Source organism: Gorilla gorilla, chromosome 19, assembly GCF_029281585.2.
Source record: "Gorilla gorilla gorilla isolate KB3781 chromosome 19, NHGRI_mGorGor1-v2.1_pri, whole genome shotgun sequence".
NCBI lineage: Eukaryota > Metazoa > Chordata > Mammalia > Primates > Hominidae > Gorilla > Gorilla gorilla.
Window position 1 is genome coordinate 110,097,108 of NC_073243.2, and position 72,089 is coordinate 110,169,196.

Below are 72,089 nucleotides of genomic sequence, written 5' to 3' on the forward strand. Positions count from 1 at the left end.
TTCACTATCTTCTCACTTGCATTGTTTCCAATGAGAAATTTGCAGTCATCCTTATCTTGATTTCTTTCTACAAAATGTATATTTTTGTTGTTATTGGCTGCTTTTAAAATTTTCTCTTTATCACTACTATTGAGCATTTTGATTTTGATGTGCCTTGTAGTTCTCATGTTTCTTGTGATTGGTGTCTGTTGATCTTCTTAGAACTGTATGTTTATAATTTTCTTTACAAATGGAAACTTTGGTGGATAATTTCTTAAATACTTTTTCTGGCCCCAGTTCCTTTCTTCTTCATGAATTTCAATTACATGTATATTTGGCTACTTGAATTTGTTCCAGAATTCACAGGTGCTCTGTTCACTATTGTCTTTTTAATTGACTTTGTTTTAATTCAGCTAGCTTAAATTACTATCTTCAAACTCACTAATCTTTTCTTCTGAAATGTCTAGTCTGTTGTTGATCCCATCTCCATATATTTTTCATCTTAGAAATTGTATCTTTCAAGTCTGGAAGATTTATGTGGGTCTTTCTTTATATCATCTATATTTCTACTTGACTTTTTGAACAAAAGGAATCCAGTTAGAACTGCTTGATATCCTCATCTGCTAATTCTAACTCTGAGTCTGTTCTGTGTTGGTTTCAAATAATTAACCCTTCTCCTAAGTTATATTTTTCTGCTTCTTTGCATGCCTGGTCATTTTTTTATTAGATGTCAGATACTGTGAGTTTTAGCTTGTTGGACGCTGAATATTTCTGTATTGCTGCTATAAATACTCCTGGACATTGTTCTGAGACCACATTAAATTTATTTAAACGTTGTATCCTTTTGGGTCTTCTTTTGAGATTTGTTAGGCAGGATTGGAGCAGTGCTTAGTCTATTTCCTGCTACAGGTGTGAGTACACCACACTGAGGACCCTACTCAGTGTCCTGTGAAGAAGGTTTTTCTCTCTGGCTCAGGGAACAGGCACTGTGCGAACTCTAAGAATCGTTCCTCCACCCTCTGGGTGGTTCTTTCCCCAGCCTTCACTCGTGTTCTTACACATTCATTCATCATTATCACCTTCCTACTCAGCGTGATTCGGTATCTCCTGGATGTTTCCTCTCTTCTCTCTCCCTCTCTCTCTATGTGTGTACCTCATCTCTGCTACTCTGTCCTCCTATTTCTAGTTGCTAAACCCTCATCTTCACCTCTGCCAGGGTACCCCTCCCTGCACCGCACTGTGGGAATGCCCTCCAAGGAGCCGCTCAAGCCCCTACAGGGCTCACCACCTTTGTCTCCCATCTGTCAGCATCCATGGTCTTCATTGCTTGATGTTTGTTGAAACTTCTATTTTATATGTTTTGTCTGCTTTGTTTTTTTCTAAAGTGAAAGAAAAAGTCTATCTAGTCCATGTTATTTCTGTTTGTCAGGAAGTTAAAATCTCCTTCATTTTTAAAAAAACAAATATTTTCTCTGAGGACAAATTCAGACAGAAAACATTATGAAGATAGTGTAGAGAATTCTGATATACCTCACACAGGCTTCTCATATTAGTAACATCTTAGTTTGGTATGGCACATTTGTTATAACTAATAAAACAATATTGATGAATATTATCATTAACGAAAGTCCACACTTTACTTAGATTTCCTTGGTTTTTACCTCACCTCTTTCAGCTGTTTCAGGCTCCTATTCAGGATATCATATTACATTTACTTATTATGTCTCCTTGGGCTTCTCTTGGCTGTGAAAATTTCCCTAACTCTACTTGTTTTTGATGACCTTGATGGTTTTCGGGAGCACTGGTCCGGTATTTTATTTTGTTTTCATAATTAAACTGGGTTATGTCTTTTTGAAGGGACGTCCACAGAGGTAAGTTGCCACTTCCGTCACGCCATCTCCGGCATCCATACTCTTCCGGTGACTTGTCACTGTTCAAGTTGACCTCCCTCACCTGGCTGAGGTGGTGCTTGTCAGGTTTCTCTGTTATAAAATTCATCTTATTTATTTATTTATTTATTTATTTTTTGGAGACAGAGTCTCCCTCTGTTGCCCAGGCCGGAGTGCAGTGGCAAGATCTCGGCTCACTGCGATTCTCCTGCCTCAGCCTCCCAAGTAGCTAGGACTACAGACGTAAGCCACTACACCCGGCTAGTTTGTCGTATTTTTAATGGAGATGAGGTTTCGCCGTGTTAGCCAGGATGGTCTCAATCTCCTGACCTCATGATCCGCCCACCTCGGCCTCCCAAAGTGCTAGGATTACAGGCGTGAGCCACAGCGCCCAGCCAAAATTCATCTTTTTTTACCCTTTCCATGCCATAGTCTCTGGAAGGAGGTCACTATGCGCAGCTCACATGGAAGGATGCAGGAGTTACACTTCACCTCCATGAAGGGAAAGTAGCTATGTTAGTTATTTGAATTCTGAAAGGGAGCTTTGCCTCTTTTCCCCTATTTACTTATTGATCCAGTCATTTACTGATATCAGTATGGACTGAGAATGTGGAGATGAGAGTTTCACAGCTAGAAATTGGAGGATAGAGTAGCAGAGGTGAGGTACACACAGAGAACGAGAGAGAGTAGAGAGGAAACGCTGGATACATTGAGAGTTGCTCTTGAGTAGGAAGAAGAATCAGGATCAGTGGATGTGCAAGGATGCGAGCGATGACTGCTCCTTTGGGTTACAATCGAATTTGTTTCCTTGCTCTCAGAATGAACACCCTGTTCTTCATTTTGCTCTTTAGTCTTCGGGAGCCCTTGCAGCTGGTTCCTGTATCCTTCTGACATAAAACCATCATTGTGGGTGGTCTTTGGGAGCTCTTACAGTTGGTTCCTGTGTCCTTCTGACATACAACCATCATTGTGGGTGGTTTTTGGGAGCTCTTGCAGTTGGTTCCTGTGTCCTTCTGACATACCACCATCATCGTGGGTGATCTTCGGGAGCTCTTCAGTTGGTTCCTGTGTCCTTCTGACGTACAACCATCATTGTGGGTGGTTTTTGGGAGCTCTTGCAGTTGGTTCCTGTGTCCTTCTGACATACCACCATCATCGTGGGTGATCTTCGGGAGCTCTTGCAGTTGGTTCCTGTGTCCTTCTGACGTACAACCATCATTGTGGGTGGTTTTCGGGAGCTCTTGCAGTTGGTTCCTATGTTCTTTTGACATACAACCATCACTGTGGGTGGTTTTTGGTTTGTTTGTTTGTTTGTTTTGAGCACTTTTTTACTTTCTGGCATTAGAAGATGCTCCAGGCTCATCCTGTATATTTTGTGCCCCAGCTCTCCAATCAGCCATTTCTCCAAGAAGCCCTGGTTCCTTTTACTGGAGAATGGTGTTATAAATAAAGATCCGGGCTTAGGCATGTTCCTTGCCACTGGGTTACCATTGCTCCTGGCCCCTCTCACCTGACAGAGAAGGGAAATATTCATGCAGATACTAACCCATTTATAGTCACGTAACTGTAAATATCGCTATACATAACCATATTTATGCCAATCTAAACATGAGTTTATACTGATGTCTGTAACTCTAACAGATGCCACATGGTCATCTATTCCAGCCTATTCCTCCCTTGCCTATTCGTAAACTCCCACTCAAACAGTAAGAAACCTGGCTCTGATCATCTGCCATCCATTTACTGGATTGTTAAATTCTTGCATACATGGGTAGCAGCATCAGAATTGTTGACTTGTAACCCTCTTGGAGCAAACTTTATCAACTAGAGGACAGTGCTTATGTACAGTTTATTTTGCATTTAGCCTTATAGACATGACTCATTTCCAAAGTTACTTAGGTCAGCTTTTTTTTCTCCCTACCAGTTTTGTGATGTTGTTTTACACATTTGCAATGTATCACCTTCATTTTTGATGTAAACTTTGCTTTAAAATTCTAAGCTGACAATTTATTTTTCTTTCAAAACTGGAAAGACACTGTCCCACTGTCTTCTGGCTTGTGTGTTTTGTGGCTGTCATTTTTACCGTGGATTTTCTGTACATAATGCATCTCTTTCCTCTGGCTGCTTTAAAAATGAACTCTTCATCACTTGTTCAGCAATCTGGTTATAATGTGACTAAGTGTAGTTTATTTTGTTTGATGTTTACTGAGCTTCTGTCATCTGTGGGTTTATATTTTCTCCTATTTGGAAAATTTGCAGCCATAATTTTTAAGTGTTTTGTGATCCTCCCACAATCTTACAATCTTGCATGCATTTTAAGCTATGAAATATTTTCCCGCAGTTCACTGAGGCTCCTTTCATCCTTTCCCAGTAAAAATACTTTCTCCTGCTGTTTTAAAGTTCACTAACCTTTCCTTCCGCTAAGAATACTTGTTACGACTCTGCCATTAGCCCCGTTCTATGTATTTTATTTCAGGTATTGTAATTTTTATTTCTAGATGGTATACTTGAAACTTTTGTAACTTATGTATCTCACTTAATAAGGTGACATATATGTTATATGTTTTCCTCTAGCTTCTGGAACTAGTTTCCTCATGTTTTCCCCTGATTTTGCAAACATTGGTGGCATATTTATTATTGCCATTTTAAGGTCCTTTATGTCCATCATCTCTGTCATTTCTCAGTCTGTTTCTATTTACTGATTTATCTCTTAGTTACAGCTATTTTAATATATTTTTCTGTTCTTTCACATATTTAGCATTTTGTAATTAAACTCCAGGCATGGGACTTTTACATTGTTAGTGTTCAATTTTCTAAAATTATTTTAATTACTTTTTTTAATGGTTTAGGTTTAGAGTTCCTTTTTTTTTTCCTCTTAGGTGGAGGTATCTAGCATCAGTTTTATTCTTTGAGCTTTGCTTTAATGCTTTCTTAGGGTTGGTCTAGAAGAGCCATTAGCATAAGGCTAATTTTTCCCCCTTGCTGGGGGAACACCCTTCTAAGGGTTCTATCCAATGTCCCTTCCATTAAGAGAACTTTCCAGTGGCTTTCAGGAACACAAACTTTTGCTGATCCTGTGTAAATTTTAGGGATTTTTCTGAACGAGTGCTTTTGGTGATGGTTTTTCTCCAGCCTCATTCTCCAGAGTGTAATTGTTTCCTCACACTCACGTGCAGGTCAGACCTCAGCCAAAGACTCCAGGAGGCCCCTCAGCAGTTCTCAGGGTGCCATCTGTCCCTGTGCGGGTCCTCCTCTTAGGTTTCTGCCACACAGATTACAGCTGCCTCACTCAGCATCCCAGAACCCTGGATTTATCACCCTTGTGTTAGCATTTTATAATTAATAACTCAGAAAAAAATGCTTATGATTTAAACTTCCTGACAATTAATTTACTTCTCATCTTCAGTGGGCTTCTTACAATGGACTTTTGTTTCAGTTGAATTAATTGGGTTGGAGTTAAAAAAATGCAAATAAATTAGCAGCTTAACTGTATAATTTTTGTATCAATTACAAGGATAGAAGCTGATGGACTATGTATTAGTTCTCACACTGCTATAAAGAGACTGGGTAATTTATAAACAAAAGAGTTGTAATTGACTCACAGTTCCACATGGATTGGGAGGCCTGGGGAAACTTAGAATCATGACAGAAGGCAAAGGGGAAGAAGCCATCTTCTTTTTTCTTTTCTTTTTTTTTTTTTTTTTTTGAGATGGAGTCTAGCTCTGTTGCCCAGGCTGGAGTGCAAAGGTACAGTCTCGGCTCACTGCAACCTCTGTCTCTTGGGTTCAAGAGATTCTCCTGCCTCAGCCTCCCAACTAGCTGGGACTACAGGCGTGCACCACCGTGCCTGGCTAATTAGTTATATTTTGAGTAGAAACGGGGTTTCACCATGTTGGCCAGGCTGGTCTCGAACTCCTGACCTCAGGTGATCCACCTGCCTCGGCCTCCCAAAGTGTTGAGATTACAAGTGTGAGCCACCACGCCCAGCACCTTCTTCACAAGGCGACAGGAGAAAGAGAGACAGAGAAGGGGTAAGTGCCACTTTTAAAACCATCAGATCTCCTGAGAACTCCCCCATTATCACAAGGACAGCATGAAGGAAACCACCCCCATGATCCAATCAGGTCCCACTAGGCTCTTCCTTGACACTTTGTGGGGATTACAATTCAAGATGAGATTTGAGTGGAGACACAGAACCAAACTGTATCAAACCATAATCTCTAAGCCTTAAAAATTGCCAAAAACTGAAGAGTTTTCATCTCATCCCTCAGCTTGGTAGCAGATTGAAATATATAACAAATAGATATTTTTAATACCTCTGGTTTTAATTAACATTGTTTTCAGGGAAAGAAACAGAAAAAAAAATCATCATCTTTAAAACAATGTTGTTATCGACAATCTATGAATACATGATGTGGACAAAGGCTTGCTCGTCCATTGGCTACAAATCAGATCCAGCTGTGACAGGTCTTTGCCTTCCTGATGCAGCAAAGCCTGCAGAATTCTTCCAGCTCCAGCGGCTGAAGATGAAAAGACTGACTCAGCCACTCCCAAAACACTGACATGGCAGTCATAATTTTCTTTGCCTATTATGATTTGTAGTCAAGGCTATATAAAAACCAGCCAATATGGACTTTATTCAGTCACATTCAGAGGATTGTTGCAATGTTATTCAGATTTTTCAATGCATTTATCCTATCTAGTGGCCATAAAATGCCATTGAACCCTGAATTCAGCAGATCTCACTGAAACACACTCAGTTCTGATGTTGGTCACTTCCGTTATCTATTCCTGCATCAACAACCATCCCAGAACTTTGAACTTGGATCAAAGCAAAGCACGTTTCTCCCATATGATTCAGGGAGTTGTCTGGGCCACTCTTCTGCTGGCCTCTCTCAGGCTGCCTCACATGGTCAGGTAGGACGACATTAGTCAGGCTCCGGGGGTGGCCGGACCCTGGAGGCAGCCTAGGCCCTGCACGGCAGCCCAGGGCACTCTCAGAGGTCAAGGTCCACAGTGCAGGGCCCAGCCAGCCTCTCCCTGTATTCTGTTCACTGATGACCCTCTATCCAAAGTGAGGCACCTGCCAAACCCAGAGTCCGAGAGAGAGGATCAGGAGGGCCTGGATCCTGGAGGTGTGGTTCGCTGGGGACCACTGATGCAACAACCACAGTCTCGTCCTGGCCTGGTGTGAGACACAGGGAGATCCCCCTGGCCCCCAAATTTCATCAATCACAGCATCGGTCTGGCAGCCCATGATACTGTGATCTGCATCCTATCTGAATGGAAGGGGCCTCCTCAGTGCAGCTCCTTCTGACCCAGACAAACTAAAAGCACAAATTCTGTCCCCATCTCCTACATACCAGGAAGACAGGGGCAGACCCAGTGTAGGAGACCCAGCCAGAGCTTTGACCTTCGCTGACCCTGCCCATCAGCTTAGTGAGCAATTGCTCACTAGCGTAGTTTCAACGTTAGGGAACATATTTTTAATAGAAAAAAGGTATATATTGCTTTTTTTAAGAAGTAAAGTGTATCTTATTGCAGATTAAGTAATCCTTTATACTTGTATTCACCAAAAATCTACTAGAACTAATAGATAAGTTCAATGAGGCCACAAGATACAAGAACAGCATAGAAAACTTACTTGTAGTTTTATATACTAGCAATGAGCAATCTAAAAATTAAGTTAAAAATTATATTAATAATAGAATTAAAAGAAAGAAACAGAGATAAATTTTACAATAGAAGTCCAAGCCTTTTACACTGAAAGATCTGTTTACATGTTTTTTATTTGTATTTTTTTAACTTTTATTTTAGGCTGAGGGGTACATGTGCAGGTTTGTTATATGGGTAAATTGTGTGTCTCAGGGGTTAAGTGTGCAGATTATTTCATCACCCAGGTAATTTGCATAGTACCCAATACATAGTTAGTTTTTCCACCCTCAACCTCTTCTCTCTCTCTACCCTCCAGGAGGCCCCAGTGTCTGTTGCTTCCCTCTTTGCAGAAATGTGTACTTCCTTTCTAGCTCCCACATATAATTGATAACGTGGTGTTTGATCTTCTGTTCCTGTGTTCGTTCACTGAGCATGATGGCCTCCAGTTCCATCCATGTTGCTGCAAAGGACATGATTGCATTCTTTTTTATGGCTGCATAGTATTCCATGGTGTGTAGGTACCACATTTTCTTTATCCAGTCTACCATTGATGGGCATTTAGATTGATTCCATGTCTTTGCTGTTGTGAATAGTGCTGCAACGAACTTATGCATGCATGTGCCCTTATGGTAGAAGGATTTATATTCTGTTGGGTATACACCCAATAATAAGATTGCTGGGTTAAATGGTAATACTGTTCTAAGTTCTTTTGGAATTTGCGTAACTGCTTTCCACAATGAATTAAAGAGCAATACGTACTGCTTTTTAAACACTTACAAATCCACAAATTAGTATTCGTATAAAAATTCATCATATTTCTCTGAAAAACTAGGAGGATGATGTTCTAAAATAAGTAAGGCACTCTAAGTCGCTTCAGCCTGATGAGAACAGTGCACTCTTAAAGGTAACCGTAAGAGTTTTAGTCCTAAAATGCAAGTCAATGCAAGAGTTTTAGTCCTAAACCTCTGATGGTTTCAGGACTAAGAGGAATCGTTTGGCAAATTGTCTTCCTGTTTTCGGTAGCCATTCAGCAGCAGGTTGTTGAAATGTACCTTGCAGAGAGTTAACTTAGGTTTAGGGTATTGATCAACAAATATTATGTGTGACTACATCTTATTACATGTAGTATGGTTTCATAAATTTATGACTAAGTATAAATTGTGGAAATTCATAAATTGCAAAGTTATTATAATAAAATTGCCTGAACTAGGGAGACCTGGAGCTGCCTGAACTGGCGCAGTGAATACTCACTCTGCAGGCTGACCCCAAAGGAAACAGCCCGGCAGCTCGGCAGGACCGCCCAGGTGCTGGTGTCCCTCATTCAAGTGCCTGGGACAGTGCTCTGGGCTGTCCGTGAACAGCAGCAGGATGAGGAGGCCATGAACATGCATGGAAAAGGGGCTCCTGTCCATCCATCTGGGGCCTGGCAGGGCTCATGACAGCACGATGATGAATCTTTCCAGAAGCCAGAGGGGCTCAGGATTTGCTGGACAAAGTCCTTACTCTAAACACTGGCTAATGGGGCAGAAAAGTGTAGTGCATGTGTGAGGCTGTTTGAAGAGAAAAGTCAGAACCCCAGACTCCATGCTGTGGTGGATCTGATCTGAACACTAACAGGCAAAGGGACCAGGCTGCCAGGCCACCTCCTCCCAGGCCAGGGTCCCTGGGACCAGGAGGGGATGAGACCTCCCTTGGTCACAAACACACCAAGCTGCCATGCAGACGCCTACCACCCCAGGCAGCTAGGAAGAGAGGAGCTTGGTGATCTTTATAGAAGGTCCTGCAGCAGTCGGCGCTGCTGAGAGCTGAGTGGAGGCAAGGCCAGCAAGCTGTGCTGCCCCTGTGAGCGGACCCTGCCCTCAGAGCTCTCACCAAGGGTGGGTGCTGGGATCACATGGTGGGTGGGTGGGAGGGTGTCTAGGGAAGAAGGGGTCTCCTCCTCACCCCCACAGCCTTGGACCTGCCAGAGGAATGTGCCTGGAGTCCCATCAGCACAGCCGCCCCGTCCCCTCCACCCTGCTCCACAGCTGCTGTCCTCCAGCTCTCCCCAGCCTGGGGCCAGCACAGGAGCAAGAGCCCATGGCTTCCTGCTTGGTGGCAGCAGGTGCCTGCTGCTCTAATAAAAGTCGTAAGAAAGCGTCTAACAACACCATAAATAAGACATGTTTGTGGCTACATTTCTCACAGAAAACCTCAGCCCAGCTCTGGTGAGAAGTTTCTCTTGGCTTAGCCCTCAAGGCCTCACAAGGACAGAATCAGGAAGATAGCCCTAATCCCAGCTCTGCCTTCCGCCAGACTGGGCCTTGTCCACTGGCTTCCCTGCACTCGCAGCCTTTTCCCAAACAGAAGGCCACGGTGGCTTGGGAGGGCTCTTTCCCTCACACCCATTTATCCCCCATAGGACTCAACGTGCATTTCTTTGCTGAAGAGCATGACCAAAATGAAATTCATTCAAACTTGGGTTCACTGACAGCCAAGACGATAATGTGGACTCCTGTGGAGCCTAGCTTATCAGACAGATAAGATGCTTAGGAACAGCATGCATTCAAGGACCTCCAAGGAATTGCTTAAAAAGTCAGAACAAACTCCAGATGCAGTGCCAATGCCTGCCCAGGCCACCCCTCACCCATGGCACAGATGTCTGTGCCACCTTTGCACATGCAGACATTGCCACGGCATCCCTGGGTGAGGGCCCCGTCTTCTTGTCTATTTTGTGAGCAGAGTTGCATCTTTATGATGCAAGCCTCACTTGGATAAATGAAGAAAGTTCGACCCAGCATGGAAGGCCCGGGAAGAGCATCTCAGGGTAGTTTTTGAACCCTTCATTACCAATGAACAAATGTAGCTTTATGGAAGGCCCTAAGTGTGTTTAATGGTGGGTCCCATGACCTCAACAAAGGAGCACAACCAAGACTCCCAGAAAGCAGCCCAAGCCCTCTGCAAAGCTCCTCACAGAGCCTGGGGTCCATTCCTCAGCAGCACTCAGAGAAGCCACTGTTTGTAAAAGTAGGGTTTCACATGGAGCCCAACATGGAAGCTTAGGGAAATGAGGGCAGGCTGGGGCCTCGTAGGGAATGCAGGTCCTGTGGACTCAGTGTCAGCAATGAAGTTCTCTGCTGGCGAGGAGAGCAGGGACTTCTGGCCCTGGTCGTTCATTTCTATTCAAGCTCCTCCTGCACCGTCCATGGAAAACACTCATCATCCAAAGTCTGAGAACCCATGGTGTGTCAGCCTTATGTCAAGAGCTGTATTTCTATTGTTTAATCCTCACAGTAATCCTATGGAGCAGGTAGCATCACTATCCCAGTTTTACAGTTGGGACAGTAGGGACAGTGTGTTAGTCCATCTTGCATTGCTATAAAGAAGTACCTGTGGCTGGGTAATTTATAAAGAAAATAGGTTTAATTGGCTCACAGTTCCGCATGATACCTGCTCTGCTCAGCTCCTGGGGAGGCCTCCAGGAGCTTTTACTCATGGAGAAGGGGAGCCAGTGTGTCACATGGTGAGAAAGGGAGCATGAGACAGAGGGAAGGTCGCAGACTCTAACAACCAGATCTCACGTGAACTCACTACTGTGAGGACGGCACAAAGCCGTCCTTGAGGGATTCACTCCATGACCCAATCACCTCCCAGCAGGCCCCATCCCCAACACTGGACATCACATTTCAACAGGAAGTTTGGAGGGACAAAACATCCAAACCATATCATTACATCTCTGGTCCTCCAAATCTCATATCCTTCTCACATTGCAGAATATGATTCCCCTTTCCCAACAGTCCCCAAAAGTCTTAACTCATTCAGCATCAACTCAATCCAAGTCCAGATCCTCATCTGAGACTCAAGGCAAGTTCATTCCTGACCTATGGGCTGTAAGATCCAAAACAAGTTACTTACTTCCCAGATACAGTGGTGGCATAGGTATTGGGTAAACATTCCCATTCCAAGAAGGAGAAATTGGCCAAAAGAAAGGAGGAACAGGCCCCATACAAGTCTGAAACCCAGCAGGGCAGACATTAAACCTTAAAGCTCCAAAACAGTCATTGACTTCATGTCTCACATCCAGAGCACACTGGTGCAACTGGCGGGCCTCCAAGGCCTTGGGCATCCCCACCCTGACAGCTTTGCTTGGCACAGCCCATGAGGCGGCTCTTATGGGTTGGAGTCTGGTGCCTGTAGCTTTCCCAGGCTGAGCTTACCACCTGCCAGTGGCTCTGCCATTCTGGAATCCGGAGGGCGGTGGCTCTGTTCCCACAGCTCCACTAGGGCAGTTCCCTGGTGGGGACTCTATGTGGGGGTTGCCACTCCACATATCACCTCTGTAGCACCCTAGCAGAGCCTTTCTGTGGGGGCTCCACCCCTGCAGCACCCAGGCATTCTCATGCATCCTCTGAAATCCAGGCAGAGGCTCCCAAGCCTCAACTCTTTCACTCTATGTACCTGGCAGGCTTAACACCGTGTGGAAGCTGTCGACACTTACGGCTTACACTCTCCAGAGTGGCAGCCCAAGCTATACCTGGGGACCTTCGAGCCACAGCTAGAAGAAAAGCAGTGAGGATATGGGGAACATCTGCCTAAGGTGGCAAAGGGCAGTGGTGGTCCAGGCCGGGCCCCCAAAACCATGCTTTCCTCCCAAACCTCTAGACCTGTGATGGGGGGGCTGTCCCAAAGCTTTTGAGACCTTTTTCCCGTTGTCTTGAATATTAGCACTTGGCTCCCTTTTAGTTATGAAAATCTCTCTAGAAAGTAGTTTCTCTGCAGCCCCCTGCATTTCTCTCCTGGAAAAGTGTTTTTCTTCTCTACCACCTGGCCAGGCTGCAAATTTTTCAAACCTTTGTGCTTTGCTTCCTTTTTAATTGTACATTCCAACTTAGGGACATTCCTTTGTTCCCACATCTGATTTACATTACTACAAGCAGCCAGGCCACATATTGAAAGCTTTTTTGCTTAGAAATTTCCTCCACCACACACCCTAGGTCATCAGTCTTAAGTTCAACCTTCCACAGATTCCTAGGGCAGGGACATAAGGCAGCCAACCTCTCTGCTAGATCATAACATGCACGAGTTTTGTTCCAGTTCTCAATAACGTCCTCATATCCATCTGAGGCTTCATCAGCCTGGCCTTCATGGTCCATTTTTCTATCAGCATTTTGGTCACAACCACCTTATCAGTCTCTAAAAAGTTCTAAACTTTCCCTCATCTTCCTGTCTTCTTTTGAGCTCTCCAAACTCTTCCAACGTCTGCCTGTCACCCAGTTCCATAGCTACTTCCACATCTTCAGGTATCTTTATAGCAATGCCCCACTCCTCAGTACCATTTTTCTGTGTTAGTCCATTTTTGCATTGCTATAAAGAAATACCTGAGGCTAGGTAATTTATGAAGAAAAGAGGTTTACTTGGTTCACAGTTCTGCAGGCTGTACAAGCATGGCACCAACATCCACTCAGCTTCTGGGGGGGCCTCCAGGAGCTTTGACTCATTGCCGAAGGTGAAGGAAGAGCAGACACAACACATGGCAAGAAAGCGAGTGAGACAGAGGGAGAGACACATGATGAGAAAGGGAGTAAGAGAGAGGGGAAGGGTCCCAGTCTCTTTACCAACCAGATTTAATGTGAACTCACTATTGTGAGGACGGCACCAAGTCATCCTGAGGGATCTACCCCCATGACCCAAACTCTCACCAGCACCCATTTCCAGCATTGGGGATCACATTTCAGTATGAGATTTGGAGGGAACAAACATTTAAGCCATATCAGAGAGGGTAAGAAATTTACCCAAGGTCACACAGCTAAGAAATGTCAAAGAGTGTGTATTAGTCTGTTTTCACGCTGCTGATAAAGATATACCCAAGACTGGGAAAAGAAAGAGGTTTAATTGGACTTACCATTCCACATGGCTGGGCAGGCCTCAGAATCATGGCGGGAGGTGAAAGGCACATCTTACGTGGTGGTGGCAAGAGAAAATGAGGAAGAAGCAAAAGTGGAAACCCCTGATAAACCCATCAGATCTCATGAGACTCATTCACTATTATAGGAATAGCACAGGAAAGATGCCCCCATGATTCAATTACCTCCCCCTGGGACCCTCCCACAACATATGGGAATTCTGGGAGATACAATTCAAGTTGGTATTTGGGTGGGGACACCTCCAAACCATATCATTCCACCCCTGGCCCCTCCAAATCTCATGTCCTCACATTTCAAAACCAATCATGCCTTCCCAAAAAGTCTTAACTCATTTCAGCATTAACCCAGAAGTCCACAGTCCAAAGTCTCATCTGAGACAAAACATGTCCTTTCCACCTATGAGCCTGTAAAATCAAAAGCAGGCTAGTTACTTCCTAGATACAATGGGGGTACAGGTATTTTGTAAACACAGCTGTTTCAAATGGGAAAAATTGGCCAAAACAAAGGGGCTACAGGCCCCATGCAAGTCAGAAATCCAGTGGGGCAGTAAAATTTTAAAGCTCCAAAATGATCTCCTTTGACTCCAGGTCTCACATCCAGGTCTCGCTGATGCAAGAGGTGGGTTCCCATGGTCATGGGCAGCTCCACCCTGTGGCTTTGCAGGGTACACCCTCCCTCCTGGCTGCTTTCATGAGCTGGCATTGAGTGTCTGTGGCTTTTCCAGGTGCACGGTGCAAACCGATGGTGGAACTACCATTCTGAGGTCTGGAGGACAGTGGCCCTCTTCTCACAGCTCCACTAGGCAGTGTCCCAGTAGGGACTCTGTGTGGGGGCTCCCTCCCCACATTTCCCTTCTGCATTGCCCTAGCAGAGGTTCTACAAGGGAGTCCCACCCCTGCAAAACATGTTTGCTTGGGCATCCAGGCATGTCCATATGTCTTCTGAAATCTAGGCAGAGGTTCCCAAACCTAAATTCCTGGCCTCCGTGCACCTGCAGGCTCAACACCACGTGGAAATTGTCAAGGCTCAGGGCTTCCACCCTCTGAAGGCACAGCCTGAGCCATACCTTGGCCCCTTTTAGCCATGACTGGAGCAGCTGGGACACAGGGCACCAAGTCCCTAGGCTGCACACAGCACAGGGGCCCTGGGCCCCACCCATGAAACCACTTTTTTCTCCAGGGCCTCCAGGCCTGTGATGGGAGGGGCTGCTGTGAAGATCTCTGACATGGCCTGGAGACATTTTCCCATGGTCTTGGGGATTAACATTAGGCTCCCTGCTACCTCTGCAAATTTCTGTAGCCATCTTGAATTTCTCCCCAGACAATGGGTTTTTCTTTTCTATCTCATAGTCAAATTTTCCAAACTTTGATGCTCTGCTTCCCTGATAAAACTGAATGCCTTTAACAATACCCAAGTCACCTCTTGAATGCTTTCCTGCTTAGAAATTTCTTCCATCAGATACCCTAAATCATCCCTCTCAAGTTCAAAGTTCCACAAATCTCTAGGGCAGGGGCAAAATGCTGCCAGTCTCTCTGCTAAAACATAACAAGAGTCACGTTTGCTCCAGTTCCCAACAAGTTCCTCATCTCCATCTGAGACCACCTCAGCCTGGACCTTCTTGTCCATATCGCTATCAGCATTTGGGGGAAAGCCATGCAACAAGTCTCTAGGAAGTTTCAAACTTTCCCACATTTTCCTGTCTTCTTCTGAACCCTCCAAACTGTTCCAGCCTCTGCCTGTTACCCAGTTCCAAAGTCGCTTCCACATTTTCAGGTATCTTACCAGCAGTGCCCACTCTAGTGGCACCAATTTACTGTATTCGTCTGTTTTCATGCTGCTGATAAAGACATACCTGAGACTGGGAAGAAAAAGAGGTTTAATTGGATTTACAGTTCCACATGGCTAAGGGGGCCTCAGAATCATGGCAGGAGGCGAAAGGCACTTCTTACGTGGTGGCAGCAAGAGAAAATGAGGAGGAATCAAAAGTGGAAAGCCCTAATAAACCCATGAGAGCTGGTGAGACTTATTCACTATCACGAGAATAGCATGGGAAAGACCCACCCCATGATTCAATTACCTCCACCTGGATCCCTCCCACAACATGTGGGAATTCTGAGAGATACAATTCAAGTTGAGATTTGGGTGGGAACACAGCCAAACCATATCAGAGTGAGTGTCAGCTGGAAGGCCTGGACCCAGAGTTTCTACTTTTGGCCGGGATCTTTCCACTGCCTTTGCTGAAATTGGGAAGCAGCATCCCTCTGTCTATTTCTGGAGGAAAAGTTTGTACCTGGACTGCAATAGGACATGCTCGGAGAGTCCATGAAATAGTCTAGCCGGCTGTGCCTTCAGCATCCTCTGGTGTCTGGTGATGGCCAAGCTTATTGTCCTCAAAGCAGTAGGAGCGACCCAAGCCAGAGTAAATCAACCAGCTGAGCCCACAGCTCCCTCCTAGGGCCCTCTGGACGTGGGTCTCATGGCCTCTGTAATCTGGAAAGCCCAGAGAAAAGCAGTGTTATCTTAGACAGGGAACTGTTATGAGAGCTAGGAGGGGGCCCTGCACCCCTGCAGCAGAGGACAAGCCTGAAGCAGGGGACGGGTATGAGAACGAGGAGGGGGCCCTGCACCCCTGCAGCAGAGGGCAAGCCCGAAGCAGGGGACGGGTATGAGAACAAGGAGGGGGCCCTGCACCCCTGCAGCAGAGGGGAAGCCCGAAGCAGGGGATGGGTATGAGAACGAGGAGGGGGCCCTGCACCCCTGCAGCAGAGGGCAAGCCCGAAGCAGGGGACAGGTATGAGGTTATAAAGTGGGCTTATAGTAGGCTTTTTTCCCCCACCTGATTTCACTTCAATTAGCCACAGGTGTCAATTCATCCTCTTTCTCTCGATGCTTCCCTTTGACCTTCTGCTCCTGGCATTTTCTTCTCTTTTTGTTCACCGAGAGGAGAAAATGAAATGAGACAGGACGTGGGCCTCCTGCACAGCTGGGTGTAGTTGTGGGAATCTCTGTGAGTTTCCTCTTCCAGGGAGTAAGAGGCCGGCCTTCCCCTTCGCAGGCCGGTGCCTGCTTTTGTACCCCGGCGTTTCTAGGATGTCGGAGGCTCCTCCCACGTTTCCTCCCACCCTCCGCTGACTCACGGGTTCCTCCCTCCCTGCGCCTGAGGGAGAGCTGTCCAGTCTCTTTCCAGAGCTGGCCTTAGCCCAGCAGGGTGGTCCCAGCTGCACCCCCTCTTCAGTCCCTTCTCCAGCTTCCTCACACCTGCTATGTGGCTGCCGTAACACGTACCACACACTCGGTGGCTTAAGACAACGGAGACTTATTCTCTCATAGTTCTGGAGGCCACAACCCCCAAATCAGTACCCCTGCGCTGAATTCAGGGTCTCTGCAGGGCTGGGCACGGGGAGACCCCATGTCTCTGTCTTTCCTTCTTCCGGTGGTACCTGGACCCCTGGGCTGGCAGCCCCTTCCGTCATCTCTGGCTCTGTGGCCACATCACCTTCCCCTCTCTGCTGTCCTCCCTCCCTCTCAGAAGCACCCTGTGATTTCATTGGCCCTCCAGGATCATCCAAGAAAACCACCCATCTCAGGAGCCTCAGCCCCATCACATCCGCAAAGCCCCCTTTCCATACAAGGCGGTGGTTGCATGTTCTGGGGGTCAGGATGTGGCCATCCAGAGTCCTAACTCGACCCCCCACAGCCTCCGTGTTTCATGTTTCATGGATTCTCTGGCTGCAAATCTTTAACTAGGTCTTAGTATATTGCTCAGACCCTATGGCCTCCACACAGCCTTCCCCAGCAACCCGGCAGGGTGATCTGCCTCCCCACCCCTGGGCTGTCACCACTCACCACGGGGTCTGATCCACAGGCAGGCGGCTTTCGATCAAAGGATCTGGACACACAGGCTCCAGGTCAGGCAGCAGTGGCAAATATTTGCGGAATTAAAAATGCGTAATTGAATTCACAAATACAGCCTCAATGAGCCCCACAAAGTCCCCTGAGCAGCTCTGCAAGTGTCCCGGGCAGGGGTGGCTGACGGTAAAAGGAAGCGCTGGCCAACCAAAGCGTTTGTTGAAAGATGAGTCCTGGAGTCACAGGCTCTGTGACTTTGGGCAGCCTGAAGTGGGAGGTGAGAGCCTCCAGGGCTTCTGAGGATTAAAATATGAATACCGTCAGAAAATGCTTAACATGACTTCTGGGAGGGCCCGCTGAGGGAAGAGTGAACACTCACCTGGTGAGAAGGCTTTGATGATGTAGGCTCACAAGCTTTTAGATAATCAGCATTTTTAGGCAGCCTGTTTCATACACAGATTGTCTATTGTCTGCCTGTCTATATCTAAGTATTGTAAGCTGATCTATTATTATAGCACAGCAGCTGTCACTTGGACACAGGACTCGGAGCCAAAAAACACTCAACCTAATCCAAATCCCACTCAAACTCTTTCTGAATATTTCTTTCTGTCCCCTGAGCTCATGTGTGTTTTTGATTCATAGCAAATTGTAAAGTCTTGACATAAACAAACAAAGAAACAAAACACGCAGGTCAGAAATCTGGAATCGTTTCTGAGACTGTATGTGTAGAATGGTTTGCCTCAAGTTGCATTCTGTTGTCTGTAAAGGAAAGTATTTCTTGTTTTTCCCCTACTATTACTAATTTTAATGTCATTTCCCCGGGCACAGCGCCTGGCCACATCACTCTATATCCCTCCAGACACCCAGGGTCTCTGGAAAGAGGCAACTGTGGAATGAGGGGAGGCCGACCTCACTCACCTTCTGCAGGCTGCATGGGGCCGGGGCTCCAGGTCTTACCCTGTTTAGATCTGCTTTGCCCATTAGGTTTGTTTTCATATCTCACCTCCTGAAACTAAAAGCTGTGGCCGGTGATGTTGTGGACATTGAGGCCTAAGAGGGTGTGATACTCTTCCAGTTCACTTGTGTGTGTGTCTTTCTTGATTTAATGTGGAAGCACTCTTTTTTTTTTTTTTTTTTTTTTTTTTTTTTTTTTTTTGAGACGGAGTCTCTCTCTGTTGCCCAGGCTGGGAGTGCAGTGGCGCGATCTCCACTCACTGCAACCTCTGCCTCCCGGGTTCAAACGATTCTCCTGCCTCAGCCTCCTGGAAGCACTCTTTATAATAATTTTCATGAAGAACAGAGTCATGCTCCGGCAAATCGTGGAGCTCAGAACTGGTGCTGCGGCCACATTCCACGCACGTGCAATCTGATCTTTGCTTCTGTCTCCAGGCAGCACGTGCGCTGCTCCCGAGGAGGAAACTTCCCTCCGTGTCTGGATGCCGTCCACCTGTCGGGAGAGGCGTTAACAAGGGTCATTGACAAGATCAGCAGCAGACAATGTGTGAAGGCAGCGGTTCCAGACTTAGAGGTAACAGTGATTTAAGAAGGATTAATTTTGTATATGTTTCCTCCAAGTGAAAATCTTCCTCTTCTGAATGTGTTATTCTTTATTATCATTTTTTTCTTTTTTAAAAAAGAAAAATCTGTTATGTGAAATTTTTAGTTTAATATGTTTTTATTCTGGGTCAAGTAGCTTGCAGGAGACACACCACCCCTCACTCCCTCCACCCTTATTATTTCTAAAAAGTATGCAAATACACCCACTGAATTAAATATAGCATCTTTTCCTTACCTCTGCATTCTTTCTTTTGGAAATAATTTTTGTTTAAAATCCCACACTAGGCAAACTCAGTGCCTGGACCAAGGTTTCTTAGAGTGAGGCTGTTGACCACCTTCCTCAGACCCTGGAGTGTCAGAGCACCTAATTTGTTTGTTAAAAATGTAGATTCCAAGGCTAACACCCCCACCACTGCTCCGCCTCTGTTTCCCTGCTGGCCATTGCACAGCCCTGCAGCACACAGTACAGGAGCAGAGACGGACCCTGTCCTTCCCGCTGTCACCTGTCTGTCCCCAGGAGGGAGGGTGCTCTGGGTGGGAGTTACAGTCCTATCGCCTGGCACAGGCCAGTTCCGCCAGGGTTGGAAACACTGCCTGGAACTGAGCCTGGGTGTGGGTGGGAGGGAGGGAGTGTCTACATCCCATTTGCTTTGCGTGATTCTCTTGTCTCTTGACTTGCAATTCTCCAGTTTTCTAGAGTCTGCATTAAAGTGAGTCCTTTTGTTATTAAATATCTACCTTGTAACATTGTATTACTGATTGTTTTATTAATTTAATGAAAGACAAAGTCAATTTTCCCAATCAATTATTGGGATGGGGAGTCCCTGTCTGGGATTTTAATCAGAAACATTCAAATATTTTAGTGTGAAATAAATGAGAAGCTAGTAATGCATTTCTAACATGGATCAAGTCCCTCCTGAGTGCTTGCTGAGCCTCCAGAGTGTGTGTTCCCCTCAGCAGAGTCCTCAGAACCAAAAGCCACAGCCACTCCCCTCAGGGACCTTCCCACCCCTTTGGGAAGATAAGCAAAGGCCCGCCATGGTTCATGCATGAAGCAATCCGTATTAGTCCGTTTTCATGCTGCTGATAAAGACGTACCTGAGACGGGGCAATTTATAAAAGAAAGAACTTAATGGCCTCACTGTTCCAGGTGCCTGGGGAGGCCTCACAATTATGGCGGAAGGCAAAAGGCGTGTCTCACATGGCAGCAGACAAGAGAAGAGAATAAGAGCCATGCGAAACAGGTTTCCCCGATAAAACCATCAGATCTTGTGAGACTTATTCACTACCATGAGAGCAGTATGGAGGAAACCTTCCCCATGATTCCATTATCTCCCACTGGGTCCCTCCCACAAGATGAAGGAATTATGGGAGCTTCAATGGAAGATGAGATTTGGGTGGGGACACAGCCAAACCATAGCAAATCCTAAATGCACACCTAACAACAAAGCTATAAACGCACAGGCCCCAAACTCACTGAGTTAAAGGCAAGACAGGCAAGTCCACAGTTATATTTGGATACTTTAACATTTCTCTCTCAGTCATTGGTAGAACAGACAGAGAATCAATGAGAATATAGAATACTTGAACAACGCTATTACCCAGCTTGATCTAATTAGCAGCCTAGACTGCTTTTCCTGACAGCAGTAGAATCCATGCTCTTGTTAAGTGCCTACAGAGTATTCACCAAGAGGGACCATATGGTGAACCACACACAAGTCTCAGCAAATGTGGAAGGATTAAATCATGCAGAATACGCACGTTCCCTGACCACAATGAACGTCCATTAGAAATTCATACCACTCAATGAGATGATGAAAAACGAAACAGAACAAAACTCTAAAGTGAGCAAAATATTTCCGAAAGTGTTTTGTGAAAGAACACACATGAATGGCCAGCAGACACACATACAAGGATCACAGGTCTAATCAAAAAGCAAACATGAAGGTGACTGAGAGCGTCACGTGCAGGCAAGACAGAGCAACGGCAACTCCCATCCGTTGCTGGTTAGCATATAAAATGGTTCAACTGCTTCAGAAACGGTGTACAGCACAGCTATACGAGATGCTACCATTGGGGAAACCGGAAGTAGGGGGTGAGTGTCCATGGGCTCTGATGACTTCTCACAAGCCCAGGTGGATTCACGGTTATGCCAGGTGGATACTGACCTCATTCAGTTGGGAATGTCGCTTTGAACTCTTACTTCTTCCCTTTCTTGCAACTTCCATCCCCTAAGCCAACCTGACAGGCAAACACAATCCCATTTCCTGCCCTGCTGCCCCTCCCAGAGGCTCTTAGCACCTCCGGAGAGGTTCCGGGCTTCTCTCTTCCCAGTCCCAGAGGAGAAACGGGAACATTAACTACAGGGGAAGGGCGTTTATGACAGGATTGGAGGAGGTCACCAGGAACATTTACTTCAGACAAGGGTTTTATTTATTTATTTCATTCTCCCTCAAGATCTTTATTTTATTTTATTTTTTATTTATTTTCTTTTTTATTATACTTTAAGTTCTGGGATACATGTGCAGAATGTGCAGATTTGTTACATAGGTATACCTACGCCATGGTGGTTTCTGCACCCATCGACCCGTCATCTACATTAGGTATTTCTCCTAATGCTATCCCTGCCCTTCCCCCACACCCTGTGACATGCCCCAGTGTGTGATGTTTCCCTCCCTGTGTCCATGTGTTCTCAATGTTCAACTCCCACTTATGAGTGAGAACATGTGGTGTTTGGTTTTCTGTTCCTGTGTTAGTTTGCTGAGAATGATGGTTTCCAGCTTCATCCATGTCCCAGCAAAGGACATGAACTCACCCTTTTTTATGGCTGCATAGTATTCCATGGTGTATACATGACAGATTTTCTTTATCCAGTCTGTCATTGATGGGCATTTGGGTTGGTTCCAAGTCTTTGCTATTGTGAATAGTGCTGCAATAAACATACGTGTGCATGTTTCTTTACAATAGAATGATTTATAATCCTTTGGGTATATACCCAGTAATGGGATTGCTGGGTCAAATGGTATTTCTAGTTCTAGATCCTTGAGGAATCGCCACACTGTCTTCCACAATGGTTGAACTAGTTTACACTCCCACCACCAGTGTAAAAGTGTACCTGTTTCTCCACATCCTCTCTAGCATCTGTTGTTTCCTGACTTTTTAAGGGTCACCATTCTAACTGGCGTGAGATGGTATCTCATTGTGGTTTTGATTTGCATTTCTCAAATGACCAGTGATGATAAGCATTTTTTATATGTTTGTTGGCTGCATAAATGTCTTCTTTTAAAAAGTGTCTATTCATATCCTTTGCCCACTTTTTGATGGGGTTGTTTTTTTTTTCTTGTGAATTTGTTTAAGTTCCTTGTAGATTCTGGATATTAGCCCTTTGTCAGATGGATAGATTGCAAAAATTTTCTCCCATTCTGTAGGTTGCCTGTTCACTCTGATGATAGTTTATTTTGCTGTGCAGAAGCTCTTTAGTTTAATTAGATCCCATTTGTCAATTTTGTCTTTTGTTGCCATTGCTTTTGGTGTTTCAGTCATGAAGTCTTTGCCCATGGCTATGTCCTGAATGGCATTACCTAGGTTTTCTTCTAGAGTTTTTATGGTTTTAGGTCTTACATTTAAATCTGTAATCCATCTTGAGTTAATTTTTATATAAGGTGTAAGGAAGGGGTCCAGTTTCAGTTTTCTGCCTATGGCTAGCTAGTTTTCCCAACACCATTTATTAAATAGGGAATCCTTTCCCCATTGCTTGTTTTTGGCAGGCTTGTCAAAGATCAGACAGTTGTAGATGTGTGGTGTTATTTCTGAGGCCTGTGTTCTGTCCCATTGGTCTATATTTCTGTTTTGGTACCCCAGTTGAAAGACACAGACTGGCATATTGGATAAAGGGTCAAGACCCATTGGTGTGCTGTATTCAGGAGACCCATCTCACTGGCAAAGACACACATAGGCTCAAAATAAAGGGATGGAGGAAGATTTACCAAGCAAATACAAAGAAAAAAAAAAAAGCAGGGTTGCAATCCTAGTCTCCGATAAAGCAGACTTTAAACCAACGAAGATCAAAAGAGACAAAGAAGGGCATTACATAATGGCAAAGGGATCAATGCAACAAGAAGAGCTAACTATACTAAATATATATGCACCCAATACAGGAGCACCAAATTCATAAAGCAAGTTTTTAGAGACCTACAAAGAGACTTAGACTTCCACAAATAATAGTGGGGGACTTAACACCCCATTGTCAATATTAGACATGTCAACGAGACAGAAAATTAACAAGGATATTCAGGACTTGAACTCAGCTCTGGACCAAGTGGACCTAATAGACATCTACAGATCTCTCCACCCCAAATCAAGAGAATATACATTCTTCTCAGCACCACATCACATTTATTCTAAAATTGACCACATAATTGGAAGTAAAACACTCCTCAGCAAATGCAAAAGAATGGAAATCGTAACAAACATTCTCTCAGACCACAGTGCAATCAAATTAGAACTCAGGATTAAGAAACTCACTCAAAACCACACAACTACATGGAAACTGAACAACGTGCTCCTGAATGACTACTGGGTATATAACAAAATGAAGGCAGAAATAAATAAGTTGTTTGAAACCAATGGGAACAAAGACACAATGTACCAGAATATCTGGAACAGAGCTAAAGTAGTGTTTAGAGGGAAATTTATAGCACTAAATGCCCACAGGAGAAAGCAGGAAAGATCTAAAATCAACACCTTAACATCATAATTAAAAGAACTAGAGAAGTAAGAGCAAACAAATTTAAAAGCTGAGAGAAGACAAGAAATAACTAAGATCAGAGCAGAACTGAAGGAGAAAGAGACACAAAAACCCCTTCAAAAAATCAATGAATCCAGGAGCTGGTTTTTTGAAAAGATCAACAAAATAGATAGACTGCCAGCCACACTAATAAAGAAGAAAAAAGAGAAGAATCAAATAGACACAATAAAAAATGATAAAGGGGATATCACCACTGATCCCACAAAAATACAAACTACCATTAGAGAATACTATAAACACCTCTACGCAAATAAACTAGAAAATCTAGAAGAAATGGATAAATTTCTTGGCACTTATACCCTCCCAAGACTAAACCAGGAAGAAGTCGAATCCCTGAATAGACCAATAACAAGTCCTGAAATTCAGGCAGTAATGAATAGCCTACCAACCAAAAATAGCCCAGGTCCAGACGAATTCACAGCCGAATTCTACCCGAGGTACAAAGAGGGGCTGGTACCATTCCTTCTGAAACTATTCCAAACAATAGAAAAAGAGGGACTCCTCCCTAACTCATTTTATGAGGCCAGCATCATCCTGATACCAAAACCTGGCAGAGACACAACAAAAAAAGAAAATTTCATGCCAATATCCCTGATGAACATCGAAGCAAAAATCCTCAATAAAATACTGGCAAACCAAATCCAGCAGCACATTAAAAAGCTTATCCACTGCAATCAAGTCAGCTTCATCCCTGGGATGCAAGGCTGGCTCAACATATGCAAATCAGTAAATGTAATCAATCACATAAACGGAACCAATGACAAAACCACATGATTATCTCAATAGATGTAGAAAAGGCTTTTGATAAAACTCCCTCAAGATCTTATCAAATGTTCTGTGTTTTAACTATTTCCATTAAGAAACTTTCTCAGAAAAGGGGTCCCACGACTCTCTGTTTCAATCAATGACCAGCTTCATTTTACAGAAGTTCTTCTCAGATGTTCTTATCACTCCCCCTGAGGTGTAAGCTCACCAGCTGCTCCTGCTCGTGCTACTTTCCTGCAAGGCATCCAAGCAGAAACTGTGAGAGACCCTCAGAAAACAGTCAAGGGACCCCTCCATTCCTTGCAGGCTCTGCTGGCTCTAGCGTTGCGTGAGAAACAGTGGATGGCCCCGTGAGGACGCTTGGAGAGGGGCGACAGTTACCTTCTCAGATCAGCAGCGTGATGGCAAAACAACCAGGCCCCTCAGTCAAGGTATCTACGCCGCTGTCTGGTGTTCAGGAACATCAGCTCCCAAGTAGGAAGCTCGTGTTCACCGGCCAGAGTGACCGCTCCACTCAGCATTGGCGGGAGCTGCTCTGACTCTGCCTCCAGATCAGACCTTGGGGAGCCCAGCCAGCTCCTTCTGGGTGCTGTTACCTTCCTGTGATTTATGGCCTCCAGTCTGGATGCCCTGAGGTCATTCTTGTTAGGACGATCACCTTCTGAGTTGCTGTGCCTTGCAGAGAGCATTTATTGCCAGATGGGAGCTGTCGCGGGGGTCACCAGAGACAACTGCCCCCAATTTATCTCTCAAGACCTGGACCTGTCATCTACCTGCTGTGTCATCAGCAATATCTGTGTAGCCCCTTGTGTGTTGTGTGTAAGGAAGGTTGAAAGCGAGTGTCCTTCACGTCTTCTCTGTGGTGGGAGACTTACTTGCGTGTCCCTGCTGCACTGAGCCCCTCGCCCCATCTGCCTGGGCTCCTCCCGGTCAGCCCCTTGCCGTCTCTTAGGTCTTAACATATTTAACCTGCCACTTTGGTCACGGTATCTTCTGAATAAGCATTTATTGCTTAGAATTGGATATTTGTATTTGGAATAATGCTTGGACTAGTATTTTATGGTGACTGAATGTCCTGACTTCTTCAGATAGAGTGGTATATCCCCCCATCTCCTGCTGCACAACCTCATGTCACTGAAAGCCTCGCATAAGCTGTTCTTACCGTGGCTTTGTGAGCCTGTAACTCCTGGCTCTGCTCTGCGGGCAACAGGACCTGCTTCTGGCTTGTGCCCTGCTTCCAGCTTGTCCTCTGCTGCAGGGGTGCAGGGCCCCCTCCTCGTTCTTAAACCAGTCCCCTGCTTCCAGCTTGTTCTCCTCTGCAAGGGTACAAGCCCCTCCTCATTCTCATACCTGTCCCCTGCTTCGGGCTTGTCCTCTGCTGCAGGGGTGCAGGGCCACCTCGTAGCTCTCATAACAGTTCCCTGTCTAAGATAATACTGCTTTTCCCTGGGCTTTCCAGATCACAGAGGCCATGAGACCCATGTCCAGAGGGGCCTAGGAGGGAGCTGTGGGCTCAGTTGGTTGATTTACTCTGGCTTGGCTCACTCCTACTGTTCTGAAGACAATAAGCTTGGCCATCACCAGACACCAGAGGATGCTGAAGGGACAGCCGGCTGGACTATTTCATGGACTCTCTGAGCATGTCCTATTGCAGTCCAGGTACAAACTTTCCTCCAGAAATAGACAGAGGGATGCTGCTTCCCAATTTCAGCAAAGGCAGTGGAAAGATCCCGGTCAAAAGCAGAGACTCTGGGTCCAGGCCCTCCGGCTGACACCCACTCTGATATGGTTTGGCTGTGTCCCCACCCAAATCTCAACTTGAATTGTATCTCTCAGAATTCCCACGAGTTGTGGGAGGGATCCAGGTGGAGGTAATTGAATCATGGGGTGGGTCTTTCCCATGCTATTCTCGTGATAGTGAATAAGTCTCCCCAGATCTGATGGGTTTATTAGGGCTTTCCACTTTTGATTCTTCCTCATTTTCTCTTGCTGCCACCATGTAAGAAGTGCCTTTCACCTCCCGCCATGATTCTGAGGCCTCCCCAGCCATGTGGAACTGTAAGTCCAATTAAACTTCTTTTCCTTCCCAGTCTCAGGTATGTCTTTATCAGCAGCATGAAAACAGACGAATACAGTAAATTGGTGCCAGTAGAATAGGGCGCTGCTGAAAAGATACTGGAAAATGTGGAAGCAACTTTGGAACTGGGTAACAGGCAGAGGCTGGAACAGTTTGGAGGGCTCAGGAGAAGACAGTGGGGAAGTTTGAAACTTCCTAGAGACTTGTTGCATGGCTTTCCCCCAAATGCTGATATCGATATGGACAATAAGGTCCAGGCTGAGGTGGTCTCAGATGGAGATGAGGAACTTGTTGGGAACTGAAGCAAGCGTGACTCTTGTTATGTTTTACCAAAGAGACTGCCCTAGAGAATTGTGGAACTTCGAACTTGAGAAAGGTGATTTAGGGTATCTGGTGGAAGAAATTTCTAAGTAGCAAAGCATTCAAGAGGTGACTAGGGTACTATTAAAGGCATTCAGTTTTATAAGGGAAGCAGAGCATCAAAGTTTGGAAAATTTGCAGCCTGACTATGAGATAGAAAAAACCCATTTTCTGGGGAGAAATTCAAGATGGCTGCAGAAATTTCCATAATTAGCAAGAAGCCTAATAGTTAGATTCTAGCTATGAGGCTACCTTGAAATCTCGCAGTCACACTCTAGGTGTTAGACTACCTTGGAATCTCAGAGTCTAGCTATGAGACTATCTTGCAATCGTGCAGTTAGATTCTAGCTGTTAGAATTTGGGTGGAAACATTTGCTAAAGTTTCCCAGTCGCATGCGTGGGCCTTGGGACCTTCTTAGCCTGTCTGGAGAGCTTCAGCATGAGCCAGTTTAGCATGAGCTGGAGACAGGGCTGAGGCTGATGAAGCCCCAGTTGAAGAAGCCAGCGACTGGAGAGAAGGCCCCCTTAACATATGCACCCTTTGCACCTGTTCCCAAGTGCACACTGCATTTGGTGATTGATTATTTTCCTATCATCAGTTGCAGCATGCACCCTTGGTTTGTTTACCTCACTGCCATTCCCAATTCTCCCTTCTCTCTTCCATGCCTCAAATTAAAGAGAAATTCTTAAAGACCAGTACTCTATTTTCCAGGATCTCTTGTAGTTACGATTCTCCATGAAACAAGTTCTAGCCAAATTATGGAAGAGGAAATCTGTTGGGGCTTTCCAGGAACCCCATACCTAATAGGAACCCCATTATTTTCTAGATAAGAGATGGGCACACACTTTCCGGCACATCTCTACCCCTCCCTATTCCTTGAGCTCCAATGTGCAGTCTGCAAACCTGGCTCCTGTCTAGTGAGCATGGGTCAGCCAGCATGAGCACAAAACCCACTGGGGGCATTGGTGGGTGGCTCAGCCTACATCAGTGGCCGCTGCTCACTCCTGTCCATCCTTATGTGAGTAAGAGAAAGCCCTGTGTTTTAAGCCACCGTAAATCCATTTCCTGGTTTTCAAAAAGTAAGATTATAAGGCAATGCAAGTATTACTTTGCAATAAACCATTGCCAAATCACCTTCCAGCTGGTAACTAATTACAGTCTTAACAAAGACCTCAAATTAGAACCTACTAACCTAGCAGGCAGCCCACAGAATTGTAAGCAATAATAATAACTTGTTGCTTCAGGTAACTAAGTTTTGAGATGATTTGTTACAAAGTAATACGTGATTGGAGCAGTTCTCCTAAGTCCTGGGGAAATTCTTTGCTTTCTGGCAAAAGAGGATGCCCTGGGCTTTCTCTGCCTCAGCCTGGAATCAGCCTATTCTTTGGGAGCTCTGTTTCCTTTCAGTGGAAGAAGGTAATTAGAAACCAAGATCTGGGCACCAGGCGTGTTCACTACTGCTGATATGACTCAGCTTTTACGCTCTCTCAGCAGACAGAATTGGGAGAAAGGTAGATATGGACATGACATAGATGGGTACAAATATATGTCTAAATGTCTGCATTGTGAAAATAAAATCATGAATTTACTGATATCTCTAATTCCTATGCAAAAACACAGGGAATAGTTCAGTCTTTTCTTTCCATATATGAAACTCCCTTCTGCAACCCTGAGAAACACTGGCACGCGTTTGCTGAGGCCTAGAATATGCAAAGAATATTTTCAGATATGCTATCCATAAAAGTGTTAACAGCAAGCCTGCAACTTGATTTCAATATTTGCAGGGGACATTTTAGTTACAATTTACATACAGTAAAATGCACAAATCTTAAGTGTACAATTTGATGAGGTTTGACAGATGCATGCATCCGTGTAACCCATAAAAATATTGAACCTTCATGTAACCTCCAAAAATTCCCTTGTCTGCCTTCAGAGGCAGCCCCCACCACCACAAAGCAAGCCCTCTTTGTCACCACAGATTAATTTTACCTGTTCTAGAACTTGGAGTAATGGATTCATGAAGTCTGCCCCCTCTATCTCCAACTTTCTTTGCTCAGCATGAGGCCTGTCCGTTTCATCCAGGTCATCACTTGCACCCACCGTTTGTCGCATTTTTACTGTTATGCCATTATCTGAATACACACAATTTGTTTAATCCGCTATTTTCTTTTTTTTCTTTTCTGTTTTTTTTTTTTTTTTGAGATGGAGTTTTGCTCTTGTCGCCCAGGCTGGAGCACAGTGGCGTGATCTCAGCTCACCACAACCTCTGCCTCCTGGGTTCAAGTGATTCTCCTGCCTCAGCCTCCCGAGTAGATGGGATTATAGGCATGAGCCACCACGCCCGGCTAATTTTTGTATTTTTAGTAGAGACTGGGTTTCTCCATGTTGGTCAGGCTGGCCTTGAACTCCCAGCCTCAGTTGATCCACCCGCCTCGGCCTCCCAAAGTGCTGGGATTACAGGCGTGAGCCACCTCACCCAGTCTAATCCACTATTGTCTTTATGAGCATTTGGAGTACTTCTGCCAAAAGCTGCTGTGAAACACATGTTGAATATTTGAAATGTTCCCTCACACAGTGAACATTTTGTACAAGTTCTTTTTTCAAAATAAACTTTTATTTCTTGTGGGTAAACATCTAGCAGAATAATTGCTGCATCATAGGTAACTGTGTGGTTAGTTTTATAACGAACTGCCAAGCTTTTCCCAAAGACTTGTGCACTTCAACCCTCCTGGGCTGTTGTGTGAGAATCCTCATTGCTACAGATCTTTTCCTTTATTTGGTGTTATCTTTTTAAATCTTTTAATTTGAGCTATTCTAATGTCTCTGTGTTGTTTTCTTATTTTCCAATATGCATATCCCTGATAAAATGTGATGTTGAGCATTTTTCCATGCAACTATTTGCAGGTGATTGTTGTAAAGTATCATTTCAAGTGGATAGCTCTTTTTATTGTATTGTCTATTATTGTAATGTTGTATGCATTCTTTATGTAGTGTGGACAGATACTAGTCTATGGTCAGATATGTGTTATGTGAATATTTTCTCTCAGTCTCCTGCCTGCCTGTTGATTTTCTTTATGATATCTTTTGATGACCTAACATTACTAATTTTTATGAACAATGATCCACCACAATTTTATTTTACATTTTTTGCACTTAGTGTTCTAAGAAATATCCACATACTCCCAAGTTATGAATGTCTTCTCCTAAGTTCACCCCTAGAAATTATGTAGCTTTTAAATTTAGGTCTACAATCAATATCAAATTAATATTTAAATATGACATGGAATAGAATTCAGGTTTTATTTGTATCCATGTGGATATCCCATTAGTCCAATGCCATTCAATTTCTGCAGCACTTTTGTCAAAAATAAGTAGACTGTGGGTCTATTTCTGGACTCCCTATTCCATCCTATTGATATCCTACTCCTATGGTTCCATATTTCCTGATCTCTGTCACTTTATTCGACTTGGAATCAAGCAGTGTAAGGGACAGGGAGAGCAGACATCATGGCCCATTTCCAGTCTTGGGGGCAAGCGTCGGTGCTTCACTGTCAAATGTAAGCAGAATGTCTATTTCACAGATGCCCTGCCTCCGATGGAAGAAGTTCCTCTCTATTCCTAGCTTGCTTATAACATACATAGGTGCAGTTATGTATTTCTGATTTGGTGTTTGTTTTATTCTTTCTTTAAACGTCCTTTTTTGTCTGGATGAGATTCTATAACTATTCGTTCATCATGACCACATCTTCTTCTAAGTCCTGGAGTTCATTTTTAGTGGTAGTTTTGAAACCATTGTTAATTCTACTGTCTGGGTCTTCTCATGTCTCGTTTCTATAACCTGATTTTTTTTTTTTTCTTTTTGAGATGGAGCTGTCGCCCAGGCTGGAGTGCAGTGGTGTGATCTCGGCTCACTGCAAGCTCCGCCTCCCAGGTTCACGCCATTCTCCTGCCTCAGCCTCCCAAGTAGCTGGGACTACAGGCACCCGCCACCAAGCCCGGCTAAATTTTTTTTGCATTTTTAGTAGAGATGGGGTTTCACTGTGTTAGCCAGGATGGTCTCGATCTCCTGACCTCTTGATCCGCCCGCCTCGGCCTCCCAAAGTGCTGGGAGCAACCTGATTTCTTTTCTGAGTGTGGGCTCCGTTTCCTGTGTCTTCACGTGCTCAGTATGTGTTTTGAATACTGGATGCTGTGAGTTCTGCACGGCAGAGATGCCGGGCTCTGCTGCTTCTCTGGTGGTTGATGCCATTTTCATACCAGGTGCTTTACGTGGCCGGGCTTACACCCTAAACTCTGTCTCCCTTTCGGTGGACAAAAGCCAGAGTCTCCATCCAGCTCCCCCAGCCTCACAGCTGCTCTCCCGTTGTCGCTGTTGTTGACACTGTTGACTTGTTTTGCCGGGAACCTCTGTTGTCTCCCCATAGGTGTGAGTTCGAGGGTGAACCACACACTTTTGCATATATTAGGTGCAGATTTGGGCATTCCTTATTGTGTTTGCTCCTTCAGGACATATTCTCCTCTCCTTTTAGTGACTCTAGTTTCCCTGGACATTGTCCTCCAACTCCTGAGACCTTAAGACTGCGGCTTTCTGCTTGAGTCATTAGGGGCCCACCCCTGTGCAGCAAGGGAATCCCCTCAGGTAAAAAGCCAAATATCTGCCGATCGTATCCCGTGTGGTACCTTCTCACAAGGATTAAGCACACTATGTATTTTTCCTTCATTCACTCTCCACTGCATTCAAATTGTTGAGAGTTTAAAAATTATTTGTGCAGGATTAAAAATTGTTACCTGCAGAAGAATGCATCTAACAAGCTTCTCCCCTGTGACTTTATTTCCTGTGTACCCCACAATTATCTTTCTTTTGCTCAATATTGAGCTCACCCATCACCAGGCCTACCCTCAGCACCTGGGAAGTAAAATCATTGCTAACAGGCACAGTGGTAGAAATTGTATTACATGTACACATGAAACAAACACAGTCAAATCACTGGTCTAACTTCCACACAGCCTGAAGATTCTGCAGCTAAGCATCCACGCCTGGATTCTGAGAAGGCCCCTGAGTTCCATGGGGCTGTGTTCCCCTGCACTCAATTCTAGCTTGGCTGATAGACAGAGGAGAGAGAGGAGAGCCCTCACCAGGTGTGGTCCCAGGCTAGCCTGGAGTGACGGGACACTAAGATGACGCCAATGGCAGAGCCGGCCACCTCACGTGCCCAAAATCTGTGTGGCTGGATCTCAGAAACTAGAAGCTAACTCATCTCAGACTGGAAGTAACTGGCACCAGAGCATCTCATTTTTAGAAGTCCAGGGTGGCTTCTCGTCACAGCTATAACTGACCTGTGTCACCTAAACCAGCAAGCACTTGCAGCACCGATGCTTCAACCAGCTGCATGGGCCAAAAGGCTACTGGGGGAGAACCAGGACAGAAAAGATGATGGCGGGAGGAGACGTGGGGAGCAACTGGGCAACTTCCTGGTGGCGGGCAGCCCGAGGCACCGGCTCCCCAGAATGCTGCCCCCAGAGGACTGGAGGAGGCGGACTCCTGGCAGCACAGCTCTTCCTGCACCCACTACAGGACCGTGGATGCCAAAGACAGCTACACTCCTGTCCTTTCATCTCAGCTACGTCTGTGCCTAGAACAGGGCAACATCTGTCCTCATCTGAATAGAGAAGATGGAAAACATATGAAAAGTATAAGGAAAATAGCAAAATCTACTGCATAAGAAACCTTATCTGTTTGATTGCCCTGCAAATAATACTTTAGAGGAAAGAACTGAAGGTTTAAATTGGGATTCTATGCCCTCTCCTGGGGGTACTTACAGTTAAGAATTCACTCGATGTATACGTACCACATTTGCTTTTTCCAGTCTATCATGGATGGGCATTTGGGTCGATTCCACATCTTTGCTATTGTGAATTATGCTGTAATGAGCATATGTGTGCATGTATCTTAATAATAGAATGATTTATACACTATGAAATACTATACAGCCATAACAAGAAATGAGATCATGTCCTTAGCAGGGACATGGATGAAGCTGGAAGCCATTATCCTCAGCAAACTAACGCAGGACCAGAAAACCAAATACCGCATGTTCTCACTTATAAGTGGGAGCTGAACAATGAGAATACGTGGACACAGGGAGGGGAAAAGCACTTACTGCAGCCTGTCAGGGGAGGGCGGGGGAGGGAGAGAGCATTAGGGAAAAGAGCTAATGCATACTGGGCTCAATACTTAGGTGACGATGGGTTGACAGGTGCAGCAACTACCATAGCACCCATTTACCCATGTAGCAAAACTGCACATCCTGCACATGTCCCCGGAACTTAAAAACAAAAACAATAAAATAATTTTAAAAAAAAGAATTCACTTGAGACGCATTTGAGTGACTAAACCTATTCCTCACAATCCTACTCATGCCCTTCACAGTTTCACTCATCCAAGCCAGCGCTGTCGTTTTCATTTTAACTTCAGAAGGGGAGCATATGTGCTAGAAAAACAGATGATTTAATACTTCCAGCTCTGAAGGAACACGGAAGATGCATGCTGGCTGGCATTGGGCAGAAGGAAGTCTTCCTGAATAATTTCACGAAGCCGCCACTGCCTCGATGATCAAACCTCACCGAGACAAGGGAAAGGTTGCTGGAGTTAATTATCTCTTTGAAACGTGGGTTTCTAGAGCTCTTGTGTTTTCTGAATTTTCTAAAATCAGTGTATATTTCTTCCATGTGTTGTTTTTTTTTTCTTTAACTATTGTTTTAGACAGCAAAATGGTAGTGGGAGAGGCTTTTCCAGAATATGCAGGGGTGGAGAGTCATGGAAATGGCCCTGCACCCCACAGACAGCACCAGGAAGGGCGTTCTTTTATTTCCCGGTTTGTTTATAGTTACTCTGCATGCACGGGAGGCTGGCCCATGACTGGACGCTGATGCATCTTTAAGTCATTCCTCCGAAAGTGCCTCCATTGTGCATTGTGCTCTGGAGGACGGCAGAGCTGGGAAACCCAGTTTCACACAGAGCCCAGTCTGAGGTGGTGGGCAAAGTAGTGGGTCTGCCCTTCCCTTGCTCACATCCTTCTAGTCTATTCTAAGGGGCCACTGGGCCTCTGCTCGTGCAGGAATGGAATAGAAATTGGCTCCAGCTACAGCAACTGCCCAGTCATTCGCTCCAGATACGCTGCCTGGTGCCAGGTGTGAGTCTTCACACACCCATCTCTGACACTGGCATCTCACCTTCTTAATGACCTCATCCTAGGTGTGTCTTCAGGAGAGCGCCTGGCCAGTGAGAACCTAGGATCTGGGTCTGCACATCCTCCAAAGCCTGCCCACCCCTATGCTCAGCTTCCCTAGGCCGCCATGGTCTGTGTGAATGACACTCCCCTACAGGCAGCCCGACGCTGAGTGCTTTGGCCTCTCTGGGTAAACACACACAGAATTCTCCAATATTCAGCAGCTGCTTTGGGGCCCCCCGTTAAGTTCAGGACTCCACAGGAACACCTTCCAGCATCATCTGATGTCGTCCTTACAGCAAGGCCATGAGGCAAGGCTCACAGACATCGACACCTGCTCAAGGCCAGCATTGGTCAGGGGTGGATCTGACATCCAGGCCTTGTGTGTCCTGACTTGGCTCCATTAACTTCTCCAAAAATTGTGTCGTCTGGCATTCTCGTGGTTCCAATTTGCTGTTCACTCTTTTTCTCCAAAACATCATGTCGCAGGATGAAAAATCCTTTGTCCCTAGCATTTTAAACAGTCACTAAACGACTTGAAAGAGAATCGTTTAAATACATAAACTGTTTTCCTATGCCTAGTCTGACTCTCTAACGATACAATTTTTAAACAAGTAATGAAGTTTGGAGTAGCAGCAGTGACACAGCGCAAACCACTCGACCCGCAGTCCTGGGGATGGTGTGGAAGAGGGGCCGATTCCATCTTTGTGAGCTTCAAGCAAACCACTCGACCCGCAGTCCTGGGGATGGTGTGGAACAGGGGTCGATTCCATCTCTGTGGGCCTCAAAAGCCTCAATTCAGAAATGAGGAAGTGGGGCTAAAGAAACCCTGGAGTTACTTCCAGAGCTAATTCTGTGACTTCCCAAACACTTCTCACTGGTGGTTTTAAAAGATGGTTATTTCCGCCCAATTAATGACCTCAGAGACTGCACTAACACAAATTGCAGAACCATCTGGGTGTTATCGTGTTGTTGAGTTTCATACTGCAATATTAAAAGCACGTGACTTTTCTCAATGACCATTCCCAGCCTCTGTTTCTGGATTGATTCCTGCCAGTGTCTTTTATTTGTCTATTTCTGCAGTTTGGGAGAAATGCTTCATTTGTTAGAAGCCAAAAATAGAACTGAACCTGCTTCTCACCACAGGACTCTGGGGAACCAGGTCGCTGGGATGTTATCACGAGTTGTGCTATAATGAGGGTAATTCTGGTCAGGTTTAATTAGGCAAAGTTGCTGCTTGAAGAGGCTGGGTCCACACTTCATGTGGGCTGCAGCACAGGGGCTAGCAGGGAAATCAAGGAGGTGTGGCATGCCATCAGCCACACCATCAGCCACCTCCTGTCTTTTAGATACCTTGTTGTCATTGAAAAGCAGGTGTCACGGGATGTGCCATCATGAAAACATTTGGTATTGGGAGTTCATTATCTAGACATGATGATGTGCCATGCACTAGTACAGCAGCTATTTTAAGCTCTTTGTTCCTTAACAGAGTCAGTTCTCAATTATCCATCACAAGAGAGGGTCAGTGGAGGGAGTGAACTCGATTGACAGGCAATTAAAACCATGCACATTTAGCTGTAAAATTAACAGCACAGGAAAACAGGAAAAGATACTTTGTAGGTTACTAAATTACAAAGCATTTTAAATTGCATTCTTAAGTTGTTACAAAAACAACACATTTGATTGTTGACTTTTAAATCAAATAGTAAAAAAGCAACAGAGCTCTCACTGTGCACCCCAAGCACACATTCCACATTTTAATTATTTCCATTATTAGTTCTTCTGGTTATTTTTACCTCCGTATCTCTTAATAATATGTTATAGCACTATTTATTGATTTATCAATTTTTGGTATTACCTATTGGCTGTCTACAGTGGGAGATTGTAGCTCATTTGTATTACTTCCCCCTCTCCACATTTGACCAATATACCTACTGTATTATTTTGGGTTCCCATGTTGATTACTTTTATCATATAATTGCAATTCTACTTCTTGTTTTGTTAACTATAGTGTGGTTTCCTGCTTCACAAGATGAAATTGTTACATCCTCTGTATTTCCATTAATTCATCATCTCTCCCTTCCATCTCACCTGTTCCAATTCTTCTTCCAGATTCTCTCTATATTTTACTTTATATTGTCAAGTTTGATTGCATTTGCATTCTATCACATAATCATAATTAACAATTCTCTGAATTCTGTCTATATTGGTTCTAAAGCTTAGAAAATCAATGAACCATATTTATATTATGGTCTGGGTATATTATTTGCTGCAAAGTGGAATCATAGGCTATAATTGTATTTCCTTCCTTTTAGAGCTTTTTGGGTTTTCTGGAGTTTCTAATTGCCTTGTTTTTCTGCATTAATTGTTTCTACCATGTTCTTTTTACCATGTTCTTAAGATTTGATATTTTAAAAGCACTATCAAGTCAATGAAATCACCCACCATTATTATTTTTTTCTTCCCAGGGACTTCCCTTTTGGAGAACTCTATTCTCCTGGACTTATTGCTCTGTACCCCTATTATCCTGGGACTTCAATTTCTCAATGTCCTGAGTTGTATCCCCTGTTTCTCAGATCCATATCTTCTTGATTTTCTCCGTTATTTTGTTGCAGTACATCCTCATGTAATATCTTTAGAAAGGGTTGGGGCATGAATCTTTGCACATTCACAGTTTATTGATGCTATTTGCATAGTTAATAATAGTTTGACTTGTATCTAAGGCTGGGCTCTCCCAACAAATACCCTGGGACAAAGAAGTAAGTGCCAGCAGTTTGCATGGGAGGTACTCTGAAGAATCTCTTGTAGGTGAGTGCAAAAGTGAGGAAAAGAAAGCAAACCAATATGATGAGCCTCAAAGTGAAGGTTACCACTATGAGCAGCAGGACCTCTGGCAGACTGTGTGGTAGGCATGTTCTCCAAATCATCTCATTCAAGCTGGGAGGAAACCAGAGTAATCGGCGAAACCCCCATTCCCTGTGTGAGGGCTGCTCCCAGGACTGTTGACTGCCTGAACTGTCTCAACTGCACAGGTTGCCTCCTTTGGCCAGAGAAAGCCCTTCCGCAATGATCTGCAAGGGTCATGGTAGGATGCAGTCACCCTCTCAGGACAGGCCTTGCAGAGCACACCATGGGCATCTGCCTCCAGTGCGTAGAATTCTAGACAGGAAGTCACTTTCTTTTGAAAGTCTGAAGCTCATAATCACTGTGTTTTGGGATAAACTCCCTGTTTCTTGATTATCTAAAAGATGTTCTTATTTAAAAGATACAATATCTTCTTGAATTTTCTCTGAAAATATTAGATATGGTCCAATGTTTTCTTTTGTTCCCCAAACTGTTTCCTTCAGAGCCAGGTTTCTCTATTTTGTGGATTACTGTACACATGGGCAGTGCTTCTTAGACAGTGGCTTCACACGGGAATGAGCAGGCTGTAAAGCAGCATTACCAGGGGAAACCCCCAGGGACAGCATCCGCGGGGTTCCACTGAAGGACCAACCTCCGCACAGGTGAGTTCTGGCTCCCATTCTCCCCCAGACACCTCCCTTAATTTTCTGGAAGGATGGGTTTGGGGGAGAAAATTCCTAGTAGAACATCAAGCAAGGTAGCAAGAGGCAATTGAACATATAGGTCTGGATTTGGGGAGAGAGGTCTGAGCTAGAGACATAAACGTCTGGGTCATTGGCTTATGGATGTTACTTAAGCCACAAACCTGAATGAGATCTGACAGACAGAGAGGACACACAAAGAAGAGAAGTCCAAGGCCCGAGATTTGAGGACTAAAGAGAAATCCGTGAAACTGGAGAGCTGGGAGGTGGCGGGAGGCGGGTGTTAGTTAACAGACATTTACTGTCTCAGTGCTCGAATGCCAACGTCCACGCTGAAGGTGTCAGCAGGGTTTGTCCCTCCTGAGGCCGTGAAGGAGAATCTGTTGCACATCCCTCTCTTAGTGTCTAGTGGTTTGCCAGCAGTTTTGGGGATTCCTTACCTTGCAGACACATGCTCCAATCCCTTCGTTACACAGCCACCTTCCCCCCGTGTCTCTTCACATCACCTTCTCTGTGTGCATGTCTGTCTCTGTGTCCACATTTCCCCCTTTTGTGAGGCCTCCAGTTACAATGGACTGCGGCCCACCCTAGTGACCTCAATAAGGCCACTCTCGAGGTGCTGCAGGTAAGGATTTTAACATACTCCCTTGGGGGGGTGTCCTCTTAGCTCATTTCCTCCCGTCCAGGTCTCAGGATGGACACCCCGTGCCCTCCAGCTTCTCTGTACAATGTCCCCCGGGACTGCCCCAGTGCAGAGGCGGTCGCTGCGCACCCACATCCATCACCAGTCCCCTCTCACTCATATGCTTTCCGAAGGTCATATTTCGTTTTTCAAAAATGTGCTTATGGCAGGCATATTTGTATTGTAAATATGCATGTTAATTAAATGTTATACAATCTGACAAATGTGAAGGCAGGGTTATTTTTTCATGGAAACCAAGTCAAGTGCTTGGGAAACATCTGCTAGTAAGAAAAGTGACTCACCACAGTTACTGTGAAATTAAGATTGGATAAAATCACCATAAAAGATTGGGAAAATCTCTCAGAAATGTAGAAGGAGTCTTCACTCAGATTGTGTTGTAAGCATTGTATGTTCTTGACCTGTTTGAAAGAAACCCAACTTGTAAATTGAGGTCAATATACTATGCATATGGTTTACAAAGAAAAAAAAAGAAAAGAAAAATATATCTGCTCAACTCCAGTCAATAACTTATGCTCAAAGAAAAGACTTGGTCTCCACATCAAAACACTGGCCGGTTAGTGCCATGTACTTGTTTAAAATGGAAAGGAAACATTTCAGGTATTTATTACTGGTTTTATAATTCTGCTTCTTGGCTGTATTACAAAAATATGGATCCTACATTAACATCACATTTCCCAGTTGAGGCTCAGAGTCCTTAAATATTGTATGTGTTGTAGGTAGCTGAGGCAGGGTTGAACAGAAGCAGTGGAATTGCAGAGCATCCCCGGAGCTTGTCCCTCCAGTACAAGCAGCAGATCGACTCACGGAGGGGCCCAGAACTGACCCAGGGAGGTCTTAGGAATCACAGTCTATTCGACACAATCTATTGGCATGGTTAAATGTTAACCTACGGGTTTCAATCTTTCTTTAACTTTGTCTCAATTTCTTTTTCAACCTCCATGCTTGGTTTTCCTATTCTAGCTTTCCCATATTTCAAGTTTTTAGGCTGGGTGTGGTGGCTCACACCTGTAATCCCAGCACTTTGGGAGGCTGAGGCGGGAAGATCACTCGAGGTCAGGAGTTCAAGACCAACCTGGGCAACATGGTAAAACCCTGTCTCTACTAAAAATACAAAAATTAGCCGGGCATGGTGGTGCACACCTGTAATCCCAGCTACTTGTGAGGCTGAGGCAGAAGAATCCCTTGAACCTGGAAGGTGGAGGTTGCAGAGAGCTGAGTTCACACCGCTGCACTCCAGCCTGGGCGACAGAGCGAGTTTCCATCTCAAAAAAAAAAAAAATCAAATTTGTATATGATCACAGAGGAAAACCCAGCCATTGTGGACAGGAGAAGACTGAACACTGTACTCATGCCCTCACCTGTCCACGGAGCTGGCAACAGACAGAGTGGAGAACCCACCTGTGCCTGGGATCCTTCCAGACCCAGTGGACTCGACAAATTCAAGAGCGAGTGAGATGGAGAAAGTCCCTCCCCCTCAGGACCATCAACAAACACGGATGAAGCTCCTGCTCTATCTGTAAGATATTATGCTACCAAGTGGGGGCGCATAGATGGGTAGGGAAGGATACTGCATCAGCGGGACTCAAGCCAGGCGCCGGGCTCCTCCCATGTGCACATTTCCTCATTCAGTGCTCACAGCCAACGCTAGGGACAGGCGCCAGCTCTAGGGGACAGTGTGATCCCCAGCTCTCAGGTGAAGAAGCTCAAGAAATGTCGAGGGAGTTGAGACATTCGCGCGGTTACAGCAGAGACAACCCTCCATGCCCGCCATCCTGAGCATCCAACAAGGACTTAAACTGCAACAGTGATCTCACAAGAGCCTTTGTCTGTAGAATTGTATTTCCGTGGCTGCCTATTTTCTGTTTCAGGGCTTAGAAGTCTCACTGCACTGCCTATATTTACACACATAGGCAGCAGAACACCCAGCAAGCAGATCTATGAACTCTGACATACTTTGAAATTGGGCTGCTCCGTTGAATCAGCTGAGAATGTTTGCCTGTCTTCCTACCTCTGAAGGTGACCTCTTGGCCAACGTTTCAGCACAAGCAACCTAGCTGTGGCCAGTCCCCCAGCCATGATTTTCATGATCCCCTTTTGAAATCTGGCCGTGCCAAAGTGTTAACCTCAGGCTGTAACTCTGTGATTGATTCGGCTGATTTTCAGGGGCTCTTGCACTTAAAGAGGCACAGTTGGCACCATCGGCTGGCAGGGACCTTTACATCCTGGCCCTGAGCGGGTCCTGGGAAAGGCCACCGTGGCTCGGGAGCCCTCTGGGTGCAGAGTGATCCTGGGAGCTGCCTGTCTGGGAGAGGACGAGGGCGTGCGTTGTCTAGAATGCTTAATGAACTGCAGCCTTAAAACAGTCTCGTGATAATATTGTCAGGACACAAGTACAGTAGGCGGGCAAATTGCTTCTTGGGGAAAGACCTTCATTATTGTCTGAAATTATGAAAGAAGATGATATCTTTAGAAATTTGGAACACATAAAATAATACACCTTTTAAAATTACCCATTAAACCTCCTCACCAAGGGATTGCTACTACCATCTCATCTGATTTTCCTTCCAGGATAGACACATATAATGTCTATTTAAATATATGTTGAATAGACATAAAATATTTTGTATATAATATATATTAATATATGATTTTCATAAATTCACAAGTGTTCTGTTTTTGTAGCTTTTCATCTCGCCTTTCTCACTTAGCACCGCAGTGCTCGGCTCTGTCTACGTCTCTGAAACGCTGCTGACCTATAGCCTGGGTCACTATATTTAGTTTATCACCTCTGCTCTTACAAAAGTGGGTTGTTCCCAGCATTTCCCTTGTTATAAATTATACTGTGATGACAGTTACATAAATGTGACTTTCTGGTTTCCTTGTGATACTTTTCTTTTTCTAGACGGGGAATTATTGGGTCAAAGCAACAGAAGAGAGTGTTCATGATAAGCATGGCCAAATTGCTTTCCACGGACGCAGAGCTGACCGACACCTCCACCAGCCACGCACGGACGGGCTGTGCCGCTGCACCGTCACCAACACTAAGCGCCACCACAAAAGTGGACGTGCCGATTTGGTGGGTGAAAACTGGTGTTTTCATATTTTTATTTTATTAATTTGTGCATCTTGGCTCACCCTGAGGCTCCACATGTTCCTAAAGTGTACCGGGTGTTCCAAATTTCCTTTCTTGCTTTGACTGTTTATATCCCTTCTATTTGGTTTTCACGTTTTTCTTAAAAATTTCTATGAAAATAATTGTCAATTAATGTTCCAGCCCTTGCATGAATTTTTAAGTGGTATCAATTAAAGAGAAAAAAACATTTGACTGTGTGCTTTCCTGAAGCACCAGACCTTGTATTTCACAGGGACTTATAAAAGGTCAATACTACCTCAGAGTCAGACTTCAATCTGGAGGACTGCTACCAGAAGGAACAAGGCTTTAGCTATGCTCCACTGTTTGAAATGAGCTAAAATTTTGACTTCTTAAAATGTCAACCTCATAAACTCACTCTGCCAGACAAAATCAGGCTCATTCATTGTTCAACAGACATTCCCTTAGCTACTATGACGGTTTGGACCTTGTCCTTAAATAGCCTGAAATTTAGATGCGAAGATGAAATATGAAATCCTTTATCTTTTGCCCTCTTTCAATCCCATTTAATCCATTCTTTCCAAATTCAGTCATTTTGGGTTAAAACACAAAGCACTTACAATGTTAGTGCAGATGAGATCTAGAATCCTGTTTTAGTTTCTGGTGGTTTATTTAATCGATGCTCAGAATAGCTCTTTCACTCTAAAATGACTATGTCTGTGTCCCCTGCCTTGAGACTCCTGCCCCGTCCTGAGTGCCTTCCCAGATGCTGAGCCTCCTTCAGACTTGGGCAAGAAGGAGATGGGTGTCGGAGATAAAACAGGAGCAGCTCTGGGAGTCCATTGGAGATAATGGGGGTTCATTTCTGGCAACAGAACGGGATTGAGGAGACCTGGGCCCCTTGAATCCTAACCTGAGGCCACAAGGGCTGACCCCTCCCCTCTGTTACGGCAGAGCCCATCGAGCCCCCTTTCTCCAAGGGGCAAGTAGACTCTGCCCACACGCCGAGGCTCTAGGGTAAGCATACCTAGCCCAATGGCTTCGCTCAGCTACGGGAAAGCTAGTCACCTTAAGCCTCAATTCCCTGATCTGTAAAATGTAAACAGCAATAGAGCCATATTGTGATGTACGAAGGACTGTGTGTAGCTTAGCGCGCAGTACAGAACAGGCCCCAGTAAAGGCCGTCTGCATCTACTCAGCGCCTCTCCATGGGGCTACGGCAAGGCTTGCTGCCCACGAGCAGAATGGAAGGTGCCGAGGTCTCCTAGAGACAAATCTGTTCTAACAGCCAGAAAGTTAACCAGGTCCGAAATGAGGTCCTGTTTTGTCAGAACACTGTGGGGTCCCCCAATATCCCCTTTCTGGGTGTGGGCTTGGGGAAATGGGTACAAGACATACGGGGCTTTGGAAAGGGCTGCAGGGAAAGCCCGTCTCACAAACCCAGGCTTGTGGGGATGGGCCAGGGAGGGACCTCAGAAGCTATAAGGTGCCCCCTAAGGCAGGGCACCACTAACAGCGATCAAGGCAGGTGTAAACTTCACAAGAGAGGCTTCCTAAGTGACAAGTTGTGGGCTGGGGCATGCGGGGTGGAAGCAGGCCCGTCACTCTGCCAGGCAGAAAACAAAGGCCTGTGCCACAGCCTCCTGGAGGGCCCTCGGGAGGCTGTAACCCCTTCACACCTTATTGCTGGGAAGTGACTTTGCGATTTGACACATTAAAAACAAGTTGAGGCGAGGCTCCTCTCCAGTGAGTTGGAACCTCCGAGTGACAGGCCTCCCTTCCCAGCTCGGGCCCCTCCTGCTGGCGCTGGCTCAGACGGGAGCCTTCCAGAAGGAAGGGGGTGGGGAGGCAGGTGCCAGCTCCCGAGCTGCGTGTTCCTAAGCTCCCTGCACTGTGGGAAGGGACTGGGGAAGGTGTTTAAATGGAGCACTTGATGCTCCTCAAATAATAACGGTAATAATAATGCAGCCTTTCTACTCTGGATTCTCATTCATCCTGGGGACCAGCAGGGGACCAGCCCCCCTCCATCCCCCCAGCCCAAACCTCTGTCCAGCCCCTCTTTGGCTCCTGCCCAGCCCTGCTCAGCTCTGCCCAGGCCCCGCCCTGCCCAAACCCCTGCCAAACCCCTGTCCAGCTCAGCCTAGCCTTGCCAAGCCCCTGCCCAGCCCTGCCCTGCCCAGCCCAAACTCCTGTCCAGCCCCTGCCCAACCCTGCTCAAGCCCCTGTCCAGCACAGCACAGCCCAGCCCTGCCCAGCCCCTGCCCAGCCCCTGCCCAGCCCTGCCCGGCCCCTGTCTGCCAGGAGCGCAGCACCGGCTGGAGCCAGCGTGTACACGAGTGGCCAGCAGAGGGCGCACTGCCTGGGCGCCGCCGTCCGCTGCCTGCCGCCTGCCCTGGCTTGACCCAGACTCGAATCAGATGCTGACCCTGACCCGGCCCGGCCCGCGGAGAGAAGAGCACTGCGCCTGCGCGGCATCGGGGCCGGGCTGGAGGGACGCTGGCGGCGGAGGTGCGGCCCCGGGCGGGCGCGGCGATCGATGCCCAAGTCAAATGCGTTTGTGCCACCTGTTGGCTCCGGGCCCGCACTGCACGCGCCGGGAGGTGGCTGCACGGCGGCGGTCGCGGGCCGTGGTCCCCACCGGACCTCCCAGGGGCGGTACCTGGAGGGAGGGTGCAGACGGGTTCGGGGCAGCCTCGCCAGGGAGAGGGAGACGCCTGCACCGCGGAACAGGCTGCGGGGCCGCCTCGATCAAGTGCCATCCCATAGTGAAGAGAAGGTTCCAAACGGCAAAGACACTGACTTGTCTGTAAAGAGGAAACGCCTGGGCAAATGCTGCTTTTCAACAATGCAGTATTTTAACTTATTTTTAATCTAGTATTGTGAAAAATCTAATAAATTGATTCGTTTTTGGGATTTTTTCCAAATTCAAAATTTGACTAATGTACATTATTTTCACTAGGAAAAAAGTTACTATTATAAACGTGTCTCATTTTTCTACACATATTTTTACTTTATTTTTAGTGAGTGCATCTTTTAAAATACACGTACACTACCAGACATATGTTTAAGCCACATAAGTTGGAAATAAATATAAAGAAATATATGGGGTTTAGATTTACAAACAGTATTTTTGACCAGGCGCGGTGGCTCACGCCTGTAATCCCAGCACTTTGGGAGGCTGCGGCCGCGGCGGGCGGATCACTTGAGGTCAGGAGTTCGAGACCAGCCTGGCCAACACGGTGAAACCCCATCTCTACTAAAATACAAAAATTAGCCAGGCGTCGTGGTGAGCGCCTGTAATCACAGCTACTCTGGAGGCTGAGGCAGGAGAATCGCTTGAACCCGGGAGGGGGAGGTTGCAGTGAGCAGAGATTGCACCATTACACTCAAGCCTGAGAGACAGAGCAAGACCCCATCTCAAAAAGAGACGAGAGATGGGAGAGGGGAGAGGGGAGGGGAGAGGAGGAAGATTTACAAACAATATTTTTATAACCAATTTGACCAGATGTCATATTTTCCACAGATATTTTGGCTTGTTTGGTACATGTTTGTGGGCACACAGAATTTGGTCTCATCTGGGCCTCGTGAATACCTGGAAAGGTGACTGGGAAAGATGAGGCTGTGTTCACATGTTAGTGCATGCATTCCAATCAAAACAGAAAGCCGGGCTCTTGAGAGAACGTACTGAAACAAGTTGGGTATTAACTGTTCCCATATCACAGCTATGTCATACGTGATCTGTGTAACTCGGGGGTTTGGGCATTCATTTCTTCAGGAAACAAATACTTTACCATGAATTGTAAGCACCACAAAAAAAAAAAACATGAAAAAGGCTCTACTTATAGCTGTTGACACCCTAATAATAGAAATGAAAGGCATATGCTTTTAAATGTGTAAATACAAAAAAAGGAGGCAGAGCTTGATGCTAAAGTGCACCCTTCACTGCCAGGGAAAATCAGCTTTGTCCGGATTCGCCCCTCTCTTCTGCTTAGCCTCAGTGTGAACCATTTCCTTACCTTGCCATTAGTAAATAAAGAGGATTTGCGTTGCAAAGGGTCAGCTATTTTACCATGGTCAGCAAATATTATCCAGTCCTTCTTGCTTATTGGTATACATTTTGTTTACACAACATTATATGCATAAGTTAAATATATTTAGCCCTTTCCTTTAATATGAAATGTGTTTCAATTATAACTTACAATAATCTAGCAAGGGAGACTTTGCATAAATGTGAGGAGTGGAGAAAAGCAAGAGGAATTCTGCTGTTTGTGTATGTGTATATAAAATACACATAAAATGCACACATGTATACATATATATGGTGTATATGTACATATACATACGTAGGTGTATATTATATATATTATAACTAGGGCTGTTAGAATATATATTCTATTAATATATCTTACACATTTATAAATAATATTATGTATATAAAATTAAGGTATAAGAAGAGTAGCCAGTGTTGGACTGAATGAGATAGAGAGTAAGGAAATGGAAACATTCGTTTTTTATTAACAGGACCTCCACATGGGATCCAAATTCAGCGACTTAAGTAGATCCTAAAGATTATATCAGGTTTTAAATGTCAGGAATAATAAATAAATATGGCATTTTTAATAGCAACTCCCGCCCCGCTAACAGATGAAGGGGATAAGGCATTCCCTAGTCATCCTAACAGTGCAACTCTCAGTAGTAGTAGCTAATATTATTATTGCATGAAAAGGCAGTTTCCTAGAACAGTGTGGGGAGAGCAGATGAAAATTTCATCCTATAGCCTGGGGTTTTTAATATTAGGAATAGAGATTTTTTTAAAAAACAGCATGTTTCTGGGCAGATGGAATGCAAGATGACCATGCCAAGTGAACCATCCAAGGCGCTCTGGCTTAGGGGTTTTTTGTTTTGTTTTGTTTTGTTGTTTCATAGCACTATGGATAGCAACACTGCAACGCAAGGGAAGGACAGATTAAGACTTTCACTTACCCAAAGGCAAACAGAGAAGCTCCTTTCTCTACCATAGCCCAAAAATTGTGCAAAGAAAGAGCGTTATTCTTTAGGGAAGGCTCTACAAATTAAATGGTGTAAGAAGATATAGTATCTGCCGGGCGCAGTGGCTCACGCCTGTAATCCCAACACTTTGGGAGGCTGAGGCAAGGGATCATGAGGTCAGGAGTTCGAGACCAGCCTGACCAACATGGTGAAACCCTGTCTCTACTAAAAATACAAAAATTAGCCAGGCGTCGTGGCACATGCCTGTAATCCCAGCTACTCAGGAGGCAGAGGCAGGAAAATCACTTGAACTCAGGAGGCAGAGGTTGCAGTGAGCCAAGATCGCACCACTGCACTCCAGCCTGGGTGACAGAGCAAGACTCCATCAAAAAAATAAATAAATAAAAAGATATAATATAATACAGTCTCTTTTCCCATTATTCATTCATTGTTTATTGAAAGTTTCAGGCACAGTACTGGGCACCAGAAGAATAAAGATGACAATGACATGGACAGTGATGGAAATGAATGTGCGAACTGAGAAGAGAGAAACTGGTAGAGGGACATTGATCAAGTATAGTGGAACAGAAGGTGGGGTCAAATGAAACATCACAAACAACCTCTTAGAACTTTTTTCAAGAAATTTCAAACATATACATTAATTCTTCAGCAAGTGTTTATCAAATGTTTAATATTTACTGAAAACGGTTCTAGGAGCTGAGATCACAACTGCTGCGGGGAAAGTAAAGGGTGTAACCTCCAAGAAATTAGAATTTGGTGGGGAAACTGACACTATCACCCAGTCACACAAATAAATGTAAAATTCTACCTGTGCACCTCAGTTACCCAGTGGAGTAATTTATAGCACGGGGAAAATCATGGCAGATTTCACCTGCTAGAGGAGGTCAGAGAAACCTTTCCTGAGAAAAGCACCACTGAGCTGAGCTGTATAGATAAGTAGGCATGATGAATTAAAGACGACCACAAACTATATCGAGAGTTGTGATCTACTCTCCCTTTGATCTGAAGCTAGTACTAAGGTCTCACTATAACCAAAAATATGTGGGAGAGGTAAGATGACACGCCTTCCAAGGCTAGGCAAGAAAAGGCTGCAGCTCTTGCCTTGGTCTCCAGGTTCACCTGCTCCCAGATGCTTCCACTGAGGTTACTCTTTTTTAGAACTCGGCCATGGTGTTGTGAGTCTCCCAAGCCACATGGAGCCACCCACAGTGCAAGCACTCTGTGGGACAGACAACCTCAGCTCCCAGACAGCAGACAGCACAAACTCAGCTGTGAATGAGCCCCTTGAATATCCAGCCCACCAGAGTTTTAAATGACTGCAGCCCAGCCTGCATCTGACTGTAGCCTCCAAAGCAACTCCCACTGAGAAGCACTCAGCCTAGTCTCTCCAGCAATGCTGGCCTACAGAATCTGCAGCCATAATAAATAGTTGTTTGTCTGTGTCACTAAATATTGAAATGAATTGTTACATATCCATAGAGAACTAGAACAGAATGTGGTACCTAGAAGTGGAATGCTGGCAAAATCATACCTAAAACCTGCAACATTGATTTTGAGCCCAGCAGCCAGTCACTGAATGTCCTCATTGAATGTCCTCAATGTGGTGGTTGGAAGGGCTTGAATGGAAGTGAGAAAAATGCTATTGGAGGCTGGAGGTAAGAAACTCTTGTTATACAGAGACAGAAACTCGACAACACTGTGTGTTGTAGTGACACGGGACATGGGAGTACAGCTAATCATGATCTCAATGAGGACACTGCTAGGCAGAATATTCATAGCACTATGTGCCTTCTTCTTGCTGCTTGTAATAAAATGTGGAAGGAGAGAGATAAACTAAAGACCATCTATTTAGTTTTTGAGTAGAGTGTGGATGAAATGACAAGTCAAGAATATTTTTTCCAATGAGAAAAATGCTTGTGAATGAAGGGATGACCTCAGAGCTAAGATCAAATTAAGGTCACTTCCAGTAAACTAGAGCTTCACAGAATTCAGGGCATGGTGGTAAGAGCCCTCAATAAGATATCAGAAAGGTTCAGGGTACTGTATCCCATACACTCTCCATTAAGCGAAATTCCCGCTAAGCATTTTAGGGCATGTCTGATAGATCCTCTCGGCTACACAACAGTCTAGCTTTAAAGACCTTCAAGGGCATTGTCCCTGTGGTAGCCTCACAGAAGGTCTAAGGTAGAGGAGGATTTATCTTGAGAAGATTTGTGAATATGGCTTTTGCATAATGGAATGAATTATAAATTGATACATAAAAATTCATGTAGTTTTTAAAGGAATTAATATACTTAACTGAAGAAGACAGAGGTTGTCAAAATGAAAAGAGGCCTTTGGAGTCCCCCAGATGTCTGGGCAGGAAGCAGACCTAGAAAGCTACACAGCTGCAACCGCAGTCCACTTCTTATAGAAAAGGCAGAGCCAGGAGCCCAGACAGGAAAGCCACGAGCCTTGGAGACTCATTCCCAAGGAGCAGGACTGGGCCCTCACTGAAGGGGCAAACACCTGAGCCTGGCAAGATTTCGGAAATGCTATGAACCCGTGGCTGCTGCTGTCCATCATCGTCCTCTTTTTGAATGGACGTGTTTATTGCAGTCTTCCTCACTCAGTGTCATTGTTGCACGTCGGGTGTGAGGGAAGAGATCTACCTAGATCAGAGACCTACGGACTGAGGCAAGTGCACTTGAAATGTGGGTTCTGAACTGGGGGCCTTGGGGGGAAATGGAAAAACAATCACTAAACAACTAGTCATGGAAGGGTGACATTGAGAGAGATGATCCTGAAAACTACATTGTAAAACCACACTGAGGGGAAAATGTCATAAAAGAGAAAGTCAGCAGATGAGAGAATTCACTCCCAAGGAAATGGAAATGATAAAGCAATCTAAAGAGAACTTTAAAATTAGTATGTTTAATACCAAAAAGAAAAAAAAAATAGGAGGAGGAGAACGAAGAAAAAGAGTAGAAAACATAGCAGAAAGTTTATAACACAAAAAGGGCCACCATAAATCAAGGACATCTGGATTTAAAAATAACTAGCTTAAAACGCTGAAAGGGAAAACATAAGTAGCTCACTGGATAAGCAAATTTGAAAAGAGAAAAGAGAGAGAATTTAGCATAAGCATATTAGAAATTTAGAAATTTCTAAATTTAGAGAGAATTTAGTGTAAGTACTTAGAAATTTTCTGTGAAAGGAAGAAAAATGGGATAGAAAAAGAGATGTAGGCATAAGGTGGATCTAAGAATCATTCCTTCAAACCACCACTACGGGACAGATGAGAGCATGATGGGAAAGATACAACCAGGAAGGATGGGCTGAATATTCTAGAACAAAAAGATGTCATCCACAGTGTGAGGCTCCTGAATAAATGAGGGTGGGATCCAAAATTAGGTGGAGAGACCGTGCTTCTCCAGGGAAGGGATGGCTCCTCTGTGGTAACGGGCAAAGCAGTGGGTGGTGCAATTGTCTGGTGTTAAGGATGGGGCTCTCAGCGGGGGCCTCTGTAATCTCTAGCAGCAGGAGATGCATGAGTGCTGTGGGGAGGAGGTTTGAAGAGTGTGAAAGCTGGAAACAGCCATTGCTGTTAAGGGGAGTGAGGGGTCACGAGGACAGGGTGGCAAGCATTTTGGGAAATACACATGACACATGAAATGCACTATGTTTGCTAAAGGGACCATATACTACTTTTGTTTTGATGTAAACAGTAAGAATTGTTAGATCTTCATTGGTTACCTTGGTATCAGTGCCTGGCAATCATTTTGCTATCAGACAGCAAGGATAAAGCACAACCCAAAACACGTTTGTGAAGAGCCCTTTTTAGAAATCGATAATGCCATTCATTTTGCTTTCACTAATGAAAGGGCAGCAAACCACAAAAATAAGGGGAGGGAAGAAGATGTGACCCTCAGAGGGGAGGCATCTGGAAACAAAACTGCAAAAGGCGTCATCATGTTCACTCACAACCCTTCTCTCATTTGGGAAACTGTACAATAAGGCAGGAAACAAGGCGAGTGCCCGATACTAGGAGTCCCATCTGGCAATGATTACAGAGCGCAAAGAACACAGGCCCAACCTTCTCCTCTTCCCAAAAAGGGGCTGCATCTCAGCAGTGAGGTGGCTCTCCCAGGGCCACAAACTGCCACGTGCAGAGCAAGTCTCCTGCCCCGATGCCAGGGGCTCAGGCATGTGTTTCCACAGCCCTTACTCACTGCCCACAAGGCTTCTCCAGGGCTGGGAAACAAGCGCTGAGGCCTGTCACCCCAACCCCAGCCCCACGAGAGGAGAGATTCACAGACACCACCATCACAGATGCAGACACCAGCGAGCTGGTAGCCCTGGCCTCAGGGTCTCTTCACAGGGCACCAGCCATGCTGGGAGCTGCACTGGCCGTGTGCTGCCTCAGGTGTGAACCACCATCAGACCTCTTATCAATGCAGCAATGGTTTTCTGAAGACACAGGTACGGGACTTTTCCCAAAACTTTTCTTGTACTTTTCTTCTCCTATTCATGATATTTTATCCCATCCTTCATGACAGGCCGTAGAGCTAAGCTAAGACATGCTGGTTAAATGTGCTGTGGCATCTTGGACAGAATCTTGAAACAGAAGAAAGACAGTAAGTAAATAAGAAAATCTGAATAAACTATGGACTTGAATTAATAATAATGTGTCACTATTAGTTCACTGAGTATAACAGGTGTATTGTTCTAATAGAAAATAGGACTCACTATACTGCTGCCATAATTTTTCTATAAATCTAAAGTGTTCTAAAGAGTAGTTTATTTTAAAAACAATAATAACCAGTTATGGTACTATGCACAAAGCAACAGCTCAGAAGTAGAGATGGGACCTTCTTGGGAAAGCAATTAGACAAAACTTATCTGAATTCTTGGTTATATTTCTGTCTTTCCAACAACAAAAAAAAATTCATTTTTTAGTTATCTAGTCTAAGAAATGTTCAGAAGCCCAGAAAACTTTTATGGACAAAGGCGCTATTGAAACAAAATTTATAGTAGTAAAACAATGCAAAAAGTAGGAGATTGTGATGGATCCATAAGTGGGAACAGAATGCTATGGATCAGGCATAAGATGAATCTGAAAGACAGAAGAAAACATTGACCATATGATCACAGTACCTTAAGGAAATGCATTAGCATAGTTGCAGCAGTTACCTTTGGACAGTGAGGGACTGCAAGGCAGGTTTTCAGTTTCATCTTTGTTTCCAAATGTTTTATATTGTGGAGATATTACTTCTGAAATAAGGGAAACATACACATATAGGAAAAGAATTGGTTTCAAATGAAAACATTAACACTTGTTTTTCTATCTCTAAATATTAAAAATAACAATAAAAGGTTTGTTTTCTACAATTTTAAAAATTCAGATGCAAAATCAATAAGAAGATCATTATTTTTACATAAGCTTCTGTTTTAAAATAGTTTTTCCTACAACTCTGTGTGACAATGGAAAGAGGGCCAAGGCTCTATTGCTGAATAATCTGAACTGGAATTACCCTCCTGGTGCAAACTAGAGACTTCAGATTGTACCCTGATGCGATGAACAGTTGATTCAGCTCCCTCAGTTCTCCACCTGTAGATGTGGAGAATGTACTTGTGCATAACTTTGAATGCAACAATAAATTATGCATCCAGCACTCAGATGATTAAGTGACAGGAGTGTGTCACCTGTAGGCAGAGCCAGCAGTCACAAAGCACACAGTAGCAGCTCTTTTGAGCAGGAACGTTCTCAGGAACACTGAGGTCATCCTGTGTCTAAAATATGCCATGAGATTCTTCGCACGTGCCTTGAGACTGCTGGAGATGAATGATAAGAACTTCGGCTTGATGACTTGTTTCCAGGGCAACACTTCTAATAATGCCACATTCTCCAAGAAATGAGAGTGATAACTGAAGAGTTTTGAGACGCCAACATAACTGTGCATACTCTGTGTCTTGGTTTTTTAAAACATTGCACCACATTTCCAGAAGTCTTGAATAAAATTGGACTCCCCAGAGAAATATTGTCAAAAAGTTATAAAATGCTTCTGAGTAAACAATAATGCATCAGTGTTTCTGCCCAACGCTCTACTCTGGTGCCAATACTAACCAAGAAATACTAACACATATTTTTTAACTCAAATTTTATTCTAAGTTGGTGGGTTTCCTAGAATGGTGGAGGAAGACACCTAATAAATTTCCTTCCAAAACAATAACAAAACTGGACAAAATTGTCAAATACAATATTGCAGAACTCTGGAAATCAAATAGAAGCATTTCAATAATTGGGAAGCATGTATCGCACACACACACACACACAAAATCGACTAAACCTCAGGTAAAAGCATTGTAAACTGGTGTTTTCATAGAAGCTGTTTTTGCTCTGCCCACCCCAGATTCAACCATGTGGTGGTCCTCCCTAGGCTGGACAGGCAGTGCAAACTGGCAACTTGGCTGCCAGAGGGGGCTGATTTGATATGATGTGGGGTGTGGTGTTTAATAGAATAGCAATCCCTGTGGCAAAAAAAAAAAAAAATACCCAAAGGCAAACATTGCAGCAAGCTATGTTAACTGACTGGTTTTAAAATGCATTACCCAACCCACACATGGATTTATTGGCAAAAGGCAGAAGCTTTATTAGTTCAAGATGTTTTAGCACAACCATTGACCAAACACTGTATGACTAAGCTAGGCTGACCAAAAGTGGTCCCTGCAAAACTAGGCTTATATATAAATGCAAGAATAAAAAGTGGGTGGGGGGAACCGAACAGAGATATTAGTGATCACACACTGCAGGAGAAAAGGAATTTACAAAATTAGTCCAGGCAAGTCACTGAACACACAATAAGCAAAACTTGCAACCACAACCCCGCAGGGAAAGGGAGTTGTGATCTAGAGTTGCTATATGACCTAAAATGTCAAGGTTTAAAGAAACATTGTAAGACACGCAATGAAACAGGACAGTGTGATTCTCACATAAGAAAAAACAGTCAATAGAAACTCTCCGAGAAGACCCAGATGTTGAACCTGGCAGACAAAAACCTAAAAAAAAACTATTATAAATATGTTCAAAAAATTGAGAAAACCATGTTTAAAGAATTTTTTTAAATATAGTGATAATGACTCATCAATCCGAGAATACCAAAGAGATAGAAATTATTTTTTAACCCAGTGGACTTTTTGTAGTTAATAAGCACAATAATAAAAATGAAAAATCAAACAAAAAAAGATTTGGACTGACCAAATAAGAAATCAGTGAACGTGAAGACAAATGGAAAGAAAGTCTTTAATTTGGAAAAGCAAAAGGGAGAAAGAGTAAATAAAAATAAACAGAGCCTTAGAGACCCACTGAACACCAAGAAGTATCAAATTTATGTTTAACGGGAATATCAGAAAAGCTAGAGATCATGTGACGAAAGGATAATTGAAGAAATAACTGAAAGCTTCCAACTTTGATGAAGAATCTGCACACTCAAGACGCTTAACAAATCCTAAAGATAAGCAGAAAGAGACAGACAGACACATCATAATCAAATTGTTGAAAAACAAATAACATGAGAAAATCACGGAGGCAGCAAGAGAAACAAGCAAACAAAACTACTCAGCACATATATCAGGCCATTCTCGAATGGCTATAAAGAAATACCTGAGACCTGCAAATTTATAAGGAAGAGGTTTAATTGGCTCACAGTTCTGCAGGCTGTACAGAAAGCATGGTGCTGGCATCTGCTCAGCTTCTGGGGAGGCCTCAGAAAGCTTGCAATAATGGCAGAAGGCAAAGGGGGAGCAGGTGCGTCACACGGCAAAAGCAGGAGCAAGTGAGAGACTGGACGGGAGGTGCTACATTCCTTTAAATGACCAGATCTCACGAGAACTCACTCACTATTGCAAATTCAGCACCAAGCCATGAGGGATCCGCCCTCATGACCCAGACACTTCCCATCAGGCCCCACCTCCAACATTAGGGATTACAATGTCACATGAGATTTGGGCAGGGACAGGTATCCAAACTCTATGACCATATATAAGGTAACCATCATAAATTAATAGCAGGCATCTCATAACAAAGAATGTATACAAGAAGGTATTGGGATGACATATTAACAGTTCCAAAAGAAAGAAAGAAAACTATCAGTAAAGAATTCTATAGTCAGCAAAAATATATTTCAAAGGTGAAAGCAAAAATTTTAAAAAAGACTTTTCCAGATAAACAAATATTGAGACTGTTTGCTGACAGTGTGTCTGGCATTGAGTCCTTCCTGTGGGTTCTTGGTCTCGCTGACTTCAAGAATGAAGCCGTGGACCCTGGCTGTGAGTGTTACAGTTCTTAAAGATGGTGTGTCCAGAGTTTGTTCCTTCAGATGTTCAGATGTGTCCGGAGTTTCTTCCTTCCGGTGGGTTCGTGGTCTCACTGACGTCAGGAGTGAAGCCGCAGACCTTCGCAGTGAGTGTTACAGCTCTTAAAGGTGGCGCGTCCAGAGTTGTTTCTTCCTCCTGGTGGGTTCCTAGTCTTGCTGACTTCAGGAGTGAAGCCGCAGCCCTCCACAGTGAGCGTTACAGCTCATAAAGATAGTGCGGACCCAAAGAGTGAGCAGCAGCACTAAGATTTATTGTGAAGAGCCAAAGAACAAAGCTTCCACATCAGAGAAGGGGACCCGACCGGGTTGCCCGTGCTTTCTGGGGTGGCCAGCCTTTATTCCATTATTTGGCCCCGCCAATATCCTGCTGATTGGTCCATTTTACAGAGCGCTGATAGGTCCATTTTACAGAGTGCTGATTGGTCCGTTTTTACAGAGTGCTGATTGGTGCGTTTACAAACTTTTAGCTAGACACAGAGCACTGATTGGTGTGTTTACAATCCTTTAGCTAGACAGAAAAGTTCTCCAAGTCCCTACACGACCCAGAAACCCAGCCTCTCAATAGCATACCTATCCTACAAGAAATACTAAAGGAAATCCTTCAGATAGAAAAAAAATGACACCAAATGGCAACTCAAATGCCCATGAAGAAATAATGAGCAATGTTAAAGTTCTTATGCAGGTAAACATAAAGACAGTATAAACATTTTTGCATTGTTCTTTGAAGTTATTTAAAATGCAATATAAATGCTTATATATACATGTAATATTCATGACAATGACAGCAAAAAGGAGGGAAAGGATAAAACTGTATTGGAGCAAAGTGTTTCTATTTTGCCAGAATTAAGTTAGTATTAACATAAAATAAACTATGATAAGTAAATGTGTATACTCTAATCCCTAGAGCAATATTTCCCAAGAGAATAACATTTAAAAAGGAATAAAATGGTACATTAGAAAATTGCTATTGAACATAAAAGAAAGTAGTAAAGAAAGAATGGGCAAACAAAAAAGACATAAAATAAAACTAGCATCAAGATGGTAGAAATAAATTCAGCCATCTTATGGTGGAAATAAATTCAGCCATTACTTATACTAATAAATCCATTAACTATAAATGGATTAAAAACTCCAATCCAAAATTAAAGATGGTTTAAATGAATTTAAAACAAAACAACCAGAAAAAAATCAAATGTTATGCAAGAAACACACTTTAGTTTCAAAGACACAAAAGCGATTAAAAGCAAATGATGAAAAAACATATACCATGCAAGCAGTAACCGTGCAAGAGCTATAGCCGCCATACTGATATCAGACAAAGTAAATTTTAAGACAAAACACATTACTAAAACTTAAGAAGGATTTTTATAATAACAAAAAAGTCAATTTACCAGCAAAATATAATTGTAAATATATACACACCTAATAACAGAGTGTCAAAGTACATGAAATATTTTTACAATGAAGCAAAACGAATGAAACTGGAGAAAGAAATAGACAATTGCATAATGATAGTTGGGCACTTTAATATCCCACTCTGAATAACTGATGGAAAACCAGATGAAAAAGTAGCCAGGATACAGAAGATTTGAACAACACTATTAACCAACTTGACCCAATTAATATCTAGGGACCATTCTCAACAACAGCAGAATATATCATCTTTTCAAGTGCATGTAGACTGTCCTTCAGTATAACCATGTGAAAAGCCATAAAACAACTCAGCAGTTAAGTCGTCAGTCAAATTAGAAGACAATTATGCACTGGATTATATTCGTAACAATAGTCTAAGGACTTAAAAGCTAAAATGAAACCAGAAAAATAATTAAACCAGAAAAATCTCAAGCTTACCAGCTTTTACTTGCTCAAATTTGTTCTAGTCATTTAAAATGAATAAATTCAAAACAGAAAAAAAGTTTTTGAATGTTAGAAAAAGTACTATTAACAATTGAATTGCCAATTCGGCTACGATTTCTGATGAATCCACTTTATGCTAAAATGCATTACAGCTTATGATGAAACATAGAGTAAATGTAAATTAAGATTATGGTCAACTGTTTCAACAATGAAAGGCTGACTTTTAGTGCCAGTAAGCAAGAAAAAAGAAAGAAGGGAAGGAAACAACACAAGCCCACAAAACCGTTTTACAGTATTCGTTCTGTAAATGGTGAGTGCCTGGACAACGTTGGACTTGCTACCCAGGAGGGTGCCATTAGGCTTTGCCACATCTTTAAAAGATTATCAATTTTCAGGTAACATGTTAACACCCCCAACAACAAAAACAAACCACTGTTCCAGATTTGTGTTTCCAGTGTCGTTCCTAGCACACTGGGTGGCTTCCTGTGGAGTCAGCACTGCTGTAAAAAACCATCTCCTCCTAGCCGAGGGAAGCACCGCCCTTCAGCAAGCCTTTAAAAAACCATCTCCTCCTAGCTGAGGGAAGCGTCACCCTTCAGCTAGCCTTTAAGCCTTACCTAATATATAGCTAGCTCTAAGATGACACAAGCCTCAGATGGACTGACAGGTCAGTCTAGACAGATAATCCCAAATTGTTTTCCTAATATTTAAATTCCCAACAGAAGACAAACGAAATAAAACCTACTAGTAAAAAGGTGATTGCAAAACCAAGTCAAAAGCAGCCTTTGTGAAACTCCCCCTGGCTCCCGCTGTGCTCCGTGGCCTCATTCTCAGGAAGGCACAAGCGTCCTCCGAAGCTTCCTCTGTTTTGGCGTCCTGCTCAGGACCACTTTGCTCCTATCCACATCCACAATGACTCTCACCCACCTTTTCCAAGAGCACCAATTTATCAAGTTCAGACTCCAGCTTGACGGTGCACCCACCTGTCGTAAACATCGATAGCTATCACCACATATCCAATTCCACCTTGCTGATTACACCATTGATTCCCAGGCGTTGCAATGCCTGGATCGGTGGACATCTGCCCTAGGACACCTTTATGGGGAGACTTAAGGTTTAACTCAAAGTACGGTTTAACTTAGAGTTATATCTGGACCCCTTATTTTTCATGAAACATGCTTATAAAGAAGTCTGTGAAGGTTGAAATAATTCACAAATGCCATGTTTTTAAATATTTATATGTAGTTTTTTATGATTGCATGTGTCATCTCTCTGTGTAATGTTGTGTTGCTGAAATCTTACATTAATTAGGAGTACTGTCTAACGGCATAGCATTATGAGCCTTTCTTTAATAAAAAGTTATTTTGAAAAGTAGACAATTACACGTTGAAAAATACTGTATTTGCTTCATTTGAGGTAGATAATCTGAACAAAATTAGTATATTTTATCTTCATGTTTCAGTATAATTGCATATAAGAAAAAAGAAAATCAAGGTTAAAGTCCAGATAGTGTTATTATACAATTATTAATCCAATCCCATTTTTAATTTCTATATACTTACAGAAGTTCTATGGAAATTGCTAGGACAATCTGTTAAGAGCTGTGTTATTTTAATATATGTTTAAGCAGTTTTCTGCACAGTGGCCTTAAAATAATTAGCAATTTCACTGTTTTATTTTATAGCATTCACAAAATTATTTAACTTTCTTCTGTTTGTTTTCTCATTTTATAAAATCAGATAAATCTGCCCAAAACAAAGTGTGCCTTACAAAGATACATTTTTTGAAATTCCAAATCTATCTGTAATCAAAATAAATGTAAATGGATCAAATTCAGCAGCTTGAAGGCTCAGCAATGTCTTCTTTACAACAGATGTGTATAAAATATAAAATTGCAGAAAGATAACAAGCAAAAAATTGCAAAGTTTTATCAAGCAAATACTTAAAAAAAACCAGTGTAGTTATATTTATACCAAGCAAAATATAGTTTAAACCAAAAAGCACTAAAAAGGATAAAGAGAATATATAATGATGAAGATAGCAATTAATCAAGAAAATATAATAGGCATAACCTTATATGTACCTAATAAGATAGTCCCAAAATAAAGAAAACAAAAAAAAATAGAATTTAAAGAGAAAGAAGAAGTCTACAATTGTAGTGGGAGATTTAATTATGCATCCTTAATGTCATATTTCAAATCAGACAAGACTATGTGGTCTCTGATAAAAATGGCTTGAAAGAGGAAAATACTATACACGTAAAGTACTGTTATTAGCATTAATAATGGCATGCAAGAGGTGAAACATTAATTACTTTCTTAGAAATAACAGTCCGGGTTTCATGTCGATGTATTCCAATGAAGTGGATTCCACTTATTTTCTGTGACATTTGTAATAACCAGGATGGTTTTGGCTGCTTATTTTAGGTGAGTGCCTCTCTTAAATCACTGCCCCAGCAGACGTGTCTCCTGCTTACCTGGAAACAGGTAAAACTGGGGCAGCTGCAAACGCCAGCTGCTCTTAGTCAGACTCGTTTTTCTATGCATTTATGAATTTGGAAGCTGTTCAAGGAAACATTTTTGGTTCATTTTAAAATATACACATAACTTGTTTCTCACTAGCCAGGAATGTTTCTTTCTAGCCAGTGTCTGCATCTTGCCCTTTAGTGTATAATGTCTCCACCCTTGAGGGGTGTAGGTGAGACTGAGGAACTTCCACCTAGGGAGATAAAGGTGTAGACAGCATTCAGATCAAGACATCTGCGGAAGGGAAAGTACATATTTTCTGGACACTCTAAGATTCTGAGGGGCCTGAACTGGACATCGGTTTGTCTGAAAACAGAAAAATACAGATTTGCTTCCTTTGGGAAACAACAAGGATTTGCAAAAGGTCGGGGAGCAAAAGACCATTTGGATCCACAGAGGTGGGAGGAATGAGGTTGAATTCTGACTGCGATATGCAGCACCAGCTGCTATGCAGGACGGGCATCTGATAAAGAAACTCAGAAAGGGCCACAAAATCCCATCTCCTGTCTTCATCAATATTACCATAGCAATGAAGCCCATATTCAACAGATCCACAGCAATGTGACCAGCACCTCAACAGTCCCACAGCAATGGAGCCAGCACCCCAAAAATCCCACACCAATGGGACCAGCACTTGAACAGTCCCACAGCAGTGGAGCCAGCACCTCAACAGTCCTACAACAATAAAGCCAGCACTTCACCATTCCCACAGTAGGAGCCAGGGCATCACCATTTCCACAGCTGGTGAGCCAGCACCAGTCATTGTCTTCCCCAGTGTTGATGCTTAGTAAACCTGGCTAGTGTCAGGATGGGCCACTGACCTGTGTGGCTTTGGGTCCAGGTATGTGGCTTCGGGTCCAGGCATGTGGCTTCAGGTCCAGGCATGTGTTCCCAGCAGTGCCATGTGGGACTGCTCCAGACCTCCCCATCGCTGCAAGTTCTGATTTTTCTTCCACCGTCCTGTTCATCTCAGTCATCCTCTCTTCGCTGCTTATTGATCTAATTCTGTTCCAGTACCAGTGCATTTATGTGGCACAACACTAGCTGTTTTTGGATGAGTGTATGTAGTCTCACTAAGTAACCCAAAAAGACCGAATAATAAACAAAATTAAAATACCCAGACCTCGCTTCATCATATTTAAAAACACTCAAACAAGTAAAATCAGTCCAACTGACCAGCTTAGCTTCCACCCCCAGGTTAACCTGTCATGTTCATGGCAACAAAATACACCGACAGGTGTGAGTAGCCATCCCACAGCAGGAGGTGAGACGCTCCAAGGAAAAAGGTTGGCATTCCCCGAAAGTGGAGATTATCCTAGCATTTCCCAAAGGCAGGATCAAACTAAGAAGTTATCAGGAATATCCCAAGGGGAGCCGGGGCGGGAGGGTTTACCACCGGAGACACTGGGGTTCAGCAGAACTGGTTTGGGTTTGGGCTCCGTCTTTTACTTAAGCGTATGACTTAACATCTGTGTTAGGGGGAGGCAAGGGGTGGGGATGCCTCAGGACAGGAAGGTCCACAGGCACCCATGGAGACGAAGGTGTTGGTCTGCCTTTGTCAAGGCAGCAGCTGGAGGCTCGCTCTGCAGGGAGCGCCCCCTACCCGAGCTGCCTGGTCCTGTTGCATCCTCACGGACCCATAAGAGGAGCAACGCCCCTCAGCAAAAGAGGCTGTGAGGATCGCATGCCCACATTTCAGACACAGGAGATGCCCGGCAAACAAACCCCGATACAGCTGCTGCCACCAGCTTCAGGGGTGCTAGTTTAGGGGGCCAGCCACCAGCAAGGAGGGCCTAGGGAGAGCCATGGTGGGCTTGGGGCTTGCCTGGTTGGGGCACCGGCCTCTGGGCTGTGTGGTGATGGTGACCAGAAGTGGGGAAATGGACTTGGAGCCCTCAGGGTGTCCCCACAGAGCCCAGGGGTACACACAGACTGAGGAGCCTCCGAGGAAGAGTCAAGGGCAGGATCCCCGGAAATGCCAAACCTTCAGGGGCGGTAGAAGAGCAGGAACAAGTGAAGGAGGTTGACGGGTGTCAGGTAGAAGCCTTTTATTTCAAAGTGACGTTGAGGCAATTTTCAGAAAGCAAAACCTACTCAAGAAGAATTATATTTTGATGGGGATTGAAGTCACCTTGTCCAAGCACTGTTACCCAAGGGTCCCTCTGGACTGCCTACAGTTCTGCAGATTTGGGACAATATGCCTCCAAATTCACCAGGAGAGGTTTTCTTTGGTGTCATGAAAACCCCATAAGAATGTCACATCTCTTAAGCATCACTCAGGAGATTTGGAGAAGTTGGCTCCTTGTGACGAAGCCAGTGATAAGGTACAAAAACCTGCAGTTTGTGTTCTGTACAGGAGGGGGCAGTGGAGATGCCATCTTTGCATTTCAGGTCTCCACGATGAGGTTGGGACAAAGGTCTTCAATGTGCCCATTACACAGGTTGTAAATAAATAAATACATATATACATATGTACATACCAGAGGCACAAAAAAGTTTAAATGAATGGGTCCAATTCAGAAACTTGGATAATTTATAAAGGAAATAGGTTTAATTGCCTCACCGTTCTGCATGGCTGGGGAGGCCTCAGGAAACTTACGATCATGGCGGAAGGTGAAGGGGAAGCAAGGCACCTTCTTCACAAGGCAGCAGGAAGGACAGTGTCGAACGAAGGGGGAAGAGCCCCTTATAAAACCATCAGATCGGCCAGGCACGGTGGCTCACACCTGTAATCCCAGCACTTTGGGAGGCCAAGGTGGGTGGATCACGAGGTCATGAGTTCAAGACCAGCCTGGCCAAGATGATGAAACTACATCTCTACTAAAAATACAAAAATTAGCTGGGCATTGTGGCAGGTGCCTGTAATCCCAGCTACTTGGGAGGCTGAGGCAGAGAATTGCTTGAACCCAGGGGGCTCTACATAACCTAAAATTATCTTTTTACATACTTCATGTCTCTGACCTTCACTTACCTCTACACTTCTGGCTATAATATACTTCTCCTAATACTGTTTGTTGTCCAGTATTATTTCATGGTCATGTTCTACAATTGTATTGGGCTCTGTCACTGTTAATATAGGCTCTGGTTGTGTTTGCAGGAGCTCAGAGTTTGCTATCTATTTTCATGCCATATATTTTGCTGTTTTTAATACCATTTAACCTATGTGACATCAAAGCAAACATACTACAGACATAATTGATATTTCCACAGACCCTGCTTTAATTTTTGTATGAACTTTGAGGTTCTCAGAAAAGAAATCTCCCATGTGTGAATTTCTGAATATTTGGTTATGCTGCCATCAGACGCTTCTGCTAGTACCTTTCTCCTGGGCGCTGTCAGCGGCTCCCTGATGCCCTGGGACCCACAGCAAGGCTGGGGCCAGACGCATGCTGGCTTCACAGAAGCATGAGGACAGGTGACTCTCCGAGGTATGGTCAGCAGTGAGCGGGCGGCTCCCCCGTGCCACACTCAGAGCTTATTCCCCAGACTCTCAGGTGGCCACACACCCAGAAAAGCCTTGGTAGACCTCATTATGTGGGAAGGGCATATATTTAGAAGCTGAGATTTTTTTATTTTCATAAAAAATGAATATTGTCAAGTCATTAACATTTTGGAAAACCGAGAGTAAAAAATAATCCTGCAAACTTAGCCAGATGTAAGTACTGACAACTTGTATATATTCCCACCTGGGTTTTGTTGTTAACTCTTCTCTACATATCAGTTTTTCATAACAATCAAAGAATATCATGTCTACTTTACAGAAACTGAGGCACTGGCAGGTGGGTAACTAGCCAGAGCCCTCTTCAGTTGGCGGCAGCCCTGACCGTGGGCTCCCCTGCAGATAGAGCAGTGGTCACGGCTGCAGGATCTGAATCCCCTCTGGGACCCACACACATGCACCGAGGCTGCCCCGGCCATGATAGACCAAGAGACTGCATGTGAGTGGGCAATGCCAACAATCACCCAATAAATCCCACTCACCGAACCACAGTGCTGACGCGTTTCCAGATCAAGGCCTTCTTGGGTTAATTTCATGTTGAAAATGTTCCCCATGCATGAAAAATGGTGGGAATGTGTCCCTTGTCCTTCACAAGCTCCAGAGCCGATTGACCAGTGTTTTAATTGGGTCCAGGTCTGCTTGGCTGGAGGTCACTGTATTGAAACATCTTTCATGTCTGGAATTACTTTCTCCGGAAAAACTCTGGAATCAGCGGACAGCACCCACTGAGGCGTCCCCACAATGGCCCATCCTGGAACTTCTACACTCATACCCTCCTGCAGAAGAAGGAGTTTCCATTTCACCCAACTCCATCAAACTGAGTATTACCGCTTGCCCTATTTTACTGGAAAACAATGATTTCATTTGCATTTCTGATGTTGCTAAAGCATTTGAGTATTTCATTAATGTTTCCTATCTCTTTCTCTTGTGTATAAGGATCTCTGGCTCTGCTGTTAGGATCTCTGTCTCCCTTTTTGGTTCATACACTTCCAGCATATTCAAACTTTGTCTTCCAAATTTATTACACACATTTTTGCTCTTGGCATTTGTCTTTGCTAAGAGAAGTCCGGCATTTTTTTTCTTGCTATCAGAACAATACACATACATTGTGAAACTTTGAGAAATGAAGATAAACCAAAAGTACACATAAATATCCACAATCTTAATCATAAGCAAGAACATCGTGGGTGAACATTGCCATGCATTTCTCCAGTCATTTTTCTCCGTGAATAAGTACATATTTTGTTTTTTAGAAATTGAATTGTACAGTACATGCTGTTTGCAATTCACTTCTTTTTTTAATTTACTGAAGCACAAGTGTTTTCCTGTGTCACCAAGCATTATTCTCAGGGCACTGCTGTTTAATGGATGAATACAGTCTCTTGTGAAAGTAACACAATTTCTGTCCTGCTTTTCTAGGGCTGCACCACACACTGGATTGCTTTAAACAATAGGAATTTGTTCTGAAAGTCCCACCTGAAGGTGTCAGCAGGGTGCTGTGCCCTCTGAAATTCCGACTGACACCGTTCCTCGCCTCTCCCTGGCATCCGAGGGTCGCAGCCACTCTGGGTGTGCCGAGGGTTGTAGACTCGCTGCTTCTGTCTCTGCCCCGTCATCACAGGCTGTCCTCTGTGTGTCTGTCTCTGTGTCATTTTGCATGAAGCTCTCCGTCAAGTACACAAATTAACCAGTCCTGAGGACTGCCCAGCTGGACTCTTGTCGCCGCTTCACTGATCCATGCATTTAAGGTCAGCTGGGAAGAAAAAGATTGGCTCCTAAGATCATTTTCTACATAATCTAATTTTTTTTAACCTGCTTCACATCTCTGACCTTCACTTACCTCTATGCTTCTGGCTATAATATCCTCTCACTACTGCTTGTTGGACCCATCCTACTCCAGGAGAACCTCATCTTAGCAAATCACATCTGCTAGGCCCTATTTCTAAATTAGGTCCCGTTCTGAGGTACTGGGGGTTTGAACTTCAACATATCTTTTGGGGGACAATAACTCAACCCGTAACAATTTCTATAACCTGCTCCCTCTTGTTCCACAATGAAACTGCTCTCAGTTTTCTTCTTTGATCAGGGTTTCAGTTCCTGATCATCTGTACGTTTCCGTGACCCTTTCCTCAGGGTTCACTGTCAGAAGTGGGATTGATCGAATATTTGCCGTCTCCCGTCCCTGTGGAGTGGGTGAGGACAGGACTCCACGTATTGTTGGCAGCCATCCTCCTCTGTCTCAGCCTGGAGTGGCCACTCATTGTGTCAGAATAACTTGCAAGGACCCATAGAGGGAGAAGTTCACCTCAGAGCTTGTCCTGAGCCAGAGCCTGAAGACCGCAGTATGGATTACACAGGTCACGTGGTAGAGAGAAAGAGGAAACCCAGAGTTGCTCCAGCTTCCCTCTCACCCTCATGCTGACTCTCACAGAGCTTTCCACGCTGAGCTGAACGAGGAGTACCTGGTCTCTGCGTGTCACTATGGCCTGATGACAGGGTCAATTCCTGGGCCCTCCCTAAGCCCCTGGGGCGTTCACTGAGAGCTCAAAAGTGCAGGTCGAGCCTGAAATGGGAAGGAGCATTAGGCACAGAAGTGGCTCCCAGCGTGTGGTCTGTGACGTGCTGTTGACATTGTCTGCCTCCCAGCTCAGGGCTCCCACCCCCCAGGCCCCAGGGTCCCCCATGGGTGCACACAGGTGTCACAGGGAAAGCATTACTTTGATTTCTTGCAAAGTCAATAACAAGACAAGCAGTGGGGTAAAAAGTGCTTGTGATCTTGTTTAGACGTGCCAAGTTGGAACACTGAGACCACGAGGCCTCTGTCTGAACATCTGTCTGCCTGTGGCAAAGGTCACTGTCTCTGCGGCGCTCACCCCAGGGTCACAGGGCAGGGAAAGACCCCCAACACTGACCACTCTCCTGAGGGCTGTCACAAGTGGGCCTCGCTGAGACTCTCCGAATGAACATGTGACAGAAAGGGCACTCCTGGAGCTGCTGCCCCGCTGGGGCCCCTGGCAGCAGAGAGACTCTGCTTGTCCAGGTGACCGGGCCTCGCCTGGGCCAGGAAGCAATCACAGTGTCCTTTCTCCCACTCTCAGCCCTGCCTTTGTGCACTCTGGGGTCTGTTTCAAAGAAGGGATGTGTTCTGACCTCTTCTGAAACGTCCCCTGAGGCAGAAGTCATGGGCCCCTCATAGTATGCAGCCATAATTCTCTCGCCTCATTGGGTCACTGTGGCAAATCTCTCTCTCTGTTCTGTAACAGAAGTATAAAAGGTGAAGCACAAAATTTTTTAAAAACAAAGAAGCACTGACACAGATCCTGCAGGTGTCACACTTCACTTTCTGGGGAGGAGTTAATGATCCAGGTGAGATGTACACCAACCTTGATGAAAGTTGTCAGAAAGCAAGGAGGCCGGCAGCATCTTCAGACCCTTCCATCTCCCCAGAGAAGGGGAAAATGTCATCACTGGTTGTTATGGATTGAATCGCATCCACCTCCCAACAGGTGCCGAAGCCCTAACCCCAGTACCCAGGAATGTGGCCTTTTTGGAAACAGGGTCTAATGTGGATGTGATGAATGAAGAGCAGGTCATGAGGGAAGGCCCTAATCCAGCATAACTACATCTTTATAGAAAGGAGACATTGGGACACAAAGACAGACGTGTGGAGGAAAGTCAGTGTGAAGATGGAGGGAGACATCTACAAGCTAAGTAATGCCCACGGCCACCAGAAGCTGGGAGAGCCTGGGAATGGCTCCTTCCTCCCAGCCTTGCGAGGAACCAAGCCAGTTCAGCACCCTGACTTTGCATCTCTGGGCTCCAGGACTGTGAGGTAGTGCATCTCTCTTGTTTACGGCGCCTGTGTGTGGTGCTTGTCATACAACAGGGACAGGACACTCATGCCTGGGCAATATTCAGAACCGCACTCACAAAAGACACACCTCACTCCACATCTAGACTCCTGGCTTCCTATGGACAGAGGCTCTCCTTAAACACCTCCAGACATCTAGCACAAACAAAAAGACAAAAAACTTGCCAGGGCAACAGGACGTATATGCACACCATGCTCCACAGCCACACAAAGAGAAGACACGTGGTGTTACCTGGCCCCAGCCTCCTTGACAGCCCAGCAAATCTCAACCCAGCCCCACCCAGTCCTGGGCAGCTCCGACAGAACCTGCTCTTTCCCGGCTCTTCCTGTTGAGGACTCAGAAACGTTTTAATTGCACTGAGCACCACATTTCATTTCTAATCTAGAAGCAGCCTGTGTCAAATGACTGTGCCTAGCTTGTCACTCCCACAAGCAAACCGTGATAACAGCCAGGGCTGCAGGAGGAGGCCCCCGCCCTGCCCCTCCCCAAGGGCAGCTCACTTGTGTCCTGGGGTCATGCCCAGGGTGGCTGCCATTCCTGGCGCACACATCTCATTGTCACAAGATGCAGAGGCGTACTAGCAGGCTCCTCTCATCTGTAGCGTTTCAGGCAGGTAATAAACTACCCTTCATCAAACTCAATAGATATATTTTTTGTAACACCTATGAATTTCTCCATTTGATGATCAAATATATGTGGAGATGTATTAATCAATGGACTACAATATGATAAAGTCTGATGCAATATCATAAAATCTATTGATATTAACTTATGTCTCCCTAAGTGGAGGTGAAAATTCTGTAATGGGGATGCAGTCTAGTGTGATAGACACAAGCAAGGTGGCAAGGTGTCTGCAGGCTGATTGCTTGGATCTAAATCTGGGCTCTGCCACTGACCAGCCTTGGGCAGCCTTGGACAGGGGACCTACTCTTTCTGTGACATGGTCCCCGCATCTGTTAAATGGGGTTAATGACAGGAGCCCCCACACGAGAGGGCAAGAGGATCACCTAGATGATTGTCTGGTAACAAACGTGCTTAGAACATTGCCTAGCACCCTTCTTCCCTCCACATTGCAATGTGGTAAATGGAAAGATCATGGCTGTGAAGCCACACCCCCTTGATTAGGATCTAGAGCCATACTCACTGCAGGGCCTTGGGCCAGTTCCCCAACTCTCTTTGAGAGAGATTATGACATTGACAAATAAGATGGTGCATTAGGGTTCTCTAGAGAAGAGGGTCAGTAAAATGTGTATATCTGCATGGAAAGAGGGATTATTTTAAGGAACTGGTTCAAGCGATTCTGTAGGCTTGGCAAGTCCAAAATCTGTGGGGCTGGCCATCAGCAGGAGACCCAGGGAGGAGCTGATGGTCTCCAGGACTTACCCTGATGCTTGGAAGGTGGTCAGTGTCTTCCTCTGATCATGAAGAGGGGGGTGGGAGGGCAGTCTCCTGGGAGGCTAAGGCTGCACCCACCAGGCATAAATCTGTGAAAAGTGTCTGAGCGTCTGGGGCCGCAGGTCTGCATTGCAAGCAGCAGGTGAGCAGTGCAGATAAGGGCAAGTTCAGTTTGCGTCCACAGGCGTCTGCTGGTAGAACCCCTTCCTGAGGGAGGAAGGCCAGTCTTCGTCCTGTGCAGGCCTTAAACTGATTGGATAAAGCCCCACACTACAGAGGGTCCTTTAATTTACTCAGAGTCCACCCATTGAAATGCTAATCTCACCCAAAAACACCTTCACAGAATTATCCATAAGAATACTTGACCAAGCACCTGGGCACCAGGGCCCAACCAAGTAGACACGTGGGATGCAGCCGTCACGAGGACTTTGCTGCAGAATCTGTGGTCCCCGCTCCCTACCTCCAGAGGTGCTCAGGTAGACCCCAAATAGCAGCCACTGTAGCAACAGCAGCAGGGCCTCGGGAGGCCGCAGCCTGGACAATTGGAGCGTGTAATGACTATGGATGCAATGGTTCAGATGCGCAGTGGACGACGAGCGTTAGCTCCAGCCTCATGGAAGAGACCCACAAGCGCCCCTGCTGCAGAACCTTCTGCACAGCCTCTGTCCAGCAGCCCCTGTGCCATCCTCCCACAAGTAGACCCTTAGCTCCTGGAAATGAGGATCTGCGTGTTCCCAGCACCAGGCTGGACAGGGATGCCTATTGGAACTACTCCGATCCCCCATCCCCTGAGCCACTGGGACCTGATGCTGGAGGACTGGAGATAATGTTGCCCTAAAGCCGAATGGCATTAAATGGTACCAGGATGGTCCCAAGGCATCAAGTATCATTTTATGCTGCAATTTAAGCATTAGGAACATAACTTTTCTCAGATTTTCTTGAAATGATTTATACACAGAAGGGCTAAAAATGAATCATTCAGCAAAACATGGATGCTTTCTAGGTATTCATCGACTCACTTATTCATATTCCCATAAAGCTGCAAGAGGCTTTCCAAAGTTAAGCTGCAGAAAATGTACACGTGGAAAGCTTATTGGCTTTTCTTTTCTTCCATGACTACAGTCAGAATCACAAACCAGGCTCAGGATGAATCTTGTTGCTTCTAAAGACGGCTGGAGCGAGTATGTGCACCACCAGCCCATCCGTGAGGCTAACTAGACACAGCTGTTAGGTAAATAAGCTTCCAGGGGAACTCAGAGCACAGATATTCAACCACAACGAGGGCCCCTGGCAAACACAACCCCCAAAGGTACACCTCGCAGCCTCCCCTCTGCACATCAGATGCGGGATGAGTGGCTGCCTCTGCTCCACTCTTAGAACTGATGTGAACACCCACAGAGCAGGTGCAACAGTCCAACCCTGCCCAGGCACACAGCTGCAGCTCTCCACACTCACCCATCCTCATTCATAGATATAAAGCCATGGCATTTCCCAAATAATAAAACTTTCCACACCCACAGGCTCTCTCAAGGGGGCTGTGAGCCTCATAAGCTGGAGGGTTTGCACGACTTGCCTGATGTTTGGAAGGTGGTCTATGACTCCCTCTGACCATGGTCGGGGAGGGGCCTCCTGGGAGACTAAGGCTGCACCCACCAGACACAAAGCTGTGAAAAGTGTGTGAGCATCCAGGGGAGGCAGGTCTGCATTGCAGGCAGCAGGTGAGCAGTAGAGATGAGGACAAGTCCAGGACCCTGAGGGCTGGCCAGATGTCCGGCACAGGCACAGCCCTGGAGGTCTTTAGGGCATCGTGTGTTGCAACCCTCAACACCCCCAAAAGAAAAGAAAATCAGGAAGCCACAGTGGTGGCCCATTTGTCAAGGTCTCTGCTTGCTGTGGAGAACGATAATTTGCTCCATAAACAATGAATTAGACGCGTGTCCCTGGGACCTGTTCCTGGAATACCTGGCAGAGCCACTGTGGGATTCCAGGTCACTGCGGGCCGCCATTCTCAGAGACGTCACGACAGATCTGTTTAAAGTTCTTGAAATTACCCAGCATCGATGGAATGTCTTCTTGGGGTCTCACTAATTCTATCTAGATGTGGCTGAGAGTCAAAAAAATGTCAAGATGTAAAAACATCCTTTTCCAATTACAAAGAAACGCAAAGGATTCAGCCCGTGTTCCACGTCTCTGGGCTGCTACAAATAGTATTTAGTGTGATTATTTTCACTGGGATTTCAAGGGTTCAAAACCAGCCACGCAGAAAAGATTCCCTTTTCTCTCTCTCTTTCCCGAAAGCCCACTCCATCTGCCTGTCTAGGCAAGCCCGGAATGTAAAGGGGCGGGCAGGGAGTGTGGCCAGAGTGATGAGCGGGGCGAACGGCCCCCATTGAGCTCCGGAGGGATCCACACCCCGTGTGTCTGTTCCCTCCTGCCAGCAAGGAGGGCTTGGGAAGGAAACCGCGGGAGCCAGGCGAGCCGAGAAGCATTCACAGCCGCACGCCAGGAAGCAAGTTCACGCAATCGCTCTCACCTCACTCAGCAGCCAGGCCAAGAGGGACACTTAACCCTCCTCAAAATCCAGCCAAGAAAACAACGGCCCGGAAACAGGGGAGACGCGGGGCTCCTCGCCCGGCCTCCTGCAATCTCCAGGCCTGGCCAGGAGACATTCCCGAGCACTCGCTCCGGGGGACCTGTTCACGCTGGGACCTGTTGCTGGATGGCTGAATGCAGCTGGACAGAATTCCAAAGTCACCGCCATGCTCCAGTTCCAGACGCCCCTCTTTCCACCATGTCTGGCCCCCCGCTGGGGTCGCCGCTGCCGCCTCCTGCAAGCAGCTCAGGCTTCCTGGGCCCCTCCTTGGCCTCCCTCCCACTGGTTCCGGGTCCTCCTGGCTTCTCAGGTCCCTACAGGGAGATTTTATGAGCTTAGCAGGACCTCAGGTCCTGGCTGCTCTCCCTCCCTCTGGGCACCGTGACATGTAGCAGAGGGGTCTTTTCAGAGAGTTGCCGATGCTGTGGACAAGGGAGTCACGCCCAGGGTGGAGGCTCAGGCCGTGACACGTCAGCTGTCACTGGAGCACCCCGCCTGTCAGCTGCCACCTCCAAGCCACATCTCGGCCGCTTCCCCCGGCCCCCGATCGAGGCTGTTGCCAGCCCAGGCTGCGGGCTTAGCAGGGAGGCCACACTGGGTCACCCGGACAAGGGGACGGTGCCTGCCTCCACCTCCCTGGGGTCCGAACCGGCGGGGACTTGCCCCTGGAGCGGGATGGGAACACGTTTCCCTCAGGCTGAGGCCGTGCGACCCATCTGCGGGAGAGGCTCTCCAACATTCATTGTCATTCCTCGTTCTAAACAAGAGACAGACAAACGGACTGCTTGAAGGCAACTGTAAAAGCTTTTGAAAGGAAAATCCCAAGACAGCCACCGAGTCAGAGGCTGCGTGTTGTTCAGTTTCATGGAAACGGAGACCCCGTACCACACCCAGAGTTCACCTGGAGGCGCCGGGGCCACGGAGCTGGAATTTCAGACGCTCCCGGTACAGCCCTGGTCCTCCTCCAAGGCCAGTGGATGGGCTTGCCCTGAGACCACTCTGTCATCGCCCAGCAGACTCGAAGCCCAGTGGATCTACCCTGGCCCCAGCAGCAAGGGGCCACATGGACGCCCCAGGGCAGCCCTGCTCCCCAGAATCTGCTAGGAGACAGGATGGGTGGAAGCCTGGCCTGTCTGTCCATCATCCCCCTAGACCCCTGGGCTCTGCGGGCAACCCAAGCTCTGTTCTCCCACAGGCATCTGCAAGCTCCTTCGTGGCTGCCCCAACACCTGCGAGGCAGTTGAGGAAGACTCTGTGTTTCAGCAATAGCGAGACTGCAGTGTTACTGCGAGAAACTCACGTGGCTGAGCCCGTGTTCCCTTTGGTCCGTGTCACACACATCTGAGGCTCATCAGCCTGGTTCCCTACACCAAATGTGGAGATGTCGTTACGCAGGACCGGTGGTGACCGGAGTCCCAGACATCCTCAGCCTCACAACAACAGCCCCCCATCCGGGGTGTGGCAGGGGTGGGGAAGACCATGGCACGTGGCTCCCGTGACTATGGATTAAGTTAAGTGGCAAAGATAGGATTAAGGTGCCTCATCAGCTGACCCTGAGTTAATCAAAACAATAA

The 72,089-nt window shown here is 45.1% G+C and overlaps 1 long non-coding RNA gene across 2 annotated transcripts; it reads left to right on the forward strand.

Annotated features, from left to right (window-relative positions):
- Positions 1-20,860: 20,860 nt before the first annotated feature.
- On the forward strand, positions 20,861-41,592 carry LOC129528101 (uncharacterized). Of its 2 annotated transcripts, none has more exons than XR_008673311.2 (3): positions 20,861-20,927; positions 37,419-37,577; positions 41,222-41,592. It is a non-coding gene; the product is annotated as an uncharacterized lncRNA (long non-coding RNA). The 2 variants fall into 2 exon arrangements; XR_008673312.2 differs by lacking the exon at positions 20,861-20,927 and adding an exon at positions 21,317-21,435.
- Positions 41,593-72,089: the final 30,497 nt, after the last annotated feature.